This window comes from Meriones unguiculatus, chromosome 12 (genome assembly GCF_030254825.1).
Source record: "Meriones unguiculatus strain TT.TT164.6M chromosome 12, Bangor_MerUng_6.1, whole genome shotgun sequence".
In the NCBI taxonomy this organism is placed as follows: domain Eukaryota; kingdom Metazoa; phylum Chordata; class Mammalia; order Rodentia; family Muridae; genus Meriones; species Meriones unguiculatus.
In genome coordinates, this window is record NC_083360.1 from 25,001,533 (window position 1) to 25,073,621 (window position 72,089).

General features: G+C 41.3%; 1 protein-coding gene across 1 annotated transcript; it reads left to right on the plus strand.

Moving 5' to 3' along the window:
* The first annotated feature begins 24,479 nt into the window (after positions 1 to 24,479).
* On the plus strand, positions 24,480 to 55,031 carry Hs3st1 (heparan sulfate-glucosamine 3-sulfotransferase 1). Its single transcript, XM_021653234.2, has 2 exons — positions 24,480 to 24,724; positions 53,170 to 55,031. The coding sequence occupies exon 2, from the start codon at positions 53,275 to 53,277 to the stop codon at positions 54,208 to 54,210; it is 936 nt and encodes a 311-aa protein (XP_021508909.1). The 5' UTR covers positions 24,480 to 24,724; positions 53,170 to 53,274; the 3' UTR covers positions 54,211 to 55,031.
* Positions 55,032 to 72,089: the final 17,058 nt, after the last annotated feature.

Sequence of the window (72,089 nt, forward strand, 5' to 3'; positions counted from 1 at the left end):
GCAGTAAATTACATGAGGATCATTTGCAAGATGTGGATTCTGACTGAGCAGGAGCAAGATGAAACCTCACAATGTTTATTTTCAGTAAGTTCCCAGGATTGTTTTTAGTTCCTTGGTATGTGCATTACATTTTGAGTAAGACAGGTCCGAGGACCTTTGTTCAAATTCTCCTTTTAGAACCCTAAAGCTAATTGATGTTCATTATTTAATTAATTTCTCCTTTATTTTTGGAATTAATAATGGCATCAATATATTTACACCCCCCCTCTCTCAACATAAAATATAGTGTCATAAAACAATTAGTATATGTCCACAAACTATTATTTCTTGTCCTGTGCTGCTGGCAAAGCACATGGAAAAATCTTTCATTAAACCCACTCCACTGAGGCAGTGCTTATACTTGTTTTTCATTGAAACCCTGATTTTTTTTATTCTTACATATTTTGATGTCATCTGTGGTACAGTGTCATTTCAGCTTTTCTCTAAATAAACAATAGTGTGAGAGTAGGTAGCTTGTGAGCCAATAGCTTGGGACTTTTACTATGGATCTTAGAGGATAGAAAGTGATGTGGGTACACTATTCCACATCATGCCAGAGATATGTCCTAACACTTCTAGAAAATATACAAAACCACCAGTGGTATGAAACTTTAGATTCTATACTTTTAACTTACACAAACATACATACATGCCTATAGTAAAGTTTCTGCTTGAACCAGATAGAAAAGTTCAAGCCACAGTCAGAACTTAAGACTTAAAGACCTTTAAAAAGATGGACAACTACTCTGTGAGGGCAATGCCTTTCAACATAGGGTGAAAGAAGGACATGGACATAAATAGACTTTGTTTTGCAAAGAATAAGAGCAAAGTTAAGTAGTCCATCTGAGAAAACAAAAGAATGCTGCTGAGAGTGGCTGGCACATTATTAAATCATATAGAGATTCAAGAAAGATAGGAGCATAAAGATGAAAGACAGAAACTGATCCTATATATCTCTGGAAGCAATGACAAGAGTACTGGGGTGGGGCATGTTATGGAACTTGACAGTTTTGCTGAGATTTGATTCCATGGAGACAAAAAAGAATGACTTTCAGGTGATTCTGACCACTTAGAGTTTACCTTCAACATGTTAGGTGGGACAAAATTCACCTCATCACAGAGCAAGCTCTTCCATTACCAAGCTCCTTAAACTTCATGATAATACTTACTTAGGTTTGCTCAGAATCATATTTCTAAAGCCCCTGGTGATTCTGGGTCAGGAGGTCAGCATTGGAGCCTGGCCTGAATAGTATTAAATAAGCTCCAGCATATGATTCCTGTAATCATAAAAATTGATACACAACTATACAATACCTTAGCTGATGCACATATCTAAGGGATGATAGGGACTTCCTTAGTCATTAGAGGCACCATTTCAGCAAAAACAAATGTGGTTTGAAGCTCTACACAGACAGTTTGTAATTTTGCTTTGTCAGCTGGAGCTACATGGCTTTCAAAATATAGATCGCTGGTTCTAGGCTCAGAACGTCTAATTTTATGTGCCCAAGAGCCTGACAATTGTATTTCCAATATATTCTCAGGTGCAGGAGAGTACATGTTTATGTGGGGACAAATCATGCTTCAGGAAGTGCTAACAGAGAAACAGAGGGTCCACATACGTTCAGCACATTGCAAGTCAGGCCTTAGAAGCAACGACATCTCAATTCTTTTAAAAACCACTACTACCCTCTGACAGCAGTCCACAAAGCTTGAGAGAGAATGCCCTACTAAAAATTGTGTACCCTTCATCACCAAGCCCAAGACCTACGCCCATGTGTCAGAACATGAAATGTGGAACCCTTGGTGTGATTGCCATATAAAAGCAGAAGTTTCTTTCAAATCCCCACCCCTTCTAGATTGAATAAAGAAATAAAAAAAAAAAAAGAGAGGGGAGAGAAACATCTATAGAGGGAGTGTTTGTACAGTTCAGTCTTGATGTAGCCCTGATAGAGTCAAGTCAAGGAAACTAAAAGAAAAAAAAAAAAGTTCAGGTTTGTGTGTTAGGATGAAGGCGAATGAGATGCGGAGATATTGTAATGGAGGTGAATGTAATTGGTAAGGCTAGGAGAATATTGACTGACAGAACAAGTTTGAGTAGCCATGTACATGAGAATTAATTTTAGGGGGGGGTCTCAACACCAATCATGGAATGCTTTTTCATGAATCAAGCTCTCTCACTACACTAAACAAATAACTGCACATTGTTAGCATTATTACTTAAATAATGCTAACACACTGTAAAAACTGGGGCACAAAAATATCAAGTATCAATAGTAGTCACTCCGTGAGTCTTCCTATGAGCCACGTCTCAAAAGTCAGGCTCACATCAGAGACCATGGTGTCACTCAGACATGTTGCTGCTTCTCTCTTGACCAAGTATCTACCACCTGAAGAGCCACTGCTGACAATCAGAATTTTAAACACTTAGAGTATTGGTTCAAAGATAGACTTCATTAAAAAGAAACATTTTTTTCCTTCATTGAGACAAATCCCAATCAGATTGGATGACAGACTATTTCATAGCTAACTCAAAGAATGAGAGAATCCTAAGCATTTGTGAGCCACAGTAAAGGCTGCAGGAAAAAGAGAGCATTGATGAGATGCTTGTCATGGATTAAGAATGAAGAGTCCCTACAAAAGCTAAGGTGTTGAAGACTTGCTCCCAAATGCCATCTTTAGAGGTGGGTTTGGGGGAAAGTGATTGAATTTTGTCAATGAATAGATCCACTGGTGGACTCATAATTTCAGAACAGATATTATGAACTAGAAAGAAGTTGGGTCCTGAGGGTGTGCCTTTTAAAAGTGTAACTCTTCCTCACCCTACCTCCTCATCACCATCTTTTCCTTCCTCCTTTCCACTTTCCTCTTCCTTCTCCTTTTCTCCTCCTCCTTCTCCTCCTTCTCTTTCTCCTCCTACTTTTTGTCCTCTTCCTCCTTTTCTCCTTTCTTTTTTTTTCCTGGTTCCTATGAGGAGAGTGGTCTCTGTCATATTGTTCCACAGCCATGATGCTCAGTCTTACTTCAGCAACAATAGATCCAGCTGACCTTGGGATAAAACCCAGTTAAATCTATCCTCCTTTTTAACTGTTTTTTCTCCTCCTCCTCCTCCTCCTCCTCCTCCTCCTCCTCCTCCTCCTCCTCCTCCTCCTCCTCCTCCTCCTTATTCTTCTTCTTGTTCTTCTTCTTCTTCTTCCTAATATTGTTACTTTGCAATGAATGAGCACAATGGTAAGGCATGGCGATCTGATAAAGGGAGTCTTTGCCTAGGGCCTTGGATGAATTGTAAACAAAAATTAGTCAGTGGGAAAAACACCAGATTCTGAACCTCTGGCCTAATTTTTTAAATTCTCCTTTACTCCGTGTCCTTCTCTGACTTCATTCTAGCTACCTGTCATCTGCTGACCTCAGAGCCTAATAATCCTCAACTTTTCCAGACAGACAGAAAAGACTTTTCACTTAACTCCCCACTGGACCGCTGAGGTGAGGCTGGAATTAAAAATAATGAAAATCAATAGGCCTTTTTACTAAATGCTGAAGGGCAGAAACAGGGAAATAAACAGTCCTATAATACCAAAACTTCATCTAAGAGGTTTTTCCTATCCCCAGGAGACTTGCCGGAAAGGAGGCCATGCCTGACATCTTGTCCTCTAGGCTCTTGTCTTCCTTAACTTAGCAGATGCTATTTTTATCCATGCCTATTATCTGGACGCCCCCAAGTCTAGACAAGCTGATGGGCAATGATTCTCTTTGGATGTGGTGCCTGCCCTTCAAGGTAGAGCCTCCTGTGTTGGAAACTCACCCTTTCTCCAAGTAATTGAAAGTGACTGACTTTCCCCTATGGGCTACAATTTCTTTATGATCTTTCAGAAAATGTCATGGTTACCTTCTCTGAAATCAGATCTGGATGTTACCATTAATTAATGGCATAAATTGGGCTTAAGCACTAAACCGCTCTGAGTTTCCATTTCACTGTCAGCAAAATTAAGGGTTTGTATTGACACTAACTCAGCCTGGTTCTGCCTTCCCTGGGGTTCTAGGGACATTGGTTTGCATGACTCAAGCTGTTCATAGCATATGCTTTGCCTCTGTGATGTAATTCATTAAAGAGCTTTCTGAACCCAAAAGTCTAGCACAGGAGAACCATTCATCTCCCTAAGCTTGAAAGTCTCTTTGTTTATAAAGAAGCCCAAGTGCGTGGAGTTTCTTTTTTAGCCTTTGTACATTGTGCTTAATTACATTAGAGATAAGGAAACTTGGAAAACCCTTTGGGGCAGACTCAGCTGCCTGTTAAAGTCCCTGGTATGAAAACAAAGGCCAAGACCAACAGTCCACCTCAGGCCACAATATCCAATCACTGAGGCAACAGAAATGACAAGCAGAATTCAAACTAACTCATAACATCAACCACTTTTCAAAAACCTTCAAACTGTGGCCTGAGTCATGTGTCATAGGACTATCAGCTTAGGCCCAGAAGTGACTCTTAGCCAATCCCTGTGCTTAGAGTCCCATCATATACAGAGAATTTAGTATGACAATGTTGATAAGCCTCAGACTATAAAGAGAAAGAATCCAAGTGTATGTAACAAAAATGCTTTAGGTAAACCTTCTGATATCACTTGCAGAGGTCTCTGTCATAAACCCACCTAATTACCTACATAGTACATTACATTTAGCCATGTTAGCTTTAAATTTTTTCACTTTAAAGGATAATACTGCTGCTTAAAGGCATTTTGCCCTAAAGGAGACATAGCTAAAAGTATATGTTAAATGTAAAAGTCTAGAAATTAATCAATGGAAAGGGCCTGATGTTCTTCTCACATTGGGATAAGGGTATGTTTATATCTTTTCAAAAATAAATGAAATCTCAGATGGCTCCTACTCCAGTGCATCTAACCAAAATAGCATCCCAGAGCCCACCAGACAAATGAAGTGTATGAAGATAAATGACAGACCAATCAAGTGGAGCTACAAGGCTTTAGGTCATCAAGCCTACCTAGGGGAGCCAATAAGGACACAACACTACTGCCTCAAAAATGATGCTGTTATGTTTATTGACTATCTTACATGTTAATTCTCAGCTTGTCAATACAAATTCCAAATGCCTGTTGTTATGGGAGTTAAAAGGCAAATCTGTAATAGGAGACAGTATAAAGTTATTTTGCAGTGGTAAAGATGGGGGGGGGTTGTTTGTTTGGTTGGTTGGTTGGTTTTCTGCAGTTTTTTTTATTACCAGTCCCAGGAATGATTACTGGAATAAAAAAGGTGTTTCAAAAATGACCTGTATGATGAGTAAATCCACTAATATTGTAGCAAAAAGTATTAGCAGAAATTAACTAACAGATGGATGGGCAAATTGAGAGCCACAATTTTACAAAAGTGATCTACTATAGATTATTGGTTGCTCAAGTATAATCTCGGTTGTCAACATTTTTTAATGTGTCAAATTTCTCTCATACTACCAAAAGCTAAGTTAATAATCTCCATGAAAAAGAGTAAACAAAATCTCTCAAGTGACCTTTGAACAGTCATCATGGTTACGATGTCTATCCTTTTCTTTGGTCCTCTGTTAGCTATTCTTATAATTCTGTTATATTTGCCTGTATTAGTCAGACTAGCAATTTAGGCAATAAATTAAACCTTAGACTCAATTTTCTCTTTAAAAAATTAAAATGGGGGAGATGGAAGAGGCACAAAGGTCCTTATGCTCACAGACAGGCACTAAGGAACATAGAATGTTAACCACATGGAGCTGTTCCTTTAAATTGATGAATGCATAATCTGTTAATCTACAAGAAGGCTGGAATCACATGTGGCTAATAGCCTGGTTGCCTCTGTATGGCCAGAGACCACACTGAAACCTCCCCCGAAACCTTATTATAGGCCTGTTTCTCTTAGTAATTCTGAAAAACAAAATCCATCTTTAGGAAGGTATCATGTGTACTTTACAAAGAGCCTCAAGGTAGTCACATCCATTCTTTACTTAGCCTACTTTGTGATTTATTGTACAATGGGATTGAGTTAATTATCAACATGAAAGCTTTTATCAAATTGTGTTGTGCTTAGATATACCCAAAATAAACTACTTTGGGTCAAGACTCCTAAAGTTTGAACTAACACCAGCAACTTAGTTGTGTTGAAATGAACTGCCTTCTTGCCTCCTATAGATCATTAATTACTCTGTTAGCCATGGTGGTCTCAGGGATTTGCCCACATTCACTGATATCTGTTAACGTTCATGCTCTTGTCTGCAGCTTTTCACCGTTTAGGTAGCTTAGAAGGTGAATTGTTTCTCCTTGGGAGAGAAAGTCTGGGAGAATTGGACCTGAAAGACACAGAATAGAAGCAAGATGTAACTGTTTTCTTGTGACAGCACAGGGGAAACCACATTGGGGAAACTTTCATTAATGGGGAGTCAAAATTAAAGGGTCAGAAGGAAAGGGGAGCAGATATTCTGATCTGGGTGAGAATCAAGAAATTCAAAGAAAAAGAAAGGATGCGAGCTAGGACCACTGAAGCAGATGGGTGATCAGATAATTCGTTTGCAGAAGGACAGTAAAGCTTCTAAATTATTCCACTAGTCCCAGTCACATATTGACACCCGAAAGTTCACAGGACAGGAATTATCACAACTTCTCTGAGTCAATCCACCCCTCTGAAAAGATACAGTAATGTTTACTTGGCCTCACAATGCTATAGGCTTTCAATTTAATTTGGTTCCTGCTATCTTGTTATATACATAGTAGTTATGCATCGATGGGGAATAATATCACATATTTAATATATTGCAGTCTCTGCAGATCAGAAACTGAGGCCTCATTGTATTTAATCCTCTGGTCTCAATTTCTTCTGAAAGCTGAAGTAAAGAGTGAGCCAGGGCTGCAGCCTACCTTCGAGTTATGACTAGAGTCATCCTCTTTCGTAGCCTGTGGTTATTTGGCTGCATGCTGTTTCCTGCAAGCTGTCATGGTGAGGGCCTCAGCTTCTTGCTATCTAACAGAGAGTAACTACCCTCAGTTCTCATCCATGTGGACTCATCCAGCACAAAGCAGCTCTTAACACTGGAACTGACTTCTTCATAACTAGCAAGGTGAGCTGCCTAACAATACCATGATATTATTGTTTGTAATCTAGTCATACTCCAACGCTTTGTCTACCATTATTCTTGGTGTTTAGAACCAAATAACAGAACATGCATTTGCAGCACAGAGGCTGAGATAAGGGAGCCACATTAGAGTCTGTCACACAGAGAGACAATTAGCGTCTGTGCAGGGTATTAGGAAAACTCTTCAAAACAAAGTAAAGATTCTATAGCAGTGGCAAGGAGCAACATCACAAAATTAACTACAGGCAGCAAGATGAGAAAATAGGGGTGTTCAAACAATGTCAAGTTAAGACAAGGTTATTTCTCTTTTCTTTTTACTCCTATGTGAATTCCTTTCCCAGAAATCAAAGCCTTTCTTTCCTCAAATAGACAGAAACCACAAACAAGATGAAATGAGGTGAGTAATCTAGCAGGGACAAGTGTAAGGATCAAGATTTGGGTCTCTAAATTGACTTCACAAGTTGAGGCAGGGCTGGGTAATAAAGGCTTGTGAATAAGGCTTAAGGGATTTGGCTGACTTGGTGAGTCAGCAGCATGAGGTAGTTGCCAAGAATAGCAAAGTGATTGTGGCAGTGCTAGACAAGTATACCTCATTCATCCAGAGGGATAGAGATGACCCTTCCTCATTGCACTACTGTGAAGACACAGGGAAAATAGCTCACATCATAGGTTCCCCATTCTAAGAGATACATGGGTCTATTAAAGCACCTGGAAAGGAGAGGCCCCAGGAAACCAAACAGATGAGATAAAAGTGTGACTAAATACTGAGAATATTCAATTCTCAAAGACTAAATCCTGCAGTGCATAGCCAAATTCTTGTTGAACCCTAGAGAGCTTTGTTCAAGGAGAACAATTAGATGGCATATTAGTGATTTATCTGCCTAGTGTAACCAGATACCTAACAGGAAGCAGTTGAAGAAGGACGGGGGTATTTTGGCTCATGTTTTAAGAAGGGATAAAAGCTATCATGGCACAAAAAAAACATAGCAACCAGAATAAAGCTGGATGCATTCATGCACTAGGTACATAGTCAGGAATCAGGAAGCAGAGAGAGATGAATGCTTGTACTCAGCTTGCTTTTTCCTTTGTATTCATATAGTGCCTTATCTCATGGGATGGTGTCTCATTTATGGTAGTCTTCCCTGCTGAGGTAAGTCTTTCTGTAAATAACTCCATAAAAAAAAAAAAAAAAAAAAAAAAACAGGTATGTTTTTTTTTGTTTGTTTGTTTTTTGTTTTTTTTTTTTTTTTTTTGTGGTGATTCCAGATCCTAAGATGTTGGCAATGAAGACTAACCACCAAAAATAATTATATATAGACAATGAAACTCAAAGGCGTAAGTAAAAATAAGTCCTGCAGGGTCAGCTTTTGCTCAGGTTGAAATTTCTTCCAGCAGCCACTGATGTCCTAGCATGAAATCTATGCTTCTCATTGGAGGCTTTCAGTGAACCATGTACTTGTTCCACTGACAGCCAAGTACAAGTTATGTCAGACAAAAAAGAGTACACATTCCCTGTCACCAGGTATGTCCCTTGAATAAGACAAACAAATAAACTATTGCAATTAAAAAAAAAAAAAAACAAAACGAAATGTTAAGTGTTGAAGTAACTACCATTCCTCAAGTCTCAGTTGCTTCTTTAATGTCTATGTCAAATGCATGAGGCCAAGGATCAACTCCTTTGGCTTTGAGAGGCTTCTTATTCTTTTGTTTTGTTTTGTTTTCTTGAGACAGGGTCTACAGTCCAAGTACTAACCGGCCAGCCCTTGCCTAGCTGCTAAGCTCAGAGGAGATTGGGAACACTCAGGGTGGTATGGCTGTAGACGTCTTCTCATTCTTGGGACTAGACTGAAAGAAGGGCACTAGACTGAAGACACAAGAAGGGCAAAGGAGCTGGTGGGAGCTTATGCCTTTGGACTTTTCCTCAGTTAATAACTTTTCCTGGTGTTATTAATCAGATCACTCCATGGGCTGAAGGAGGTCACGGAGGTCAGCTTGAAGGAGAGAAGCATAATCTCATCACAGGTGGAAATCAGAGTGTTACAGATCGCCCAGCAGTGGGCAAGTTAAGGGTCCTTCAGCGGACAAAGTGCTCCTTTCCAACACAAGTCAGATGATACTATGGGAGCAATAACTCTTTCAAAGAAATGCCCAATAATATCATTCTTTCCAGTCTTGGGCTAATCATCCAGTTTTGGAAACCTCCATTCACATATACAAAAAGTAACAACACACTTTACCACGAACACCTATAAACTGCTTAGCTCTGGTCTATGTGGAGCAGTTTCCTTGCCTGGGAGAGCAATGGAGGATATAAACAACTTAGGAAGAGAAAATTATAGAAATTCAAATCTTGTAAAGGAAATTCAACAGCTGAGAAAGCACCACTATGAAAAGCTAAATTAATCTGGGGGTAGGGGCAGAGAATGGATGAAAAGAAAAATAGGAGAAGCTGAATTTAATTAAAGGACCTTAAGAGAAAGTATTAGTAGCTAGTCTCCATAAGGAATAATAAATGAAAACAGCTGAGTTGGGCACCACAGGCATAAATTGTGGTACCTCTTACGTTTCCTTCCCCCAAATTGAACTTATTTATCTGTGCAAACTCCATAGATGGTGGATGAAATTTGGGCTGACTAAATCTTATTTATCTGCTTTTAAGAAATTTTTATTATTGTCTGGCCACCAGAAGTAGAAAAATCCCCAGTGGTATAGAAAAAAAAAAAATCACTCTTTTTTTTTTCCAGTATGCCCACAGTGCCAGGGGAAACCAAGTGAGACAAAAAGAACTTTTGGCTCAAAATACTCCACCACTCTGCAGCACACCCTCTAATTTTTAAAAGATCTAATATTGACATTCAGAGTGTAGTTTTGTTTGTTTATTTTCTTTCGCTCTTCTGTTGTCACTCTTTTTCATCTGTTATAATAAAGGATGGTGGTGCAACTCAGTTAGTGAAGTGCTTGTCTAACAAGCATGAAGCTCTGGGTTCAGGGTCCAGAACCATATAAAACAAGTACCCACACACCAGAGGCAGGAGGGTCAGAAGTTCAAGGCCATCTTCAGCTACACAGTGATTTCAAAAGCATCATGGACTACATGAGACTCTGTTTCAAATAAGTAAAACAAACCACAATCCTTGGAAGAAGCAAGTCCAAAACTACAGTACACATAGCTTATAAGAATGCAGATTACAAAGGAGCTGTTTCAAAACCAACTTACTATCCTATGAGGAAAATGTGTTTTAAAAATTGTAGTGTAGTAGCTAGCTCAGCAGCATTCACCTCTAAAGCTGCCATCATGGCCCAGGCAAATATGAAAATGGTGAATAGGCAGAACTGAGAAAAGTCAAATCTTGATCTGGCCAATGGAGACTGCAAAGCCTGGATGGGATTTCCGATGGGAGCCCTTCAATCTTGGCTAATGCTAAAAGTACTAAGCACTTAATTCATAGCACATACAGCTCTCAGATCTTGCCTGCATTGTCTCATAATGATAGCACATGATATAGGCATTATTTCTGTGCACAGTTTACAGATAATGAAAACAGCCACAGCGGTAGGCTAACACAGATAAAAATGTACAGAAATTAATTATTTAAAAAAATCAGCATACCAGGGTTGTACATTCACTTAATTCCAGCACTCAAGAGGCAGGGGAACCTCTATGAAATCAAGGCCAGACTGGTCTAGAGAGTAAGTTCCAGACCAATTACACAGTTAATAGTGTCCAAAATGAATGGTGTGCTGTTGACAGTCTTGGAAAAGGGACAAAGCAACCCAATTGATGAGGCATGAGTAGATCCTCCCTGCTTTGAAGACTGATCAGTCTTCACCACCAGGCTGGGGTAACTCCTGGGAGGCAGCAGCCACCTGGCACGGTTTCCCAAACATAAGTGTTTGCCACTATGCACCAAAGATTACATAAGAACGCTCCAAGAGGCAGAATTTGTCAAAGTGCTAACTAACCATAGACCGCAGAAATGCCATCCACAGAAGGGCAGCTAAGAATACCCCTCACATTCAGCCCACGGCACACAGCATTAAAAAGAATAGCCATGTGCAAAGACAGGTGATTTCCCTGAACAGCGCTAAGCGGGGCTGACAGACAGAAAGTAAATATGCGGTGGCATTTAAAGCAAGGAGCTGTTCGCAAAACTCAGGCGAACTGAAGACTATAGGGGTACAGGGAAGGACCGTTGGTGAGGGAGAGGAATCCAGGACCTCCTGGAACGGCGTCAGTGTCCCACACTTCACCCGAGTGAGCAGAGAAAAGCTGTTTATACCTCTAACACATGTTCCTTTCATCCTGCTTCAGGAACTGGGAGGGAGTGCTGGGGAATTAACTCAGGAACTGAGAGTTCCGTAGCTGAGCATACACCATACACGAGGGCCTGGCTTCAAAGGCCAATACCAAGATAAACAACAATAATACAGAAACAACAATGGATGGAGGTTGATCTATGGCTTGTCCTTTTTTAGATCTCCATGTACAATCATGATGGCTTTTAAATTTATTGTCTTATACAGTAAGTGTTGAAGTAATTGCTTCTTTTTTTTTTCAGAGATAAAAAAAAAATCTTTATTATTTGCAGCAAAGGAGTAGCCATAGTTTCATGTCTTGTGACTATTGGTTTTTCACCTGATCCTGCCAAGTCCCATGCAGCTGCCACAAACATGTGGCAGAAGCCATTTCTCTCTCGATGGTCTCCTAGGTACTCAACAAACACTAATCTAGATTTGTTGGTAAAGGTATTTTTTAATACCTTTATTTATTTTTATTTTTTTTAAATTTTATTTTTCTCATTAGTTACAATTTGTTAATTCTGTATCCCAGCTGTATCCCTCATTCCCTCCCCAACCCCACCCTCCCTCCCTCATCTCCTCCCTGCCCCTTTCCAAGTCCACTGATAGGGGAGGACCTCCTCCCCTTTCATATGACTCCGTTTTGTCAGGTATTTTCAGGACTGGCTGCAAAGTCCTCCTCTGTGGCCTAACAGTACTGCTCCTCCCTTGGGAGGTGGGGAGGTCAAAGAGCCAGTCATTGAGTTCCTGTTAGAAATAGTTCTTGTTCCCCTTATTATGGGAAACCAATTGATTACTGAGCTATCACGGGTCACATCCAAGCAGAGGTTCTAGGTTTTATCCTCTCATGGTCTTTGGTTGAGTGTCCATCTCAGAAAAGACCCTATGCCCAGATATATTTGGTCCTTGTGGAGCTCCTGTCCTTTCCACATCAAACTCCCCTTCTTTCATATGATTCCCTGCACTCTGCCGAAGGTTTGGTTATGAGTCTTAGTATCTACTTTGGAACACTGCTAGGTAGAGTCTTTCCGATGCTTTCTGCGGTAGACTCCTGTCATACGTTCAATGCATATCCCATTTGTCTTTCTAAATGAGGATTGATCATCATACCCCGTGTCTGCTTTCTTGATTATCTTCTTTAGGTGTATAGATTTCATTATGTTTATCATATCTTTTAGGTCTATATAAGCGAGTATATTCCATGTTTGTCTTTCTCCTTCTGGGATATTTCACTCAGAATGATCTTTTCTAGATCCCACCATTTCCTCTTTTTTGATTGCTGAGTAGTATTCCATTGTGTAAAAATACCATAATTTCTATACCCATTCCTCCATTGATGGACATCTGGGTTGTTTGCAGGTTCTGGCTATTACAAATAAAGCTGCTACAAACATGGTTGAGCAAATGTCCTTATTGTTTACTTGAGCAAATTTTGTGTATATGCCTAGCAGTGGTATAGCTGGGTCTTGAGGAAGCACTATTCCTAATTGTCTGAGAAAGCGCAAGATTGACTTCCAAAGTGCTTGTACCAGTTTACATTCCCACCAGCAATGGAGGAGGGTTCCCCTTTCTCCACAACCTCTCCAGCATGTGTTGTCACTTGAGTTTTTCATCTTGGCCATTCTGATGGGTGTAAGGTGAAATCTTAGGGTCGTTTTGATTTACATTTCCCTAATGGCTAATGACGTTGAGCATTTTTCTAAGTGTTTCTCTGCCATTCTATATTCCTCTACAGAGAATTCTCTGTTTAGCTCTGTTCCCCATTTTTTAATTGGATTACTTGGTTTGTTGCTTTTCAGCTTCTTTAGTTCTTTATATATACTGGATATTAGCCCTCTATCAGATAAAGGGTTGGTGAAGATTCTTTCCCAATCTGTAGGCAGTCGTTTTGTTTGGATGATGGTGTCCTTTGCTTTACAGAAGCTTTTCAGTTTCAAGAGGTCCCATTGCTTCTTAAATGAAAATTTCTGCTCTAATTGTACCTAAGAAATCAAGACACTGAATAAACAATCAACACTATGTTTAATAAAGCTTGATGCTAGCTGCTTTAAGTGTTAAGGACTTTAAGCTGAAGTACAGCAGACCAAAGGCTGAATTTCCTTCCCAGCTGAGACTTGCTGCTTCCCCAGTCTTCATTCAACAGTTGCCTTTGGGTAGCGGATTTCCTGCTGTTCTCTTCTTTATTATTTCTAATTTTCCCAATCACCTTTAATGTTTAAAAGGAATTATGTTATAATGAACCAAATGCAGAAACAAACCAACCATTGTGTTAAATTAAGTCTTAAAAGAGACAATATGGGGGTCTTGAAAGCAAAGATCTGGGGGTTAAAAGCAAGGTACAATGCTCTGGGTGTTACTCCAGTGGCACCTGTTTCCGTTCCCATGTCAGATCGTGGTATACTCGGTAGTATTTGAACATCTTTCCAAATCAGTAAGGCTCTCTGCTCTGAGGACTACCTTCACTGACCAGCCAGAGGGAAGTGGTGCTCTCAAACGGGTGGATAAGGAGCTCATCTTTAGCTGTATGGAGAAATCTCAGACAGCCTAAACTACATGCAATCCTGTTTCAAAAAACCTTATATTTTTTATGCAATGACCAACTTTTACTGCACTGGTACACAATCTTAGGAAATAGAATACTTATATCTTGACTGATTCAATGACTTACTAGTGCCTTAATTTTTCATACAGGGCTATGCATTATTTTACATTTCGTTATGATATCATTATCTATTATGTAATGTTAAAGTCACAAGAAAAACATCTAAAAGATGACTTCAAAGATTTTAAGCAATAATGTATTGTAATTTATTGACCTTAAGAGTTTTGAAATGCCTCGTGACTGATGGTAACTTAGTCCTGCTGCTAGCCAAATGGTCACATGATGCTGGTGCTGCCACTGCTGCTGGTCCATAGCTGCTCCTCTGTGGACACATGCTTCCCTGTGGAAGGATGCACTCTTGTGGAAGAATCCTTCACCCTGTGGAAGGATGCTCCTTTGTGGAAAGATGCTCCCACATGGATGGATGCTCCCATATGCAAGGATGCTCCCTTGTGGGAGGATTCCCACCATGGTGGAAAAGTGTTCCCCAATGGAAAAATATTCTCCTGTAGGATTATCCTCTATGGAACGACATTCTCTTGTGGGAGGATACTCCTCTGTAGAAGGATGATTCCCTGTGGAATGGGAGTTCTGAGTTGCCATCCAATGACCCAAACTCTATTTGTGCTGCTAAATAACTCTCTCTGTGTGAGAACGGACTGGATCTGGTAATTCATTTCCAACAACTGAAAATGCCAAATGCAAGAAGATGACACTCGACAGATTCAGTTACAAAGACACTATGGCATCTACTCTACCTTGGGTGCCCTCTTTATTGTCACCTGCTCAGTTCATAGCCAACTACCTGCTATGAACTGCCCTATAAAGAGAACACATAGGGAGGAACTGAAGAAGAGCTCTGCAACAGCCATCAAAGAACTCAGCTCTCACACTAACAACCTGTCAAAACTCGAGTCTTCTCAGCAGCCAGGTGGATGAACTTGGACATAGATCCCCACCCACAGAGCCTCTGTAGCCTCAATCACATCTTATACACAGCCTGAGGTACCAGGACCAAAAGACCTAGCTGTGCCAACTGAGACCAGGAGATAATATGCATTTCTAGTTTTAAGACAAAAGCACTGGGGTTACTTGTCATGCAGCAATATCTAGCTGGTTTGTGTGTAGTAACCTAGACACAGTCGAGATACTGGCATGTCTTGAAGTATAGTTGTGGAGTATAATCTCTATCACATCTTTAAAAATACATAGTCATATTTGACTTAAGAACAATAGGCAACCTCTATGCAGAAATAACAAGAAGAGTGAAGATAAAAAATGGAGGACCCCAAGGGCACAGAAGCTCCACCAGGAGACCAACAAAGCCAAATAATCTGGGCCTGAGGGAGCCCTGCAGAGACTGATGCACCAACCAAGGACCATGCATGTAGATAACCTAGATCCCCTGCTCAGATGTAGCCAATAGGCTATTCATTCTCCAAGTGGGTTCCCTAGTAAGGGGAGCATGGGCTTTCTCTGATATGAACTCAGTTGCCTGCTCTTTGATCACTTCCCCCTGACCTTGCCAGTTTACAGAAGAAGAGGATCCAGGCAGTACTTATAAGACTTGACGGGCTAGGGTCAGACAGTAAGGAAGAAGCACTCCCCATTTCAGGGGACTAGGGGAGGGATCTGGGAAGGGGGAAGGGTGCATGGGAGGGACCAGGAGGAGATGAAGGAGGGAGCTACAATAGGGATATAAAGTGAATAATAATAATAATAATAATAATAATAATAATATTTTTTAAAAAGAAATACTTATGGCTTATGTCCTTAGATATAACAGTAACCAGGAATTCTGTATTATTTTGCCAAGCCAAAAGCAAATGTTTTATGTGACTATACTGCAATGGTTCCCTGCTTTAACACAGAGTGATAGACAAAGATGACCTACACAAGAGACATTTGTCATCTTACAATTCTAGAAGCAAAGGCTTCAAGGTCACGGTCTGGGCAGGTTGGCTTCTTCTGAGGGATCTGAGAGAGAACGCTTCATGCCTCTGTCTTTAGCTTGTAGATAGTTCAGGTCTGCCTGTTTCATTAAAGTCTCTTGCTTTTGTAACTCTGTGCTCATATTTACTCTTTTCCAGGCTGCCATTTTATATTGCATTGGGACCATGAACTGCAAGGTGCAGAAAGTAGAACCTGTCCTCTCTGCTGGGGCTCATGGTATCTCCTTCAAATACATTTTGGGGGAGTTCACCCCCTACTCTTTTTCTAAATGTAAGCAGGTACTAAAAGGCATCGGCTATGAATACAGTGGAATTATAGCAATCTCAGCAAACTGTGGGCCATGAACATAATTAGAAAGCTGGATAGTGTTTAAGGGCTGCAAATTGTGGGAAGTAGAAAATGGCATCAAGATCTGGAAATGAACAGAATCCAAGAAGTGCACCAGGGTTTTAGGAGGGCTGATGGGGATGTAAACAGCCTCAGTCATAGCACCATTCTCCTGTCCTGGTGAAACAAAGACTAAAACAGCTAAGCACCCTCCTTTCATTGATGGAGATTAAGCTGGAGAGTGTTACCACAGGAGAGGCAAGAAACCTTCTAGCTGACTCCACAGGGGCCATACTTATGCAGGAAGAAAGAGCTACCTACTCCAAGCAGACGTCCTGCAGGAAAATGTCCCTGAGTAACAGCCAGGAACCCTCGCCAGCTGGCCACTCCCTGAAGACATTTCGCTCCCTGAAGAAGGAAGATCTAAAGAACTGCAATGTTCCTTTCCATATCTGTCAATAAATGCATTTCTCCCTCCACTCTGGCAGGCAGTCCCCCTGCCAACTCAAAGTGGCTTCCAGGAAAAGGTGAACCCTTAGAGGCAGCCCCCTTCAGAGAATGCACAGTTGCTGGAGAAGGCCATTAAATATACTGCAAACAATGGGAAAACACCTCTCTGATATGTATGTCCATGGGGACAGAGTGCCACTGTTAGTTCACATGTGTTCTTGTGGTCTGTCATCTTCCATGCTGAGCTGAGTCAGAATGGCCTTTGACACAGATGCTCAAAAAGCATCACATGAAATCAAGGGCTTCAAAGGTAGCTAGGGTATGCCTGGGAACTTGGAGACCATAATAGCTTTTCTAGTTAAAGGCTGATTATATGTGGGAAGAGGAGCCCAATTACACAGAGAACTGAGCTCTTAAGCCTAGCATTTTCTTTTGTCAATTAGTTTATGCAATGCAATTACAACAATATCATGAATATTGCATTTAAATACTTTATGGATAGTTACATTCTTGGAATGTAAGTACATTTTGAAGGCTTGAAGAACTCAAGTCTCTTCATTTGAGGAAATAATGTAGAATATACTTCATTCCTCTCTCTGGGTCTAAGATGCACACGCATAAAGTAGACAGAATGGCAGGATTGACTTGGGCCTGCTTCTCTAGCCAGCAGCGCTGCTTGTAGCGGGGACACTCAGCCTTCAATTCCCAACATCTCCATATCTCTGTGTGACACTGAGATATGTACAAAATGTATTCAGATCTCATAACATGGGTTAAATAAATGCTTTTCTTGTTTTGTTTCCCATTCTCTAACTGACTTTTAAAATTTCATTGAGGTATCTATTTTTATTAATTAAAAAGCTTATGATATTATGACATATATTGAAAGTAGCTTTTATTTTAAATAGCAAGTGATATACATATATTTTCTATTTAGGAATGAACTGCCTAATCTACAGAGCATTATATGAAGTGTTTATTCCCATCACAAAGAGGTAAATGACAGACAAACAGATATACATATGGATAAATTGTAGACATGTGAATAGACTGAAAATAGTTAGAAAGGTAGATATACATATATCTATATATACGTATAGATATACATACAAAAAGGGTATAAAGGTATAGATATACATACATAAAGGTAGGTAAATGATAGGAAGATAATAGGTAGAAGATAAGTAAATAGTAGGGAAACAGATAGATAGGTGATAGGTAGGTAGATAGTTAAATATATAGATGATAGATGTGTAACTAGATTAGTAATTGAGAGGTAGAGGATATATAGATTTTGGGCATATAGGTATTTAGATGAAAGACCAATGATAGATTAGTATACAGATGAATGGATACTAGACAGAGATATAGAAATTGCTGATAGGTAGGTGATAGACAGATGATACACTGGTATGCAGATGGATGCATTCTAGAGAGATTATCGACAGTAGTACATGTAAATGTCACTATAAATTATTTTGTAAGAAATTTGTTCCCGAAGAAGGCAAATAGAAGCTTTATCAGCTTGTAGTACCTGAGAGCCACATGGAGAGAGAGAGCTTTACAGTGAGCCCCGAGAAGAAAGAGTTGCCGAGCTTCCATATGCTTCATGAACCTGGGAGTTGAAGGTGCGATGGGAGGACAGAGGGCTCAGTGTCCCTTCTACCTTCTTGGTACTGAAAGGGTCAAGAGCTTGGGAGACTCAACAAATTAAACCATAGTTTTCTGTTCATACCATGCTACCATGCACATCTATAAGTTCCTTTAGAAATGGAATTGGATTTCATCTCCTCCATAAATCTCTGCCCACATGTCCAGCACAGAGCTGCTGCAGAGGAGGGCGCCTGTAAAAGCTGATTTGACTGAATGGATGAGGTTATAGGGAGAGGGAAGGCTGCTTATGTTGCCAATGCTGTTTCCTTTTCTGAATACAAGAAAGTTTCCAGTATCTTTGAATGAGCTCCAAAAAGGAAACACCATCAAGATCCTCAGAGGGTCAGCAAATCTAACCTCAAAAGGAATGCCATAGTTTTCTGTGCCCTGAAGGAACTGCAGTTGAAGCAGAATGGAATACTGTGAACAAGGAGACCACTTATATCCAACAATGTGGCAGTTTCTGTGCCATCAGTATGTATAATTTGGGGCAAACTTTGACAGGAGATGACAAATCAAAGCAGTAGGTTGATAGCTGTTTATCCAATCCAACAAAGGGGCTTTCAAGGAAAGGGGCTTTTTGTGTGAAATCTTCTTTAGCAGTCACAATTTATCCTCATTAGCTAAGCACCCTAGTGCTGTGGTATTCCCTCTGCACAGAGCCAACCTGTTTCTTAGCTGTTATTGGCTCAATGTCTATAGTCCAGAGTGCTTTCAGAATCTCTAAGAAATTTACAATTTAATGTAAGTTAGGAGAAAAGAAGATGTGAAGTTTAAAAAGATATTTTATTAAATGAACATAAAGTAGTTATCTTTATGCTAATTTCACCTTGCAAGGATGCCTACTAGACTGTATCACCTGTACTGGATTGCAGAGCAAGGTCTTGGAAACTCCAGGTTAACTTAAGCTCTAAGAGGATTGGACAGCCTTTATGTGGGTGACATGGGGAACTAGAACTCAGACTCATGTCCTTAAGCTTATGTGGGCTTACTGCATTTATAACCACTCTCTGTAGAATTACTAAGGTGTCTCCATCATAACCCCTTTTGTGGGCTCAACCTCAGTAACTCAAAGACCTTCCCCTAAACCTTACCTATTAAAAACAGCTCCCCCTTCCTCCACATGAAGCCACCTTTGAAACTAATTACAGTGGGTAATTGGTGGTGGTGGTGGCAATTCCAATCATTTTAAATTCTAGCAAATCAGAATGAAGGGACTCTTAGAGTCAAAAGTCCAAATTTAGCCCAGTGATCACACAAGACAAGAAGAAATCAGGTCATGTTTTCAGAGAAAAGAAAATCATCACATAACCTTTTAATCATAAAAGGGTAGATTGTTTGTGCATGAGAGTAGATAGTTTGGGATTTGGGATGGGTTCAGGGTAGGCATGTGAAGGCCAGCTGAATTGGAAGAACTCCTCAGCCTTCATGTTTGTGGACATGAGCCTGGCTTCCTCTCTCCCAAGCAGATAGCTCAGGCTAATTAGCAAATCAAAGGAAACAGAAACAGTCTTAGACCCCAGCACAATCAAATTAGTGGAGTGATTTGAGGATGCCATGTCACACAGTATAATCATGCTCTCTTTGTTTGTGGTCAAAAGGAGTGAAAATTATCTTGCAACCCCAAAGCCTTCCCTGTAACCAACCAACTCAAAGGATGGCTGCATTTCCTATCAGCTCTCTTCAATTTTAGATGATCCTTTTTGATGAAGACATGAATGCACAATGCACAATTAAGCAATATCCATCAAGCCTCCCATACAAGGAGAGCCTTTTAAAAATACATTTGACTTTTAAGGTGATTCAGCACAGAGAGCCATTAGCACACCATCTAAATCAGGACCTGGAAAGTTTATTAAAATTGGATTTTTAACCTGATCCCAATTTCTACTGCTTGTAAAGAATCCCACTGGACTCCTTAAAATTCATGCTATTAACCTGAAAGGCTCAAGCATCCATTATGAGAAGAGAGGATATAGGGCAACCCTTTAGGCAGGGATTGTAGAGAAGATTCCTCTGGGTCTGGTCAGATGGTGAGTGTGGATCCTCAGAGTATACAGAAGAAGCAGGCTCACTCTGCTCCTCCTCTCCCCACCTCCTCTTCTCCTGACTTACTCTTTGCTCATCACACCTCTGAAAGAAAGAAAAAGTAGACCAACAACAAGAAACATGAACAAACCATTTGGGTATGGGGAGCACTAGACAAGGAATCTAGTTTGAACTAGAAGGGAGGCTGTCTACATTATCCAACCACTTTACCTGGAGCACTGATGAACTCTCTTAATTTCAAAATAGAGAAGGGTTAATGATCCCTGGGAATAGTTAAGAAAAACATGTTAGTAGTATATCCCCTGAAACAAATTACTTTCTGTGTGGACAAAGTTATTACTTGTAAAGTGGACTTTATTTGGTTTGTTTGTTTATTTGTAACAATGTTATAACAGCAAATTCATGCTGTGAGGAGGACTCAGGAAGTAAAGGTTTTGCCTTACAAGTATAAAGACCTGAGTTTTGATACATCTGTGCCACCAGTGCTGAAGATAGGAGAAGAAAGGCAAATCTTTTGTGTGGTGTGGGAGGGGGGACACTGGCCAGTCAGTCAAGGGAAACAGTAACTTCCAAGTTTAGTGAGAGATCTTATCTCAAGAAAGAAGCTAGAGAGATATACAGGAAGATATTCAATCCAGTCAACCTTTAAACTTCACATACACTACAAGTACAGCTGCATCACACCACAACACACACACACACACACATACACACACACACAGCAGATCCAGTGTACATAATTCACTTTACCCCAAACCTGGTTCCAATCTTGGCTCTATCTTAGATGCCATTTTTGCAGATTATTAACCATAGTCATGGGTCACCAGCTTCGGTTTCGTTCTCGTGGCTTTAGCTTTGATCTTCTGTAAACAGAGTTTACAGTCTAGCCAAGATGAATGAGTCTCTGTAAAGGTGGCTTGTGGGTATAAGCCTTACAGCTCCTTGAAGCAAGAGTGTCTGCCAGCAGCAGTGACATCTTAATGTTTCATTTCTTTTTCCTATCAAATATCCAGCAACTGTTCTAATAGCTTAAGTACTAGTGGTGCAGAAATCATCTGCAATACAGTCTCATTTTCTAGTTGAGGACACTGGCTTGGGTTATAGAACTGAGTGACAGCTGGTTTTCTGGTTGGTTGCTACTATGTTTCTTATGAGCCTCAATTCTTACTCACCATTATTTTACTGATATGGAAACTTGTCTGAACCAAATCAAACCAAACGTAAAATGTGAAATAAGTAAAATTAATAAAACTATTTTTATTTTTAATTTTAGATGTGTGTTATGTGTGTATGTGTGTGTGTGCATGAGCATAGACAAACACATGTACACTTGTATGTGAGACTAGTACCTGCCAGAATAGAAGATACGCTGGTGTTGAAGTGAATTGTGATGGCCATGTGAGTCCTCTGATCTAGGAACAGAACTCTGGTCCTCTGTTGGAGTAATGCTGGCACTTAACTAGTAAACCATCTCTCCAGCCCCTAAAGACTACTGCTTTTACAAATTCGTTTTTGTTTTTGTGTTTGTTGTATTTTTTGTTTGTTTATGTTGTTACTTGGGTTTTCGGTTTTTTAGGTTTGTTTTTGGTTTTCATTTGATATTTTTTCTTGTTTTTGTTTTTTTTTGTTTTTGTTTTTTGTTTTTGTTTGTTTGCTTGTTTGTTTGTTTGTTTTTTTCAAGACAGGGTTTCTCTGTGTAGCCTTGGCTGTCCTGGACTCACTTTTGTGGACCAGGTCCTCCTGCCTTTGCCTCCCCTGAATGCTGAGATTACAGGCATGTACCACTATACACGACTGTTCTTCTTCCTTCTCCTCTTTTTTCTCCTCCTCCTCTTTTTCTTCTTAAGTTATACTGTCAGACAAGCTGCAAAAGGTCGGTAAATGATAATTATACCATGGTTGCTCATATCCAAGGCTCTTTTAATCTACTGGGGAAAACAGATGCAAATGCATCTCTGTTCTATACAACATTAGAGCTGATATTATATTATTAGAGCTGATATTATATTATTAGAGCTTATATTATTGTTGTTGTAATATATGATGGCATATTATTAGAGCTGATATTAGAGCTAAGATCTACACCTAGTGAGCAGAAGCTAGGCCTAGAAGACCTCTAGGAGAGGGGTCAACATCTAAGCAGATACATAAAGCCAACGAACAGAAAAAAAAATAATTCACTGGTGTTTTTATTTACCTAGATCTAAGAACAGTGATTATTGATCAAGAAATATTTGATGAAATTGGGGTGGGCAGGCAACTGTAGGGCCAGTGCTCCTGTTCTTATCACTTGCTGTACATCCCTGGAGTCACTTCTGCAGAAGGTGGTGACTAACAAAAACTCTGAGCTCAGGGATGGGATTTTAGTTTCTTTTGAGTCTTTGTCATAGGTAATTAAGTAAGGTGGTTAACGCACTGGGCATTGAAACACATTGGACCCTTTAGAAAGGGAAAAAAAAAACACCTCAAACAACTTAGGGCATCGACACCCTCCTTATGTTGTAGGACTTCTGATCTGCACTGTGCTTGGTGTCTGGTAGAAGCCTAAGGAGACCGCAGTTGATTAACTGGCAACCCTTCAATCTTAGCTGTCCATTTGACCACAACAACCATTTGCAAGCTGTTACACAAATTCATAGCATCGGAGAGAAAGCATGTCTTTACACCTAATGTAAACTTGAAAGTGCTCAGACATTTTAAGATGCAGATTTAAAGTGACTTTTGTAAATGCACATTTTTTTAAACCTGAAATCTGCAAGCCAACTTTACATTTACTTAAAGATTAAGTAGCCACTGCCATTAAAATTTCTAAGAACTTACCATCCAAAAGGAAGACTTCGTCTAAAGCCTCTATGATGCTTCTAGATTTATAAGCCACAATATATTTTGCCTTCTGAGAGGACTGGGGTTAATCTTTGCATCGGTTAGGTGGTCAGTTGCCCAGAGGAATTTTCTCCTTTAGATGGGAGAGTATTGATTCTAGAAATGCAAATGATAAATATTTATATCTCGATTTTAAGATATGGTTGATATTAAAAGAGTTAAAGGAAGTTCTTTTAATTTGTATTTGGGTCTTTCGTTCTCCTTCCTTTCACCCCCCCCCCTCATCCCCGCCCCTCTTTTGTTTTGGTAACTTGCTTTGGAAGGCGACTTGCTCTGGGTTGAAGCCGCCCAGTGTCTTCAAGGAGATTCCGGCTTCTTTGCCCTCCAAATCTTAAATTGAGTAACAATATGCAGGTTGGCTCTCACACCAAACCTCTCCGCTTTGGAATGCAGAAGACCTTGATTAGTTTCAGAGGTTTGCCAACCTACTTAGTTCTGCTAAAGGAGAGCTGAATCCTTTGCGCTTGCCTTGTTAAACTCCAATCCCCTGTTTGAGGTAAAACCTAAGGAGGAGTGCGGGTGTTTCATGGCGACACCGCACACCCTGAAGCCAGCTCTTCAAGCGGCTCCTGTCCCTGCTGCAGCGCAAGATAGAGCTAAGGTCTCCTGAGGCCTCTGGTTTGCGTGCGCAGCCCAGGAGCCTAAAGGGAGTCACCTGCCCACCGGCCGGTAGGGAACGCTGGGTGCGAATACCCGTGCAAAGGTGTTGGGGGCCGTGAGGAGTTTACGAAAAGGGGTAATGGACAGATAGACCCAAGGTTCGGATCCAGCAGGGGTCTGGGAGCACAGCAGAAGTTCAAGGTTCGCAAGGTGGATAAAGTCACCCCAGCCACACGTTCCGTCCTCTAGACTGCTCCGGTCTCTCCCTACAGACTGAAATCCAAAGAGTCGCCCACTAGGTGAGCGGAACAGGCTTCTTCCAGGACTCAGAAGCGCAGACATAGGGTACTTATTAGCTGTGTGGCTGGAAGTCAGCGCAGGGACGCGCTGGGAGGCAGGACCCGGGGCAGCACCGGAGACAACTGGGCAGCAGTGGGCGCTCGTGATCCTCTTCTGCCCTCCGCGGTCTCCCCGAGCGCCAGCTTCCCAAGTCCCCTCCTCCGGCTCCTGCTCCTCCTCCTGCTCCTCCCATCCTCTGCTCAGGCACCAAAACGCTGTCTGCAAGGTCCTCCGCGCGCTGCAGCCAGGAGCTGCCGCCACTGCCGGGTCTCTCTCGCTGAGTGCCTGTGTCTATTCCCGGCTCGCCTGCCCGGGGGTGGCTGGAAATTTGCTCCGAGGGGCGCGGGTGCTCGGCGGCGGTGTTGTCCATGGCCCGACCGGAGAGACGATTGAAGGCGCCGGACCGGCTGGACGGGTACGCGACTCAGGTGAGCGCTGCGCGTGAGGAGTGAGGGCGTCAGGCATGGAAGCAGCCGGTAAGGGCTGCCTTGGTACCTTCCGCTAGTGTCCCGACTTGGGGCAAGTGCAGAGCCCAAGGTGAGTCGAGGCCGAAGCAGGTAGAGTGGAGAGTACACTCTACCGGAGGAAAGACTCGGGGTTTTCTGATCCTGCTATGTCCTGTCCTGGAACCTCATCTCTAGAATTCTCGAGATGGAGTATAAGGGAAGCGAGTTTCTGTCTCTTAAAAGACTGGATTTATGTCCTTAGCTGACTCGGGAGAGTTATCGCTGCCCGCTGCTACGCGACGCGCCTTCGTTCCAGGACCCTGTGCATCTGAAGCTGGAGCAGCGGAGCTCTGGAACCAGGGCACAACCTGGGACAGAGAACTGGGCCAGGGGACATCTGACTGGAGTCACTTGGCATCTGGGGTGCGGAAGTCTTGGTCTGGTTTGCCTTTGCATTCGGTAGCAGTAATACGGAGACTGAGCATCTCCCGGGGTACTTGAAGAGGAAGACTACAGGCAGGATCTTAAGTATTAAGAAAGCCAGTTACATACGTCTATTAATTTCTCATGTTATTTTTTTTTTTTTTTACTTTCCTCCACCTCGGTTTCTATTTTGGGTACCACCGATAGAGGAGGCGGATGGGGGGGGCGTGGATAAAGGATGTAGGGACACGAACCTGGGAAGCCTATGCTTAGAATGAGCACCGCTTACTTGGAGCCAGACCTCTTCAGGTGCGCCCCACACACCCGCCTTTGCAGCAGTGGACTCCACTGCTTTCCCTTCTGTACCCTGCCTCTCCTAGCGCTGGAGGGTCAGAACTCTGAAACTAGGGCTCAAGCCAGTAGCAGGATGGAGAAAAACTCCAGAGCCAGCTGCCTGCCAGGGATTGGTGGTGCCAGATTCAGCAATTATTTGTGGGTGCTCCTTTATGGCACAGCCTAAGCTAAGAGCGAGCCTGATGTTATTTGCACGCGCGGGGCCCTCCTCTGGACCAGGAGTAGCACCCTTCCTGTCCAACCCCCACTACGTAGAAGCTATGGTATTCTTGCATCGCCTTGCTTCACTCTTACTCTTCCTCTTCCCTCCGTGTTGTCCTGGGCTATTTTTATCCGTAACTCCGCTAAGATGCTTTTTTGGGGGGAGATCCGAGGAGGCAACTCTGGATCCGTGGTCTCGAAGCTGGTCTCCCATAAGCAGTCTCTGGTTAGCCAGGAGCTGGGGTGAGGAGAGGAGAGACTGGACAAGGGAGAGAGAGGGAGTGAGCCCCCGCTTCCGCCGGAGCTCACCCTCACCGTTCTAAGGAAAGCTCCACCAGGACCCAGCCTGCCCCACCTCCCAGGTATCACCCCCCCCCCCCAGCAGAGTGCCCCAGCCTTGGGTATAGATATGGCCAGCTGGTGGATCCCAAAGGAAGTCCTGCGGTCTCAGTTTTGCTCCCAAATCTCACTGTATTTGTTGAAATTCAATTAACAGCTTCCACCCAGGAGTTAATTCCAGGAATCCCACATTTAACTTTAGTTTTTAATAAAAGGAGATAGAAATAGCTCAACTTCTGCACCCCTAGCCCCCGCATCTCTAAAGCTCTAATTGCTTTTGACACTGGGAATTAGTCTTGCTTTCTACTTTTCTAGCCACAGTGAGTACGGTTAGAATTAGCCCAACCTTTGAAAATCCAGATGAACCTTTAAGCTCCAAATCGCCGCGCTGTTCTGCATTTTCGGCGTGCTTAGTTTTTATTCTGTTCACAGGATTGAAAAAAAATAACACTGAAACCGACCGTTCGGCCCCCCAGGGACCCTGCACCCACCCCACCCACCACACACACACACACACACACACACACACACACACACACACACAGCCAGACATGAGAAGGTGAACTTTTAAAAGAGCCTCTTTGGCGTCAGTTACCCATCTAGCTCTGGTTCGACAGGGATGGACAACTTCCTGACTAAGCACTCTAAAGTCTCTGCAGTTAATTAGCCAGCAGCCAGAGAGGATGTCTTAGTGAGCAAGGCTGAGCTACGCTCCTGGGCTTCACATCCTCCACCAAGCTGCTGTGCCTGCAACATACCACGACTTTCAGATGGAAAGTTTTGAGCCGGGAAGCTGGGGACGAAATGATGCCTTGGTCTTGCAAAGGGAATTTTGGACACGCGGAGGGCCCTTGTCCCTGGTCCGGGAGCAAAGGCTTTATCCCTCCAGCAGATTATCGCCTTCCTGCACCTTGTTAAGTAGAATGAGCTTTGCCTTACGCGAACTCCTTTATATAGCTAGGACTTGTGTTTTCATCCTCAAAAGAAGAAATTCTCAGCCTTGAAAATTCCAGGGATTCTCTGAAAGGAAAAGCTTCATGGGAGCTTTTCTTGTCTTAAGTTAAAATTCAGTGGCCATTTCAAAGCAGCTGGGGACGGGCTCACTGGTCTATGCTGCTCAGCTCTGCGCTCTGCCTTTCTAAGACCAAACAAGCACCCTGGGTGGCACACAGCTACCAGAAGGACAGGGCCATGCTTTCTCTTATGTATTTAGATTTAGAGGCAGAGACAGGCAAACATGTGGATGCTTTAATGGATCATAGAGTGCCTGTCATGAGTGTCTAGGCACCAGTTTCAGGGCCTGAGCTGGGAAATGTAGAAATTTCTTCAGCTACTCTGTGGCAAATGTACTGGCTTCCTAGAAGGTACAGAAGGCAGGGAGTTTGTAGCTAAGGTTAGAAATTACCAATGCTGCTGTTTCATTTCGTAGTCCCCAAACTGAGCCCTGGCCTTCTGCTTTCTACCCATGCTGGCTTTCCTGAAAGGGAAAGTAAGAGATTGAGACCACAGGCAGGGGTGAAACCAACTTCTGGTCCCATGACCTTAGGCTGACTGTTTTCTCTCTCTAAAACTCATATAGTCTTTCCTACAGATTAGTGACTGGAAGATGATTAAGAGGAAGAGATAAAATACACATAAAACACATTTCCCTGACTGTAGAACACTTGTGAAATTTTGTTTATTGTTTTTGTCCTTATGGCATTTTTATTTTATATCTACTTAATGTCCAAGTTAATTGTAATTGGGGTGTGCCTGAGTTCATCACATGTACTAAACATTAAATGAGGGCATATTTAAATAAGCTTTGTCTTATGTGCACTCTACATGAATTACATCAGCACTGAGCCCCACTGTTTCTAAGAATTATAATTTTAATATTCAGGATCAGCACTAAGTTTTAGAGTAGGTTTTCTTCTTTGTCTTCTTTGAAACAGGGTCGTTTATCCTGGGCTGACCTCAAACTTGCTGTGCAGCTAAATCTGACCTTGGAGTCGTCTGGTCCTCCTGCTCCCAACTCCAAGTGATGGGGTTACAAACATGAACCATAGCACCCAGTTACTCTAGGGCTGTGGTTCAAACCACTGTGCTAGGCAAGCACTCTTCCAGTTGATCTCCATGCCTTGCCCTTCACTATTTTTTTTGCTTCAGTTTTGCCCTTAAGTTCAGTATGTACATATGTCCTGACAAGATGTTTTTGGAGGGAGGAACTTAATATTGCTTAATAAAAACCAGAGAAAGGTTAAAGAGCAATGACTCAGCTAGGGGAGCATGATGCATGACCAGTTTCGTGCGTCTCCCTTGTCTAACTTGGTCATCTGCACAGAGTGCTTGCTTTTCTTTCTTTTTATCGATGTTTCAGAATTTGTCCCCAGAGCCTAGTTCAGTATCAAGCACTTAATAGGCAGTCCCTAAATGTGTTCAGAAAAGTGAATGAATGATTGAATGGAATCTTCACAGCTATTCGGGGGAACAGATGGCATCATTTCTATTTTAACAATTGAGAATCTGCAGATTAGGAAACGTTGTCGGTTTCTGAAGGTACAGAGGATTCCAGATTGGAATGCAGATCTATGTGTTCCCATTGCATCCTTCAGTACTGCATTGGGTGCTTCTACCTCTATCACCACTACATATCTAAAAGGTACCAAGCAACCAAATATCATTCTTTTATAGGGAATCTAACTGTCTTGCTTCAGAGAGATGCTCCTAGTTGGAGGCAGAGTTTCTTTTCCTAGTTTGTATCTTGCAGCCCTGAACTCAGTTAAATGATCCCACCAGGGGATTGGAATCAGGAGGGAGCAACTTAAGGACACAGGAACTGTAGAGTGTTTATCACCAGCTTGGGTCATGGATCAAGTGGCTGGCGTCAGCAGCAGCATCCAAGTCTCAGGGATGTGCTCCCAGTGGAACCATTCCTTGGGTACCATTTTGACATGATCCCTGGAGTCTGGTTCCCTTCATTCCTTCTCATTTTCCAACCCTGGATTTTCGGCATCTCACTAGTTCCTAGAGGCAACACATAGTCTTCAAACAAATTTCTTTTTGTTTCTGAGTTAGGCAGCATCGCAAGCAGCTGATGCACGCAGCCTCTACAATCCATCTTCAGGACTGCCTCTGGCATGAAGCCTTCTCAGCTCCTTCCACCCACAGGGAATTAAGTCCATAGCTTTTGTAGGCCGTTAGAATAATATTTACTGGGCCATAGTTTGTCAATAGTTATGTGCTACCAGGAGAGGACTAGAAAAATGAATACATTATTCTTCTAAGAAAAGGCTTAAACATAACAGAAATAGATCCCAAAGGACATCTTTCCTAATTTTTTTTCTCCTGCATACTGCCTGCTGTTTGGTAGCTTTCCAGCAGGGGTCGCAATGCCTTCAGCTGCCAGATGAGGATCAGCCTGCACAAACAGAAAGCCCGGCCTAGAGCTCAGATCCAACACTTTGTTGCCAGTGAAACCTATGGCCTAACCTTGCCAGGTTTTACTTACTGTTTAATATAAATTGCAGGTTTGTAGTTGTAGTAAAATTTACTGACATCAGGTTCTAGCAGCTAACACAACAAGTCTAAATAGTACCTGTGGGCACAATAGAGCGTTTTTCTGTAAAGGGGCCTTGGAGCCTCCCCACAGACTTGCAGACTATGTGGCTTCTGGGTGCTTGGGATAGAAGGGAATTTGGGTTGGAATGTGGCACTAAAGAGCTTACCTGTAAGATCACAAGAGGACTGTGGGGAAAGACTGCTGTGATCACCTCCTTTCATGTGGACAGAGCATCGGCTTCAGCCAGATTGGGATGCCCGTGGTCCTTGTCTCAGTAAGCACTTTCAGAATCCCATTTAGACCATTAACTCATTAGCTGAGTTTCAGCCCTGTGCCACTTACTGTCTTCCTACCAGAAACACAGCAGGGGATAAAACAGATGGAAACCCATACTTGTATGCACATCTTCTAGGGGAGGATGCAAAGACAGAGAGCTAACGGAAAGCTCACTTAGAGTGGGGTATGCTAAGGTTGAAAAAAATCAGGGAAGTTGGTATGAAAGGTCAGGGTAGTGGGTAAGCTGTGAAGTCTTAGGCAGGTAACCAATATAAAGTTTCACTCTCTGACACACAACAGTTTTCAGTGTGGGAGTATGGAGTCTTGGTTGTATCCTGCAATTTTAAATTAACTTCTGATATTTCTCTGTATATTTCTCTTTAAGTGATATGTGGGCATGTCGAGCATCTGCCTTGCACCAGACATTGTGTTAGATATGATGGTGGACCACCAAACCCATCAATGATATTATAGACCAACATGGAAGGCATCAATACAGGATCACAGGTGATTAGATCACCAGAGCTGTGAAGGGGAGTGGAGAAGATGTCCTTGAAGATAGTCCATGCTTAGAACATTGGTGTTCAGCGCCTTTTTAATTGAACAGTGAATACATATATGTGCCAGAAATAGTTTACCTGTGTGCTTTCCGGCTTGTTTTTCATGCCTTGATTCTATCCTTTCTATCCTTAGTGCCAATTTCTTCGGAGCTTTAGTTTCTTTGGATGACACGGACTTTTCTTAAAAATTATTATTACTTTGTCTCTTGGGAGCAAAATATTTAAATTTTTTTTCAAAGTATGAAGTGTGCCTGTGCCCTTGGAGACCATCTTCTAAACCCGCCTGACTTTTACTGATAGGCAGTTGTCCAGGAGATGAGAAATATTTTTTCATTCCTGACGAACTTACACTTTAGCAAACAATAAGATAAATTAGCAGGTTGTGCATAAAATGTGGGAAGTGTTCTGCTGTCTTTAGCGGGCTCATCTCAGAGATAAGCCTCTTTCGTCACTGTTCCCTTTGTTCACAAGGCCTTTCTTAAGACAATGTCTAGCTCGGAGTGTGCTTAGCTATGGTTATCCTGCTCGTTGACTGACTCACTTGCTTACTATGCCGCAACTCCCCCACAAGGAGATACGCTCCATGAGAGCAAAGACCTGGAGGTGTGTGTTTGTTTCAGGTTCCGGAACTCTGTGTCTGCTCCAAACTACTGGAACAAAAAGGAAACCCTGAGAGTCTTCATCTAGGAAAACGAAGGAGGGCTTCATGGGGGAAGAAATAAATAAGAAAAAAGAGAAACGTATTAGAGAGAAAAGAAAACAATAATAATCAAATATAGTCAAAATTTGTATAAATCCAATTACTGAGGACCCAATAAATTATTTTGGGATCTCCAAAGTATAAATTCAGCTGAGTATCTGATCCCTTAGCAGGAGCCCATTGCTGAGGCCTTCTTAGCCACGTGAAGCTCTCTGACCCAGAAAGAATGTAGTTGATAAGGTCTTACTTTGACAGCCGATGATAATATGAGCTGTCCTCACCTGCAAAGGTGAGACATTCTTCCATTTATGTTTAAGGAAACTGAGGCCTGGAAATAAGTCACTCTGTTTCTACTCCTCATGTGAAGTGGGTAGGTCCTGGACCTGCAGCCAGAATCCTCCACCTGTGCTGAGCAGATAGCTGGAGATTATTCAGCCCAGAGGACTGAAAGACTAAACACACTCAGTGAGTGAAGAAATACACATAGACTGGAAACTGTTCACGTCTTCCTTTCTCCATCAAGAACTTCCACCTCAGCGTTTTACATCTTGTCGCCTTTCCCCTGGAATTCCTGCAGATTCAGTGCCTGTGAGCCCTGCAGTAGGTTGTTTTATGTAAATGTCTTCATTCTTTCATTTAGGAGAGTCAATCAAAGTCCTGTATCAGCAGTTAGAATATAGTGAGAGAAAGGTGATTGCAGATGAAGCTGAAATGAAAAGGCATGCTTGCCTCGCTGTGCTTGGAAAAATAACTAGTTCAGAAACAGGAACAGATTAGGCTGAGAGTCTCCTCTAGAAAACTGGTTTGCCCTTGACTCCCAGCCCTTCTCCAAACAGACCCTTCCCCGCCTAGGAAGGAAAGAGGAACTGGGTGCCAGGGACAGATATCCGAGATTCTATTTCTGAATTATTTTGCTTTCCTGGTATCATGTGCCTGTGTTGGCTTGCAATAATGGGTGACTTTTCTGGGCCCGAATTTTCTCAACATTATTCTGAAGATACAAAGACATAAAAGTGCCTAGTGCTATGCTCAGAAAGTGGTTTATATAAAGTTGATAGGTTTTGCAGATGAAAATATAAAGCTGCCAATTAAATTTGAGTTTTAGACAAACGATAAACAGCTGTTTAGGTATATTCCAGATACTTAAGAATGTATTTACTGTAAGCTGAAAGTATTGGTCAGTGGGAGGGTGTGTGCCTTGTCTCCCTGAGTACTGGGATCAGTCTGTGATCATGTCTGTCTGCTATCCTATATCTTTCGAAGTCCCACTAATCCTATGTCGTCTGAGAAATTTTCTGAAAACTCCAAACCATATGAATATGAAGCTAAGCAAAGGGTTATACTGTAATCTCAAAGGTGAAATGGTTTGGCCTGAGGGACTGGTCCAAGATGAAAAAGAAATGTTGTTTTTCCTGGTAAGCTAAGCGAGGAGCAGCCTAGCCTAGGAGATCTTATTTACCTGCTAAAAGGAGGGAGACAGACCTGGAATGTATTTAGTAACTGAGACACATGTTCTTTCTTTAAGACCATGATATCATAAGCCAGGTCTTTCTTAGCCATCAGTGGGAAGAAGGAATTTCAACCTGTGAGGCTCCCAGAGGAGTACTGGGTCCATCAAGACAGGGCCTTATTAAATGCAAATATCACTCCAAGCTCATCTCTGTAGACCTAGTATTAGAATCCCTAATTCTGTGTGTTTAGCTAGCAATACAGGGAGAATCCAGGAAACTAGAAAGAGGCCATTGGGAGGATTATGGCATAAAGGAGAAGAGGATAGTAAAACATAGGCAATGTGAAAGTAGAGGGAAATAGAGGGAAAATTTAAGAAAGAAGGTGTGAGGGAATAGGAAAGACAAGGCAGTAGGCAGGAGGGTTAACCAGATGAAAGCATATTAAAAACAAAATGGAAATCTACCACCTTGTAACCAAATTAAAATATGAAATTTATTTTTTTAATAAACTGTTTGAAGGGAGATACTCAGCATAGCTGAAAAAAGTTGCCCCTAGAAGTCATGGGTTATTAAAAAACAGCCCTGAGCCAGGGATAGGATATGTCCTTATGAGTTGTTGGTAAGGGATCCACAATCCAGTACCAGATCTTATAATTTTTTGTGGTCCCTGGCCAGAACTGGAGAGTAAGGCAAGGTTGCTAAAGACGCCATGTCCCTTGGGTGTATAACACAGAGAAGTCAAGCTGGAATAGAAATGGAAGTATCATCCCTTCTTCAGGCTAGCTTTCATGGTTCTGGAAGGTGCTGGGCAGGCTCCTGGGGAAGTGTGAGGAGGAAGGTATCAGCCAATGGCCTTAGACAGCTATGGATCCTGCTGTAAAACCAGCCTGCCAGGCAAGATGTGTGTCACCACTGGAATGGGTGTAATCAACTGGTGTTCTCTGGGTGGACTTGAGACCTGCCTTGTGAGAGAGAATCCATGCCTCATATACAGTAAACCTGATCAAAAACCCATGGCATGGGAGATAATGGGACATAATGGAACCAGACACTGTTGCTCAGCTAAACTGCCAGTGTGAAGCTTCCGTCTAAACCTTTATGTGTATAACCGTAGATGTTAATCCTCTCCTGCCAGTGAATGCAGAGGTTCATAGCTACATCAGGTGCTGAGAATAAGTGACAGATAAGATGAGGGTTTACCTCTTCAATAATTTCTACCAACCTCTATGAGGCAAAGGGAACATTAGGAGGAAACGAATAGGGCTGTGACACATTATCTTCTACTAAGACATACCCATTGTGATCGTGGCCTAACAGCAGCTGGAGATACCTACACTGGGTCAACACAAGTAGAGCATAATTGGAGGAAGGACTCAGGCCCTGCCCTTCACTGTTGATCTATTTGACACCGATAGATTTAGGGAGTAGAGGGAATCGTTTCCTTTATTTGAAGCCCCACCGGTGACCCCATCAGGCTCCAGTACCTGGTTCCAATCCAGTGGCCACATTGATGGCCCTGGTTAAACCAACTAAGTCACAAAATCAAACCAAAAATCAGGAAACTAGGGTTGGTATGGTGGGTGCTGCTCTATACAGCTGAGAGGAAGATAAGGGGCATATATCATTTGCAATTCTTTATAGACACGTATACCATTGTCAAATAACAAAATTAATAACGAAAGAAAGGTTAGATATCCACAGGATTCCACTGATTCCAGATGTATAACACTTTACAAGCTCACCCCTGAAACTCCTCTTCCATCAGATGATTGCAAAGCTTGGCAGCCCAGTAGAGATGTACTGGGCTTGGTTGGACTGAGGCTAGGAACTGAGTGGAGATCCCACAAAGATTGTTGGTGCATGTTGTGAAGATAGATGTAAGTGTGTCTGATCAGGCAGGCACTTGATAAGGAATCAGATCTGCAAGGAGTTGTTGCACATTTAGTTTCTAAGGCAATTTTTTAAAGTTTCCTTGCTTAAGATAAAATAATTTATTCTGTTGCATATAGTATTATTTCCTTGTGTAACATGAGCTTTCTAATCGTGTGTTTCTATAGAATATTGTCTAGAAAAATATGGGTAGAATGGTATTCAGTTACCCAGCCAGTTGGATCTGGTTGACATTTACTTTTCTATGTATAAACCATACCATAGAAGGTAAGTTGCATCACATGTTAAGCCTCAGTCTTCACATCTGGGAAATGGGCATGCTTGAATATATAAGAGAGAGTTGTTTAGTGCACAGTTAACCAAATAAACTATGTCAAGAGATATTCAGTGCTTACCAGATAGTGTCACATGAAGCTGACAGCAGATGGTGACAATTTCCCTGGGTAGGAAATTGAATGATGTATCATGGATGCCAAGAACTAAAGCTCATACAATATATTAATAGAGCAGTGTCTCAGCCTTTTGTTTTACCAGTGTTAACTTATCTTACCCATGTGAAACAGCAATGATGAAATAGTATAGGATGAGGACAGGAGAAAACCAAGAGCATATGTTGTGCAAGAGAAAAGTGGAGACAGGAAGGAGCAGAGAACATAGGGAGAGAAAAGAAGGTGAGACAAGAGAAAAGCCAATAGGAGCAGACAAACAGAGTTCAGGGCAGGGAATCTGGTAACATGTGGCAGGACTGTCCTTAGCAAACCCTGCTTTCATCCCCACGCAGGCACTTAGGCTAAAGCTCAGGATCCCAGAGTAATGCTCTTGAGATGGAAGGGAAGGTATAAAAAGCTGTAATCATCAAGCAGGAGAGAAGCTGGGGATCCTGGTGTAGCATCAAGTTGCAGATGAAAAGACAAGGGCACCGAGTGCCACCTTGTGGAGGGACCGGCCACTGTGACTCTGCTGGTCCTCTGGTGAGGTGGGCTCCTCTTCCAGTTAAACTTTAAATTTTCCATGTTTGAAGTAACCCTTGGAAAAGCCTTTCAGAGTGGCATCCTGTCTGGTCTGTCCTCCCTAGGAACGGGGGTACTGGGAGAATTCTCTCTCCTCCTGCCTCTGTAAGCCCCATCTACATGCCTTGTGTGAATGATCTCTTCAAGGGAATACCAGATCCATCCTTTATCAATCCTCCTGGGAAGTAAGACCACACACAGGGCTAAAGCTCTCTTCTGAGAGTAGTCGGAGTTCACAGTGACCCTGAGCACAAGAAAATATCGACTACCAGGAAAGAAGGGGTTTTCCATTGTATTTCATATTTGGGAAGTGCTTTTGCTTTTAAAAGCCTTCATTGTCTTATCTGTAAAATGTTTTCTATTTCACAAGATACCTTATTTGTAACGTATGTAAGAGCATCTGTTACGAAGCCTGGCACATAGACAGGATCAATGTCGTGGCACCAAATACTCATTAGTTTCTGATTTTTGGAACGGCAGATTTTGATTGAAAGTCAGATCAAGAATGCCATCTTGATTGAGTATAGCAGATTGCCCGTTTTTGTGGGTTGGTGCTCCTCAGCAGGGTAATGAAAGGTCACAGTGTCCCTCACACAAGTGCTCTCACTATGTTTTTCTAAAGTAAGAAATTATTGACTGGAGGGGGGCACCTTTTGTCTTTTAAGCAAGAAGAGGAACCTGAAAAACCTCTAGATTGTCCCAATCGTTCCTAGCAACCAAAAATTAGCCCAAAGGTAAATAGATGTGTGTGTGTGTGTGTGTCTGTGTGTGTGTCTGTGTATATGCACAAATATAATAGGAAACTGAGGCACAGTGGTACTTGGAACAATGAAAGCAGAAAATTAATTGACTATGGCAACCCTGAATCGATCTCTCTTACTTTAAGCAACTATTACAGCTGTGTTTATCCACAGCAGTCAGTGATTGATCAGGCTGAATTTCATAACTTCTTTTTTATTGCTATCTTCAGCTGAAATACAGATCTTTTATCCTCCTGCTTTCCTCTCTTTCCCTCCTCTGGCTCTGTAACATTTGCAGCCGTTTGCAGTTTGCAACATTTTTCTCTGTTAGTCTCTCCTGATGTCTTGGACAATCATTGCAAAACTCAGCGATAAACAGAAACCTCCCTGTCCCCCAGTGCAATGGGGAATCCAAAGGACTGTGGTGTTGAATTCTTAGACATAGACATGATTTCATTCAGAACAGATGTCACCTTGAGCAGGTAAATCATCTCACTCTTCCTCAGGTAGTCAGTCATAATTTTAATTATACAATTCTCTTTGCTCATTTATTTAATATTAAATCTATTTCAAGGGATGAAGTTACAGAGATTCGGGAATTTACCTAGAGTTCCCCAAAGCCCAACAGACTATTGTTGACACATAATAACTGTTGAATGAAAACACCAGAGACCCTTCCACCCCCCTTTTCAGTCTTCAAGATTAAGTTCAATGATGCATTTAATGGTGATTTTAATGACAGTCCATTTAATTAGTTGGAGCATTTAATGCATATAGGAGGTGTGTAAATGCTCTCTCTTCTTGTTCCACTTTTCTTTTAAAAAGTGAAAGTATTAATGAGCTTGCAAGTTGGGAAACCGGTATGTCTCCTGAAATTTCTCACCATTCTGTTCTCTATAATCTGATGAGGTGAGCCCTGTGACTTCCCTCACATAGATGAGTGGCATGAATATCCCCAGATTGGGTGCACACTACTTCCTGGCTGGTGCCTCTGTGCCTTTTCCTCATCAGGTTTACACTGGCTCATTCTTAGTTCTTTCCGGATGATCTCCTGATACACAGCCTCCTCATCCCATGGCAAATTATTTCCCACTTGGAGAATAGGGCATATCTGTTATCTACATGAAGGTCTTGGGTGGCAGAAAGGGCCTGTGAATTTAGGAGCCATCTTGTGTGTGCTGCATTGCACTGTGTTCACTTTCCCTTCAGGCTTTTCAAGCAGGCTTTCCTGCTCTGCTTGAAACAGTAGCTGCTCTTTTTCAGGATATCTGAAAGACTTGAGTGTGCAGAGGCCTGCCACCAGCCTTCATGAAACAAGCAACTCAAGAAAGAGATGCCGAGAAGTAGGCGCTCATCTCAAGCTTGGGCACCTTGACTAAGCAAAGGCACCTCTCCTGTGCTGAAAAAGCACTGCTCATCCAGGTGACATGGTTATGACCACTGCTGACTTGACTACATCCCTGAGGACTTGGGTCCCAGACAATAGTTCAACCAATTCTACTTGTTGCTTGATGCCTTGCCCTGAGTACAGGTGCAACAAGGCAGTAGAAAATGAAATGTAAGTAGATGGATCTGTTGCTCAAGGTTCAAGGGAAGGATGTGGTCCTTGTAGTTGGAAAGTGAAAGTACTATTATTATGAACTCAAAGCTCATTTATTATAAATAGAAACATCAGCTTTGAGGGCAAGCTCATATGTTACTTCACACTTCCTGAGTTCAGACGCACAGCTGCCCTTTGCCTCCTAAGGGAGTAAATGCACCCTTTGCAGATGCTCCTTCTGTGGTCAAGGTCATTGCTCCCAGTTCTCTGTCTTTGTTTGGGCTCACTCAGCAGAGCCTTTCTGTGAAACAGCTCTCCCTGGGCTCCAACGCTCCTGCTCCCAGTAGTAGACCATTATTTTTGAGTCTTGCAGGTTGAGCCAGCTCATCCTGATCCCATTCACAGTCTAAACTTCATCACACTCATTGCAAAAGAAGTTGTGGGAAGACCTTGGGTTGACATCTGGCCACTTGGTATGAATCTAGTTGCAAAGTACACTAGGGTTGGGCCCAGCTGGCTTAGGCAGATCAGTGTGTGAGATTATTGTTACCTGCTCCCTTTCCTTACGTGGGTAGTTTTTAAGGTTCTCTGATAACAACAAATTGTCTCTTAATAGCTGTCCTTCATAAATACCATGCTAGAAGCCTTTGTGTTTTCTATTGTGCCTTTCTTTATTTCTGTTATTGTTTCATCTGTAACTAACACTAAGAAACAATCTTTTTTATTTTTGGAAAAAAGCTTTTCGTCTTGTCAAATGTTAGTGTTTGGAATTATGAAATTTCCTCTCAAACTTAGGACAATTATTTAAAGAGACAGAATATGGTTCTTTTAAAATCCAAATTATTATTGTTTTTGTCTAGGTTATGACAGCAAATTCCTGTTATCTTACCAAGTTCCTGTTTATTGAAAGTCTTCCTTGTATCAAGAAAGTTAATATGATGCTTATGATAGTTTATTTAATTCTGATATCCACTCAAGCATGACAGTAGGGTAACCTTTCTGAATGGAAAGTGGAGGTCCTGACAGAAAATGATAGCCTCCGAGGAGACAGAGCTGAGCCTGGAGCTAAACATGAAGTGTCTAGTGCACCTCACTTTATGTTTACATTTCCTCATCCCTGTGCTGTAGCCTGGACTTCAATCAAACATGTTGACCTTTGTTCTGATTCTCATCAGACCCTAAGTGATCTTCAGTATCTTCTCCAAGAAGCACACCGAAAACTTCTTTCGGTTGCTAAATTCTTATCACCTCTGGTCTTTTGTCTCTCATTGTGAAAGTGATTAGTCCTCTGTCCAGTTTCTTTGCAGTGTGTTCTTGGAGAGAGATATTGAAACACAACACATCTATAACAGTATAATACTACTGCTGTCCTATCTTACTTCATCCTTGAAATAACTAAGCATCACTTATAGACTGTTCTCCAGTCTATTTGATCTCTTCTAGACCATATCTTTGATTCAATTAATATTAATTGAATAAGTGTAAACTGTGATCTGAGAACAGTAGATTTTCCTATTAAAAATGGTGTTATCCCCCCACATATTTTTCACCAAAACACCTTAGCAGCTTAGAAATTTGGTATGTGTTGCTGCATTTAAGCTGTGTGTGTTAGGCTGATGGATGGTGAAAAGGCTTTATGGCTAATGCATCATCCTGTTTGGAATCTGGGGAAATTATTGTGACACATGAGAATATGTCTTAATTTTCTGCATGTTTCTCTTTTACGGTGTGTGTTAAATGGTCAGAATCTGTGTCTTAATTACTTCCCTGTTTGAATGAGGTCTAGAATATTTCCAAGTTTTGAACAAGGTCACAAAGAAGTCTAGCACAATGCTGGACTAACCCCCAGCTCCTGACAGTAGCTTAACATGGCTTCATTTCCATGTACTGGCCCTTTCAAGCAAAGGAAATGTTGTGGAGACCTGTTGTACGTGTCTGAGATTATCTAGGTTAGTTACTTAGACCACCTGAATAGAGCCTTTATCTGCTACAATGGAAGGCACAAGTCAGAGAGTGACAATGGCTGACATTTCATGAGGGTTTTCTCTATGCCAGGGCCCCTCTTTAGTCCTTTCTGTGCTAACACTTCCTTTGGTTCTCAGACAATCCTATAAAGTCGGTACTGTTGCAATCTTCACATCTCAGATAAGAAAACGAGGCACACAGATCACAGGATTTTCTGGGCTAAACAGAAGAAAGTCTGTGGAGCTGGGTTTCAAAGCCAAACTCCCAAACCTTCCCAATATGAGTGCCAGGATTCATCCACATCATTTCTAGAAAGTTTCCTGTTAATGCCAATATGTTTCAAATGCCTTGTCTAAGTAAAAATAAATAATAGTTTAAATGTACAAAGCACAAGTCAATCATTTTGTATTCGAATTCTGAAAGAATGAAAGACAAGAATCCTAATGATCTTTCTTGACAGGTGCCATCATACTTGATCTGAAGATATTGAAATTATAGTAAGAAATAATAAGAGGCCTCCAATAGTTACGTCAAAAGCATCATCTGTGGATAAATGATATGGCTTTTAGATGAGCAAGATAACAAAACAGGTGTCCCTTGTTTACAGTAGATTCATTATGGATAAATTGAAGTCCGAATCAGAGAAAATTGAGGAACTATCTAATTTTGTAGCACCCAGGTTGATAATCATAATAAAGGCATATTGAACTCAAATAGCATTTAAATTTTGTTGTTTTTTAAAGTATGTTTCATGGTTTGTGTTTCTTTGTGTGTGTGTGTGTGTGTGTGTGTGTGTGTGTACGTAGGAAGAGAGGTCAAAGAATGTTGTTCCACTAATTGCCACAGATTTATTCAGAAAAAAAAAAACAAAACAAAAAAAACCCGATATGGTCACTATGAAATCTGTGCCTGCTGTAATGCTAGGCCTTAGTTATTTTAATTCCAACTTCCATCTTGAGTTCCTCATGGGTATCATTGTGTCTTTAAAAAGATCTCTCTCTCTCTTTCTCTTTCTGTTTTGCTTGCTCTTGCTCTCGCTCTGTGTGTATCTGTGTCTGTCTGTCTCTGTCTCTCTTCCTCTGTGAGTTCATTTATGTCTATGATATGTATGTATATGATGTCTCTGTGTGTGTGCACGCATGCACATGTGTTCAGTTTTACATGTGCACGCATGCACATGTGTTCAGTTTTACATATGCCAAAGGAGGTCAGAGCACTGCCTAAGGTGTAGAATCTCATCTCCCCCCTCCCCCTTGTTTCAGTCAGGGTATCTCTCTCTGTCTCTCTGTCTCTGTTTCTCTGTCTCTCTCTCTCTCTCTCTCTCTCTTTCTCTCTCTCTCTCTCTCTCTCTCTCTCTCTCTCTCTCTCTCTCTCTCGCCTCTGTTGTTGTTGTTCAGAGTTGTGTATGCCAGGCCACCTAGCCTTTGAGCTCCTGCGAAGTCTCCCTCCCATTGCACTGTTAGAGCACTAGTCTGCACATGACAACACAAAGGTTTCCATGGGTTTTCGGGATTCAAAGAGGTCAACTTGCATGCCAAGTTTCATGCACAGAGCAATCTCTCCAGCATATAGTTGTGTCCGTGGCATTGTTCCCTCTCGGGTACATTCATGGTAGTTGGCAATATAGATAAGTTGTGTTGTTAACATAGGATTTTTCAATTTTACTACGCTGAGAATGCGATATGCACTCAGCAGAAATTGTTGTTCCTGAGCCAACAATGCTTGGCACCATTCTCTCTTGGGATGTTAGGCAGCTCTCTGCTGCACCTCACACTCAGGTGAGGTCACCGGGGAAACTGCCAACACACTGTGGTGTACGTTGCTGCTTAGCCGGGATATTCTATAGGCTATATGTATTCAGTGCATTTCTGACTTACGGTAGTTTTGATTTGTAGGCATGTGTCGGGGCAGCTCTACTGTCAGTGTAGAAGCATGCATATAAAATACACAGTTTTCACTTTCTCACGTGTTTTTGAGGTAGGCTCTCAATATGTAGTCCAGTCCTTCTGCCTTTGTTTCCTAAGCATTAGGAGTTCAGACATGTGTCACCATGCCTGGCTTAAATACTTGTTTTTAAATGTCTATGATAAATCAAGCACCCATGTGTGTGTGTATATATACATATATATGTATATATATATATGTACACACATATATATGTACACACACACATACACACACACACATAAAATCTCAGAGCAGAAATTTCCAAGAATTTTCAGTAATTGTCCTTAAGTTGGAATCTATTCGAAGTGACCTTGCAGGAATTAAAAATCGGAAGTAGTGTTTGTTCTCCTCTTGGGGACACTAAAATCTCCAAACTCCTGAAGCTTCATCTCTATCAATACTCACCAACAGCATGAGCTCCACAGCAAATGCTAGGTTAGAGGTTACACATGCCTACCCCCGTTTTCTGCTCCAAACAACCTAGAGAGGATGCCCTGTTAAGGATTCTGCAAAGGAAGCCCCATGTCTCCCCCATCACTGAGGCTAGGCATCACCTCCTTTTCAGGCACTGTCTGCCTCTCTCCAATTCTCTCTCATCTGAGCCTCTTATTTACATGACGCCCTTCCTGTTCACTAAGAAACTTTGCTATTAGCCCCTTTATGTGTAACTTTTACGTTCGATGTAACTCTTTAAGGACAATGAGTTGATTGTTTCTGTGCCTCCAGACTTCCGTGCAAGCTCAGAGACCTTACAAAAGCCACTGCATAACAGCGAGAACGCACCTGAAGGCAAAGTGTGGATCTTAGGCATCAGAATGTACAGGTTTGCTTTGCTCTCCATCTTTTTTTTTTAACCTTTTCCTTATTTGGCAACAAATATTCAGGTATTACATTAATAAAAACCCAAGGTTTCTCACAAAAAATCCCATAGTCAAATCTGGAAAGATGACCCGTGCATCAGGTCATTCCAGTTCCTGGACTCGAATGATTTCTGCCAGAGTTGAAGCAGCTACCTCTTTAGACAGGCCATGTGCACAGCTTGCTTGCCACAGCCCCTAATCACCAGCTGACTTCCTCTGTGAGGTCACATGCCTGGATCCAGGAGACAGTCCTGTACTTACACAGCAGAAGGGCTTCCAGCAAAGAGCTAAGTTCTGCCATCGTGCCCCCAGGACTAGTGTGCTAGTGAGGCTACTCCAAGCAGATGCTATGGACAGGCATTGTTTGCTCACCATCCTGGGGAATGTGACCTCAAGATGAAGTGCTGAAGGACTTGGTTCTTTATGTCTTTCTTCCTGGCCTACAGACAGCTTCCTTCTTCCTTATCTTACACACACTGAACAGAGAGAACTCTTTTCGTCTCCTCTCCTCTAAAGAACATCTGTCATTTCAGATTGGGACCCCAACTGTATTATCTCACCTAAACCAAATCACTCCTCAAAGACTCTGACCTGCAAGTACAATCATATTGAGCAACAGTGCTTCAAAGTATAAATATTGAAGAGACGTGGATGTTCATTCCTTTAAAGATGGCTTAAGAAACGAGACACAACCACTCCTGACCGTTGTCTCAGTGGAGGAAGAATTTGCTTTGCTTTATACATATTTGTTTATATCTGTAAACTTCTCTGGTCTCCTTTGCCCAACACCATATAGGCACAGATACATAGTGTAGTCTATGTTCACAGACATGGGGTTTGTGAACGCCAGGCTGCCCTACCCTTTATAGAGTCTCTGTGCATGACTTTGAGGTTCTTGTTCTTTGTCTATCTCAGTTTATCTTTCTGTGAGATGGTGACATATGATGACAGGTAAGCATTTTGGTACATGACCATTGTGCCTCCCATCCTGCTTGTGTCTTGGCATTTCTGGGAAATTACACAGCACTCTTGAGTGCTCGCCACATGTGGCATGATGAATGAGCCTTTGGCCTACCCAGGAAGGTTCCTGCAGCTCAGAAAGCATCTCTCTGAGGTTGAGTTACAGCTACAGCAAGAGTACTGCAGCATCATCCAATTCCAGTCCCCAATCTGCTGGCAGGGCCCTATTTCCACTCAGCTACATGGTAATAGAAAAGACCCTGTCCGCCCTCCTGTCACACGGCTCTGCCGTGTGCTGCCTATGCCAGTGTGTTTCTGTGTCTAATGAAGGATTTATTTAGGTCATTGCTGCCTTCTGTGCCCAACAACGGCACATGAAGCGCACTGAGAAAGAACACTGCCTCCCTTCCTTCTCCAGGGCTATAGCAACTGGCACATGCTGTTCCACTCTTGTTGGGGGCAGATAGGGTCTTAACAGGGCCCCACTCTGTGCTGCCCTCAAAAACAGAGCCTGATCCTATCTGTTTGTCACACTGTCCTTTCTTCCTTGAGCTTCTGTCTGGTTGAGTCACTGCAGCAGTTTGGCTCACGAGAAAATGCAATTGACTAATTGTCATCCCCAGGTCCTATTTATACCATGCAGCATTTTTAGGGATAAAAATAGCTACAGTGATTTGAAGGCTGGCCATATGAACTATGCAATAAAACAGTATCCTAAGCACCCCATACATACTATTTTATTTAATCCTTACAATAAAAATATAAGGTTAAAGCTCTTGAGAGTTTCAGGGTTTCAGGCCTTTCCTGCAGGTTTTAAATTACAGAATTTAGAGAGGAACCTAAGCTTTGGTTAGAAATCTTTTGTTAATTCCAACTTCTTGTTATCTTCTTTCTCAGATAACTCCACCTCTGTGGCCAGACTTATTTCTCTTTGTTGTCCACCAGGATTGTTCTTAATCCTGGGTTTAAAAACAAGCTATGTTCATTCCAATGAAAAGCAAGTGGGAAACAAAGGACAGCCCCTTAACAGGCCAAAGCAGTGAGAATTGTAATGGTCATTAAGATTCCAGGCCTGTTCCACAGAATTGTCAGTAAGACAGTGTCCCTGAGAATTTAAGGATGTAAAAATTTGTACCTTCCTAGAACTTTTAGAGGACCATTTTCCTCATTTACTAGACCCCAAAAGGTTGCCATGTAGACTCCACTTGGACATCCGTAGTACTTCAGATAGATTGTGATGGACAGCCTGGACTGCTGGGCCAAAAGCTGCAGTCACTTCCTTCTAACACCTCCTCAGGGTCCTTGTATTCTGTTCTTCTACCTTGGGGGGAGGAAGCTGTTGTGTTTCTTGTCTTCCACAAAACTGTGGAGGGAAATAGGATTCTCTGATCCTGCAAGGGCAGCATGATGCCTTCCTGTCCTTGCCAAGATATCCTCTACCCCCACCACGGTCCTCTCCAGCAGTGTTCATTATCCAGGTAAACTTTTGTAGATTTGGAACCTTCCAGAATTATGGAGGATTCCAGGAAACTCAGAGAGCTTACGAAGGAACTGGATTCCAAGAGTATGAATCACTTTGAAGGGAACTTGGGCCCACTTTTACTTGTTTTCCTGAGACAGTAAATGTACTCTGAGAACACTTATTAGCATTATGTGAGCTGTCCTTTGGTCCTTTCTACCCTGAACCCTTCTTACTTCATCCTACCTCACAGCAATTATCATAACTCCAAACAAAACTGAATGTCGATGTTGGCTGAAGAGTGTCATGTAAAGGTAATTTCAAGAAAATAAATATTTATGGAGGTCTTGAAATACCCATGTCCTTTCACGTGCTGACAGGCACAGACTGAATCTGTTTCCTATTCCTTGCCTTCCAAGATGCCGTGCCAAGGATGGAAATTTGACACCACAGCAACAGACTTTTAAATCATTTTGCAAAGATAAAAGTGAAGACATTTTTGACTCTTCAGGATGAACAAATAACCTGATGCTTTCAATTGCCCAGTTTAGTTGCATTAAAAAAATGACAGTTCAGTTGTTCAAACTGCCTCCACTCAGGTTTCAGTACATTCTAGAAAATTAAATCACTCATCACCATGGGAGACTTGAAAGAAGCAGTTTTTGCACAGCAGTTTATTAGAGTCAGTGCCTTCTCCCATCTTCTCTGGCTTTTTTAGGAGTTTCTGCCTCTTCCTGGCATGTGCTTCTACTGTCAGCAGAGAATCTTCCTGTCCAAGGTTGAGGACAACAACATGAGGGCTTTGGGCCTCTTTCTGTGGCCTTGAAGGAATTGTTCAACCTTAATGAGATACTTCAGTAAGTGCCATGGACAGAGAAGCAAGACACTGATGTTTGTTGAGGACCTACTGCTTGCTAGACACTCACTGTGTTGCATCTTTAGCAAGAGTAATGATTTAATACTGATTGGCCACATACACAGTGGACTTAGGCCCATTTTGTAAAATTTGTATTAGATTGGCTCTGAGACTCAGGCCACTCACCAAAGCTTTCTGAGTCCTGTGTTTAATACTAAGGAACTGGGCATGAGATTTGAGGCTCATGGCCCTTTACTAGTTTTCCACATAGGACTTGCCTCTGTCACGTGTTTGTGAATCTCAGGCTTCTCTCAGACATGTTCTGCTAATTCCATCTGCCCTAGTTCAAGAAGTAGTCCCAGCCATTTCAAGCTACCTGGTTTCTTTCACACATCAATCTTAATGTTGCTTTCTCAGGGCCCCTCTCTTCTGTCTGCCAAAACACCTACTCCCTGATAGCCATGGTCCCATATATCTTCCTAGAGAGCAGAGTGGTGGTACACCGAGTCCTTAAAAGATAAGATGCTTTCCAAGGACTACTCACCTATAAGGATTCTCATTTGGACCTGTCTAATAACCAGAGATTCCTTGCTTTTTCATCATTCTCTAACACCCATTCATTGCTTAAAACTGAAATAAGATGAGAACAACCACTCTTTGCTTAGATGCCTGCTGTCTGGCACACAGAAGTTGCTTAGCAAATAACCTCTTCTTTTCCCCTCTCTTTTGTTAAATTCCAAAGCATTTCACCCTAGAGGAGATGCTTGCTTGAACCAGTTGTGTGCTCATGTTAGGTGGCAGGACTGTGAAGGTATCATGAAGATGGAGGCACATGGGCATCACTGTTTCTCACATTAAATATTCTGCTTATTTTCTCTGATGGTGAATATGTTCTACTGGTGAGACTGCAAGGGTGTATTAGAGTTAATTACATTTGGAGTCTGAGTCATAATGTAAATTATGCAATAAGGAAACTTAAGGAGAAAATGTTGAAGGGTATTTCATAAAAAGCTGCCCCTGCTTTTTAATTAAGATGTTTTCTAGACTCCTGGGTGAGCTTGCCTCATCATGGAAGAATATGAAGCCCCCCTTCAACATCTGGCTTCCTCTTGGCTCTCTAGGAAAAGACGTTGCATTTTGGCAGTCTTTCCAATGAATAGGCTGTTAAGTTTCACTTTTTGCTAAATTAAAATCTGTTCACAGTAACTTATAGCCATTGGCCTTACTGGCCCCTGCATTTGACAAGTTCATGGAGTAAATAGGTCTCTGCCCCCTACAATGTGCCAGAAATACTGCTATTATCTGGAGCGAGCATCTGAGGAAGACAAGTCACTGCCAAGAGACTCAGTGGTGTGCATGACAGGGTGGAGAGGTGGATGGCATATGTGATTTGGTACAATGGACGGTGACTTTAAAATGAGATAAAGTGAAAACCATTGAGGGAATGCTGGCATTTGAGATAAAATCTGAATAGCAAGAATGGAACAGCTTCACAAAGGCTGGCATGCAGTATTCTGCAAACAGGAATCTGTGACTGCCAAGTGCAAAGCTAGGATGAACTGGATGGTCTATGAGCAATAAAGAAGCTAGTGTAGTTAGAGTTTGGCAAAAGTAAGAAACTGAAGCCCAAGAGGTGTATAGATCCCGTGCTAAGGGTGTCCCAGCCTGCACAATTTGGACTGAATTCGAAGGACAATGGAGGCCACCATCTGGGAGAGCTGTGGACTCTTGGCTTCTCAAACGTGGTATTCAGTACTGTCAGGGGATCGGGGCGGGAGCAGAGGACAAGGAGACCTGTAGGTTTCTGACTCTTAGTTTGTAATCTCAGCACACAGAAAAATGGTCTGATTAAAGGAGAAGTAGATGACTTCCCTCTTGGAACTCATAATCCATCTCTAAAAGATGAGGGTTGATTTGGTCATCCTATACATTATGAGTCTTCATAGAAATTTTGTCCTCCATTTGAGGTATGACTACTCAAAAGGACCTCAAACCAAAAAGCCTGTTAGATACACATGTTTTGGTTAAGAATCCAACCAAGGAGCTGGAAAGACGGTAGCTCAGTGATTAGGGGCACTTCCTGCTCTTCCCAAGCACCCAGGTTTGATTCCCAGCACCCACACTAATCCCAGGCACTGTGAGGGAGTAAGAGGCACAGCAGGGCCTTGGGTCTCTTTGCTCAGACTCCATTTGAATGCTAGCCCTGCTCTCTTTTTCCTGTCGAGCCCCTGATTCCTTCGAGCCCAGCTTTCCAACAGCAATGCTACCTGTCTTGAGGGCTCATCATCAAGACTGCAGGCATGCTATGTATGAAGCTGCCAGCCCAGAGCCTGGTGCCAATGGAAGCTGGGGCTGCTGTCAATGCACTTGCCAGGGTGCCTGGCCTTAGGTCCAGGTGCTGTGAAACAGTCTGCGTCTGTGCCCTTGACAGCTCCAAGCTTTCAGATAACCCTCTGCATTCAAGGTCGCCTGGTTTACTTCCTGTGGGAGAATAATGAAGTTATCAACAGATAGAATATGAATGTATTTATGTCACCTGCAAGTTCAGGCTTGCCTTTCTTCTTCCTTTCCTGCACAAGAACTTTTCCTCTGTGAGTGGGGAGGGTACCTCTCTATGAAGGTGTCAAGTGGAGAACTACAGCTTTCACAGGCCTCTCTCTGTCCTTCCCCACCTCAGTTGTCCTCAGCTACACAGGGCCTGCAAATGAACTGCTGTTGTCAGAAACACACACACTGACTAATCAAGGCTTACTGCAAAATACTGAAAAATTGCTAATTAATTTCATTTCATGTTTTTATTCTGGAACAATGACACTCTGTATACATTGAGTCATGTAAAATGGATTTCTCTCATGTGGCTTCTAGGAAAATTTAAAGTTCAAAAATGGCTCATTTCTGTTAGGTAATTCTCTCTGGTACACACTTCTTCATTCATGTTCCAAAAATATCATTTGGTAGAATCTTATTTCACAGATGATCAGACTGAGACAAACTGGCAAAATCACTTTGGCTAAACTCAAAACTAGAGTCAGGGCTCCTGGCCCAAAGGCTGCACAGATCCTATTGACTATCTACTGCCTAAAAGCAATAAATGATTTTAACACAATCTCTAATATACTCTGTGTGTATTTGACTTCTAGAATTGGGAGCTGAGGGGTTGTCATAGCTGAGGGTATTGCATTGGGTCTTTGTTTTATAACACCCACCCCAGCACTATCATTGTTATATATCAAGATCACCTGTTTGGAAGACAATTATAATAGCACCCAGGCCACTAGACTGGAACTCAGCAGCTGAAAGTTTCAGTCCAGTGTTTCCATCTGGCTACAGCCAAGTCATCTCAGGCTCTCCTCATGTGTGAAATGAAAGGCAAAGACTGAAGGACTGTTTTCCTTGTTGTTTGAAAACCCATTGTCAAGGTCAGGATGGCCCAGAGACTGTTTTCAGGTTTATGTGAACTTGTACATGTTTCTCTTTTCTGTGACTAAAGGACCAAGTAATTTTTTTGTGTGTCTTGTAGAAACGTCTTTTGATCTTCTTTTTTTAAATTTTTATTTTTTAATATTAGTTACAGTTTGCTAACTTTGTATCCCTGCTGTATCCCACTCCCTCTTTCCCTCCCAATCCCACCCTCCCACCCTCATCTCCTCCCTGCCCCTTTCCAAGTCCAGTGATAAGGGAGAACCTCCTCCTCTTACATCTGATACTGGTTTATCAGGTGTCTTCAGGACTGGCTGCAAAGTCCTCCTCTGTGGCCTAGCAAGGCTGCTAGGACCAAGTAATTTTGGTTGTGTCAATGGTGGTCTGAAATACTAAAGCACAAGAAACATAAGGCTATCACGTGCATATATGTTATATACATAAATGAGTTAACATAGTACCATGATATTCTATATATTTATATATGTAATATGCACAAATATATATGGATACATTTTAGATATACATATCCATAGCTATAAACATGTGCACTTTATATATTTATGTATATATGTATGTGTACATCATAAATATATACCATATAATATATAACATGTAATAAATATATGATATATATATATAGTATGTGTGTGTGTTGTGTATGCAGTCAGTTTTACCTGTATACCACCAATATCTTTGGAATGAAAAAGATCTAGACATAAGTAAGTTCATTCTTAGAAAGCAGAAATAAGCAAGGAGTTTTTGAATGCCTAAGCATCCATTTTTCTTTTATTTTTGTTGTTATAATTACATCAATTCTCTTTTCTATTTTCTTCTTCTAAAACCTTGCTCTCTTTCAAATTTATGGTCTCTTTTTCCATTAATTGTTGTTGTAATCTTATATATATATGTATATACATGTAAATAATCATATATAAATATATATATATTTATATTTATATGTCCCTAAATATAACCTGTTCAGTCTATATAATGTTATTGTTGCTTTGTTTGTTTGCTTGTTTTCAGGGCTGACCATTTGGTTTTGGATAACCAATTGGACTGTTTTACCTACTGTTAGCGTTTCAGACAAACTGTATTTAGTGTTTTCTCTGCTTTCTGCTGGTAATTCTCTGTTAAGAAGAATTCTCAGGCATATTCTGTGGTGACAAAATTGCTTCAAAATAAAACAGAGAAAGCATGAGCAGCCAAATAATACAGAAGTCAGTTGAAGCCTGTATGTCTGTCACATGAGCAGTGAATGTTAGCTGTTCCTCAGTCCTGAATCTAAAGGCAGAGCTCTAAATATGACAGCAGTGGCCACCACACACAGCAAGACAGTCCAGCATGTCAGAGTTAGTGCCGTCCATGACTTCCCTGTGCTCCATTCTTCCACCCTGACCCTTTGTGCATACCACCTTCAAATGTGTAACAGGCAGGAATAAGTAGCTCATTGGCTCCATCCAGTTGAACAGTGAAGAAGAAAATAAAATTTTGGTGAAGCTTCCTGAATTCTTTCATTGAGAAAAGCAGTCTTGTCACACTGCATTAACCCTCTTTGCCAAACCAACCCAACCCACACTGCTTAGTCACACCCACCACTAACACTTTTCCCCCAAGGCCTCCCTCACTGACCTCAAGTCTCTTCTTGCAGTGTTCCATGGCCCATACATCCATTTTTCTGTGTGTTTGGTTCTGTAGAGCCTTCTGTCTGCTTCAATGGTCAAGATTTTTGCTTTGGTTTTAGTTTACTTTTTTAGTTGTCAATGTATGTTTATGAATGTTTGTTTGTATATGTATGTATATATGTATACCACATGGGTGTCTGGTGACTGCAGAAATCAGGAGAGGGCTTCAGATGCCATGGAAGTGGAGTTGCACTGCATTTCTAGCAGCTGGTGCTAGAAATGAAATTGAGTCCTCTGGAAGAGATGCAAGAACTTTTAACTGCTGATCTATCCTCCTGAAGAGGCCAGTGCTCATGTTTTTAACATACACTTTTCAAACTACACAACTTGGCGTCTGAGGGAAACAGATCAACTAGCATGACCACAAAATTGGAAGCCCTGGATTTGCTCTTTGTCCATGCATTCTGGTCAAGTACATGACAAGCTTGGTATAAAGAAGAGGCAAACATTTCACTGACTGGAGAAACCCAATAATCCTCATGCTGGGACTTCTCCAACCTTTTGGGAATGACCAAAATGAGTTAGTGCCTCTACTTCTTTGTGGGAGAATGACAAACATGGCTCCTTGTTTCCAGTCTTCAGAGCAGCACCCGTGGCTTGTCATCCATTTGAGTCCCTACATCTAGGGTAGCAGTTGATGGCCTGGAAGAACTTTATCCCAACAGGTGATGCAGATCAGAGAAGTGGAGGAATGAAGGGAGAAAAATTCTTAGCATAAAGGTCTCCATTTGGAGATTTTAATCTGGGCCCTGAGTTTTGAAATGAATTATGACTTTTTTTTATGTCCTTACATTTTAAGACCATCAACTATAAATTGATGATGACAGTAGCCCTCATTTCCTATGCCACACTGTGTGGTTGTGGTGACAATGAACTCTGCCAGCTTATAAGTAATAATGCTTTGTGCCCAAGAAAGCTTTGTGCTCTTCCAGTAATGTTGTGTTTTTAATCCCATTAAGCACATTTCAGTGTCTTTCTCTGCTACTAAGAGTTTCCAAATGTTTTAGGCAAATGAGTAAACATCTCTCCATGTAATATCAACCTACCATACATCCCCAGCCTGTGTCAGCATCCTGCTGCCTGCAGTCAGTGTACACATAGTGGCTTTTGCCTAACTCAACAAACCACCCCCCAAATCCAGTGACTGAACCATTACCATTGATTCTTGCCCATGAGCCACAGTGGTTGTCCTTCCTCTCACACAGTCCTGTGGCTGACCAGATCTGTTCTTATTGCAAGGGCGTAGCTACAGGGATAAATATGTGAGGCAGAGATAGGTTCAGCATAGTGTCACATAGGCCTGTATACAGTTGGCCAGACCCAAAGCTGGGAAGCACAGTGTCCAAGATGAGGCGGCACCCAGAGTCTGATGCTGGGGGTAGCACTGAACTACTCATATACTCCTCCATGTAGGCCTATCCACCCCATTGGAATAGAAACCCCTGGTGAGAGATGTGGGGTACAGAAGCTCTATCACCAGAGCCTCTTCCAGAGGCTGACAGGAGCGAGAGATTTCTCAGTTGCTTTCTGGAGTCTAAAGGCTGTTTCTACTTCTGCTCTTTATACCAGAGTCTGGTAATCAGTGACTAATCGGGAAAGCCCCCTTTCCTTTTCCCTTTCCCAACTGCACAACCAAATATACAGATTATTTGAAAAGTAACAATTAATATGGAAAAGACTTAGAAAGATAGCTGGGCAATCAAGAGCACATAATGCTCTTGCAGAAGTCCTGAATTCACTTCCTAACACTACGGGGTGGCTCACAACTGCCTGCAATTCTAACCTGAAGGGCATCATAGGCCTCTGTTTCTGCTGACTCCTGTACTCATGAGCTCATACACACACACACACACACACACACACACACACATGCACACACATGAAGACTTAAAGCTGAGCTAAATCTTAAAACGGAGAGTAATTTTTAATACTACATGGGAATTATTTGGCAACAAAACTTTTGTGTCCGTAACAAAGTTTTATTTAAACAGAGCCACACCCTTGCCTCTGTCTATTGTCTCTGGCTGCTTCACTTCTATAAAAGTGCAGTTGGAATCTGAGTTGCCATGGAAACCATATGTCCCACAAAGCCTAAAATATTTATGCTCTGGCCCTTTACAGAAAATGTCTGCTACCCCTCCTTTATAGAGTAAAGATATAGTTTGGATGAGGTAAATGCAGGACTCAACGACTATTGATTACTTCCATGTTTGCTTGGGGTTAACAGTTTATTTCTTTCCTCCCTAGTAATTGGAAACTGGATATACTCATGTTCCAGTAATCAGGAGGCATCCCTGCCGCACTTCATGATCCAGGGGCGTGAGGCCCTGTGAAGTTCCTGAGGTGTACAGCATGACCTTGCTGCTCCTCGGCGCGGTGCTGCTGGTGGCCCAGCCCCAGCTCGTGCCTTCCCACCCGGCTGCTCCTGGCCCGGGCCCCAGACAGCAGGAACTTCTGAGGAAGGTGGGTAGCCTGCCGGAGGACACCCGAGAAGGTGCAGCAGCCAATGGTTCCACACAGCAGCTACCACAGACCATCATCATCGGGGTACGCAAGGGGGGTACCCGCGCGCTGCTAGAGATGCTCAGCCTCCATCCTGATGTGGCCGCAGCTGAGAATGAGGTCCATTTTTTTGACTGGGAGGAACATTATAGCCAAGGCCTGGGCTGGTACCTCACCCAGATGCCTTTCTCCTCCCCGCACCAGCTCACGGTGGAGAAGACTCCTGCCTATTTCACTTCGCCCAAAGTGCCTGAGAGAATCCACAGCATGAACCCCGCCATCCGCCTGCTGCTCATCCTGAGAGACCCATCGGAGCGCGTGCTGTCCGACTACACTCAGGTGTTGTACAACCACCTTCAGAAGCACAAGCCCTACCCGCCCATCGAGGATCTCCTAATGCGGGACAGCCGGCTCAACTTGGACTACAAGGCTCTCAACCGCAGCCTGTACCACGCACACATGCTGAACTGGCTGCGTTTTTTCCCACTGGGCCACATCCACATTGTGGATGGTGACCGCCTCATCAGAGACCCTTTCCCTGAGATCCAGAAGGTCGAAAGGTTCCTGAAGCTGTCACCGCAGATCAACGCCTCGAACTTCTACTTTAACAAAACCAAGGGCTTCTACTGCCTGCGGGACAGTGGCAAGGACCGCTGCTTGCACGAGTCCAAAGGCCGGGCGCACCCCCAAGTGGATCCCAAGCTACTGGATAAACTGCACGAATATTTTCATGAGCCAAATAAGAAATTCTTTGAGCTAGTAGGCAGAACATTTGACTGGCATTAATTTGCCGTCAGTTAGTCTCGGAACTTTTCCTGTTGTAACTTCTGGTGTACATCTGAAGTGGGGGGAGGAGAAAATTTTAAAAAGACATTTAAGCTATAATTTATTTGTAAAACCCACAAATGACTTCTGTACAGTATTAGATTCACAGTTGCCATATATAGTAGTTATATTTTTCTACTTGTTAAACGGAGGGCGTTTTGTATTGTTTTTTCATGGTTGTTAACATTGTGTATATGTCTCTATAATATGAAGGAACTTAACTATTGCACTGAAAAAAAAAAGATTTTTTCTGGAGACGTCTTTTTTTTTTTTTAATATAATTAACCTGCCTCCAATTCAAAATAGCTCTCTGTTTGCACCCTCCTTGTCAAATCTATATTCTTTTTCTGCTTAAAAAAAAATTATTGTTATTATGGACCTTTCCTCTCCTTTCTGATTTTGTTCTTTTAAATTTAATGTCTTGCTGTGGTCATCAGATTTGGATTTTCCTTGCACTTTAAATTTCCTCCTCGCTGAGAGGCTCTATTATTTTTGGAAGTAGCAGTTGTATACATTTCCGAGTCGGCCTGCCTGTGGGTTTAACCCCTGTAGCCTGTGCATGGGTTTGACCACTGCCAGCTGCATACAGGTTTAACCCCTGACAGCCAGCATGTAGATTTAAGTCATGTGAATTTTAAGTGAAGAAGATGGTGCTGAGGATGGAAACGGGTATGATAACTGGAAAGCGGTTCTCTAAGATCCAATTTTGTCTCAGAGGATATTTGCAGATACCTCTGGTCTCAGCAATGAGCAAAACCCATAATAAACAAGATTACATCCTTGGATTTCAGAATGATCTTGGGCGAGAAACTTTGCCTTTGGGGGCAATTGGCCTCTGAAAAGCTAATTGAGAGAAGTCTTAATTATGCAAGGTCTCTTTGTGTGTGTCTGTCCATACTGTAGCTTTCACGAAGAGAAGAGTAAGGGGTACCCTTTGCTCCCTCAGGAATTTGTTTCCTGAAAGATCGTTATGCACTTATGGCCTTCTATTTCATACTCATAGAAATATCAACATGGTATGCTTCGAAATCAGCTCCAACTTTAGAGTCCTAAAAGAAAAAGAAAACTAAAATTCCTAAGGACTAAAGTTAAAATTTCAAAAAAAAAAAAAAAAATCACAACAGAAACCTGTGCACATGTGCACTTAAATGGGGATTTCACTTCTCCCTAGAAGTTCCACATAGCAGAGGCTGGTCACAAAATCCAGCTGTAAGCCTCTGCATTGTCAAACATAAATTTCAATCGTCCTTTTCTATTTTTTTGTGTTTTTTGTTTGTTTGTTTGGTTGGTTGGTTGTTTTTTTGTTTTCTTATCTTTTATTTTTTGAGACAGGGTTTCTCCAGTCTTGGTTGTCCTAGACTCACTTTGTGGACCAGGCTGGTCTTAAAATCACAGAGATCTGCCCCTGCCACCTGTCTCTGCTTCCCCGAGTGCTGTGATGAAAGGCGTGTGCCACCATGCCTGGCCGCTGTCAATCATCCTCATACAATTAAATAGATGAGATCGTTTCCATAAGAAAGTAAAGTGCAATCATTACAGTGGGAGAGAATGGAAGCCAGAAGAACAAAACCATTTCCTGACAGTTTGTTTTGAAGGAATGAAACACAAATAGACATCATTGATTAGCTTCTCTATTTAAGAGCACTCTGGAACTTCCTCTGAGCAAATTCAAGATAAAGGGGTTGCTCTGACAAGTTCAAAGAATAGAGAATAGACCCCAAAACACAAGAGAAGGTCACATTGGCTATCAGGCTTGGAGTCCAGTTGCAGCGAAAACACAAGTAATCTGCTATTTCTTTATTTACTTCCTCCCAGCTCTATGTGAACTCTAAAGGAAAGCTCAAACTCAGAGGCCTTGTTTTTCAGACTTAACCTGACATGTTTTTCCTGGTGTCAAAAGTCTTCCACCCAAAGATCTTTGTTTGAGCCAGAGGAAGGGCAAGGGGAAACCAATATTTTTCTCAGCAATCTTCTTAGGGAAATGAGTCACCTTAGTTGTGTTTAGCAGGCTCAGCCTGGTCTGACTTTATCCTGGCCCACACCCCAGTTTTTGCTATACCCTGACAGCAAAGAGGATGCACTCCCCTTCAAAACCCATTAAGATTGTCATTCAGCCACTGTCTCCTCCAAAAGAGAAACAGAAATATTGAAGGCAGATTTCCGTAGACTGTGATATGCAGAGTGCTTCCCTCTGAAGTGTGTCCTTGTGACATTCAACCTGAAGAATAAGAGGGACCGGAAAGATTAAATCAAGTTTCCAAACCTGCCAAGGAATGGGGTGGCTAAAGGAAATCTCAAGTGAGGATCTTTGGTGTCCAAGAAGATGCTTGAGTAGAGATGATATCTGTTGCATCCAGGTGTGCTGGTTAGAAGGGAGGAAAGTCAGAACTGGCACCAAGGGTAAGCTTGAGCTCTTATAACTAGCATAGCTAATGGAATGGGGGAATACAGTGTAAGTGATCAGTGGATGTAAATTCAATTAATTGTTTTACTCAGAGCACAAAGTACTGACTCAGGGAATCCTATTCCTGCACATACCACCAGAAAATATGCCAGGGGTTACAGTGATAGTATATATTCTTTTTTTTTTTTAAATAAAACTCTAATGGGTCATCAGTACATTCTGAGAAGCAAAAGCAAATAAACGAACAAACATTACTTCCTACTTTTTCCCAGATATTTAGACCTTATCCAAGCCCTGCTACCTTCAGGGGATGCCGAAATAGACCCATAGTCCTTCCTGTCAGAACAAAATGCAGTGAGGCAGGAGCCAAATATTATTTGGTCACTCCTGACCATCCTGAATGCCAATCCCATTAACAAAGAAGTTCCCTGACTGTAGGTGTACATTCCAAACCCAGCTCAGCCCATAGCCATTTGAGAGCTCAAGAGAAGCAGCTGAGATTTACTGAGCAAACTATCTCCTGTGGGGTTGGACTCATGCCTCATTTGCTCTTCCAAAGTAAGAATAGCATCACTTTTTCTTCCTTCAGGAATTAAACAGTGTTGAAATCCTGTCGATGCTATGTGACTATTAGCTAAGAGCCTATAAATTGGTTAGTTTAGAAAAAAAAAAAACAAAAAACAAAAAATAAAACAACAAAAAATTCTGATATACCTCTGAGCTTAGTTGATGTTGTTCTTTCTATCCTCAGCAGAGGACACAGAGAGGGTAGAATAGGCCAGTGCCCATCATGTCTGTTGCATACAGATGTGAGAACAAAGGTCACTATATTTGTTAAAAACGATATTTTTCTTGACTTCCTATTATTTAGCAAGCATGGTGTTAATTCTTTAAGAACATAAAGATCCCCAAGAATTAAGTGTTTGCAGTTTTAATAAGAAGCAAAGAAAAATGGCCTTGAACTATGCACAGACTGAACAGAAGAATATGTCCCACAGTTTGTCATCAATTCAGCCACATCTTTGGAAGGAATTCAATAGCCCAATATGAATTGGATGAATGAAGAATAAGGTATGAGATCTTCCTGATTGCCAATCATTTTTTTGGAAAAAAATATCTCCTAAAGGTTTCACTAGAGCTATGACCAAAACCATTTAATTCAAGGATCACATAGACCCTGCCCTTTTTCAGGAAGGCTTTGTGGAGGAAATGCCTGGGAGGCAGAAAATGAAAGCCATTGATGTTACCAAAGGGAGCTATCCGCATAAGGACATGTCTTGGATCAGAAAGTGGTGTTGGAGAAGAGAAAGGAGATGGAGAAGTACAGGGAAAAGTCATGTCTCACAAGTGTGTAGCGTGGATTAAACACAGGAAGCAACCAGGACCTGTCAGCCACTTGTAGCCCTGGTAGCAGGTTTCCATGGTAGAGGTGTAGAAACCCTCACAACCCCCATGTGTCTTTGACTTCCGTGCAGGTTTATTGATTGCAGAAGAATAACCATTATTAGTACACCCCTGCTAGGTGCTTGGTATCTTAAATATGTTCTTTCCAACCTACATAAAAACTGTAAGAAGTAGGAAATAGTGCTCTAGTTTCCCATAAGAAGAAACTCAAGAGCAGAAATTAAAGGGTTTTTCTGTAATATCAGAAAAGGTCATTTATTTCATTTGCATGTTTGTTTTTTCTAGTGTCTTCAGTCTGGTCAATTTACACCTATCCCATGGTGAATAAATAGGGAAAAAGTAATGCGCAGGTCTCAGTCAAGAAGGCAACATCTAAAAGGGAAGTTAGAGGGTATGAGGTTGGACACAGGAGGTCTGGAAAGTTGCCTTTCATAAAACTGCACATGAAGGATGTTCTAAAGAGTGTTGCAACTGGCAGAAGCTAAAAGAAAAATATATCAGCGAGCATGAGAAAAAGGCCAGAGCAAGTTTCCCTCAATAGCACAGAGGATCCATAGCACATCACCTCATCAGTTGCTTGGCTGATGTGTACTCATATAAGAAATAGCACCAGGTCTTCCAGTCACACTGATACCAAGATTACTCCTTTCCTCAAATTCCACAGTTAGGTAAAAAGGAAGAAAATACAATTATTGTCAAGAGACCTGGGTGTAAACCCAATTTGGCCATGTGGCCTTCCATTCAAATTCTCAGAGCCTTAATTTCCTCTTTGGTAAAAACAGGCTGATACTTTATTCAGCTTGGGAGGAAAGTCAATGAGATGAAGTACAAAGACCATCAGATTAGGGCATACCTGGGGCTTAGCTGTGAATAGCTTCAGAATTTAGGAGACAGGAAGGAACTGATTTTAACACAGTCAGCAAAAACTCACTGTCTTTGTTCTGTCCCCCACTATCGAGCTACGAGACTGTAGTCATTGCTCTTACTGTCTCAGGCAGATCCTGTTTACCAAAACTCCTCCATCTTCCATCTCTCAAAAAGGAAGACTACTAATAGCCACACACACACACACACACACACACACACACACACACACACAATGTTCTTCAAGTCTTATCTTAGCAAAAGCCATGTAACCCAGAAATGGCTGTGAAGTGATGTCCCCTTTCTCAGGAGGAGGGAGTCACATCAGATTGACTGACGTGATAAGAAGGGAATGAACTGGGCTGAAGGCTTATATTTTTCAAACACCTACTTTATTTAAGGTTCTTAACATCTTTACATCCCTCTCAACCCCCCCCAACCTTAGGTAGGAGATAAATAGAGAAAGAGGCTGTAGATCTCTTTACTTAGTGTTGATTAGGGTAGATGGGTCCTTAGTGGGATTACCAAACTCAATCCTTAGGACTCTAGTCAAACAGCAACAAGCATCAATAGAAGTGGAATAAGTAAGTAAAAAGGCACAATTCCACAGAAACAGCAAAGCTCCCCCAAAGCAGCTGGAGAAGTTCTCTGGAGCATTACTTTCTGGGAAGACCAGCAAAGGAAGTGAACCCTGCGATGTAAAACCATAGAGATGCAGAAATTGTTGACTTACTGTCTGGACTCTTCTCAGAGTCCACACCAGGATGTTTTGTAGCTCACAAAAAGGGCAATCCTTGCACAAGGGATGTTTCAGACCAACATCATAAGCCTCTTAATGGGGACTGTTTTTCAAAGAGGAAAAACATTCCTGCATCCCACACTTGGGGGACCCAAACAAAAAACATAGTCACAGGACGCAATTGAGTTTCCAAAGAAATCACACATTTCCACTTCACTGGGCGGTGAAACCATTCAGCTTCCTTGCCTCTGCACAGGCTACTTGGTAGTATAATTTCTGCTCATAGCTTCTCTTGACATCAGCCTGGGTCCAGAGTTCTAAAGCATGTGCCTGTTTGCTTTTCCCCATAGTTTTACCTTCCCATTATTGTGGTGATTTCGTGTGTAGCCCCATCCATGAATGGCTCTTATCTTAACCTTTGCTTCTAGGACACCTAGTGTCAGATAGCAAACCTACATTCATGTCTTGTTCTGTGTCTACAATATAGATAATAGGCCTAACTTTTAGATGTCACTTTTCTAATTCAATAACGAGTAGAAAACAAATCTATGTTATTGACTAGCACCTAAGGTTAAATGCAATGATAGATGAAACTGTTACCAAGTAAACTCTTTTCTTTGGAGTATTAGACTATCATCAAAACCTTATCCATGCAGTTAGGCATGTTGGCCCACACCTATAAGCCAAGTGGTTGTGAGTTTGAGGAAAGAAGATTTCTAGTTCAAAGCCAATATGGTCTAAATAGGGAGACCCCCACCTCAGGAAAAAATATTATCAATGCATCAATATAAAGATTCAAGTTTGGTTCGAGAAATTTTTGTGGAACCCACAGATAAAACTGCATTGCTCTGTTTTACTTCTGCTCCACAGTACAGTATTTCTATAGTATTTCTATTGGAAATGTTCCTCTCAGGGTCAATACAAGGTGAGTCTTGCTCTTGACTGTAACCTTGTGGCACTTTACACTGTGTCTGCCATGTAGGAGGTAGACAGAAAATACTTGTTTATGGATTGGATGATAAATCTTGTCTAGTTATCAATCTAATTTGAAAATGTTCTCCATCATACCCCAGCCTCACAGTGTGGCCTCCCCCTAGGAGTGCTTTCTTTGAGGTTCAGGAATTGCTAGGTACTTAACAATATGGTGTTTTATTTGGTCCCTGAAAACCCCTGGGGAATAATCAAACTAAGTTCCATGTGTTTGCTTATTAACATAGAGCCAGCAAATAGTACAATACTTGACATTGGAACTTCAAATGTTTATTAACTAAACAAATCTTCCTGCTGCCCAGTTTCCCTCCACACTGCTTTACTCTGCAGCATCTTCTTGAATATTTGAATTCTCCTAGGCCTTCAAACTGAATATTGACATTTATACTTCCTGGACCTACATACTCTAGATTCTCCCCGTTTTTATCCACAGATGACTGTTCCTTAAATTTCAAACACCTGGATTTAATTGTTTAATGTTTACTTATTCATGGATTTTCTTATTCACTTATTTACTGTGTGTATGAGGATGCAATGCCACAGTTCATGTGTGGTGGTCAGAAGACAACTTGTGCGGCATCAGCTCTCTCCTTCCACCATGTGGCCATCTTCCTGTCCCAAATTTCGAGGTTTAGAGCAGCTTTGGTCATAGATATTTGAACTTGGGCAAAGATTTTAATCTCTCTGAATTTCCAGTAGGAGATATAATGCCTTTTCCACAGTTGATGTGCATAATACATAAATAATGAGTACTTTTAAGCTCATAATTTCATAAGCATTTGGTAAATTATTCTCCAGTCTTCACAGCAAACGATGGGACTTTTGTGGCTATTAACCTTGTTTATGCATGAAGAAACCAAAGGACAATGATAGCATTAGCCCAGAGTCCAGCCTCGTAAGAGAGAGCCAGAACTTTGCCCTAGGTGGTTACTAACACATTTGGCCTCCATAATTATCCCCTGAGAAGATTCTTCAACACCAGGAAGTCTCCTCTTGGTAGTCTATAGCACACTCGGCTTCTAGAACTCTCGCCTGAGTGATCTCTAACATGCTAGTCCTCTGGGCTACTCTCCATTTCAAAGAGGAAGAGAGATTTTCCAATGGCAAGAGCAAGTGCAAAGACTTCAAAGGCAGATCAGGAAGGAACTCAAGGAAAACACCACCCAGAAGTCTTTGGCAGAAGGAATTCTAGAATGGTCCCAACATACACACGCCTTGGTGTATATAACTTGTTTAGCAACCGCCCCTCACCTCTGAGTGGCATTTGAAAACAACATGTGTGATTTAGTATCTTAAGTGGGCTACTCTGTATGGCAAAGGTAAGAGAGAGGAAGGAAATCAAAGAGAAGGAGGTAAGTCCTCTTAGTTTTGCCAGTTATGCATGTCAGGTCTCTGAGAAGAAGACAAATCAAAGGACAGCTGCAACTAGCAGTAGCTAAGAGTATTTCTAGATCCATCCAGCAGGGATATTTGCAAATATCTCAGTTTTTCCAACACTGTTGAGCATGGAAGAAGAGATTGCTTAAAAAAATGTTCTGGTTGAAATCTAGTTTCCTTCTGGAGAGATCATCCCAGGGCAGGCTTGGTCCCCTGAGCCAACTACACTGAGCTAATAGATGTGTGTTGGTTTAGCCTGCTATGTATCTAGTAATGTCCTTGCCTTTATGTTAATACAAAGACTTGAGTCCATTTTTCTGGTCCATTCAAATGGCTTGGGCTCACTTTTTTCTATCAACTTTCAAAACAAACAAAATCTATGATCTTTTTCTTCTTGTTACCAAACATATACATGTATGTTGTATAATAACCAGAGTCTTCATTTTTGAGTACTCAAAAACTATTGTAATTGCCAATGTCTGTGTTTATATCCTTCCAGTTTTTTTCAAACGTGCTATTTATTTATAGATTTTTTTTTAATTTTATCATTCACTTCCTAGTAAAAGCCCTATACTGATTAATGAAGAAGACAGTACTTCATCCATATCTCTACAAAAAGCTAGAGGCTTCCAGTTAAAGCTGTGCTCTTTGATTAGTACTGTTTTTGGAAGTGGAGGGAATATAAGTTAGTCCTAGCTTACTTGTTATTCACATCTCTGTAACAAAATGTCCCAGGATTGTTGGTTCAGTGACAAATCTTCAATCTCATAGACCCTGGAGGTTAGATGAGCATAGTTGTTCAAGTCTGACTTGGCAAAGCCTAATGTGTAATCGGAATGTTGGCTATCAAAGAAAACACTGGAGCGCTGAACTGAATGAATAGTCAATATGATGTATTGAATCACATGTATGGATCCTAAATTGGGATGAATGATCCACCACCCTCTCCCCAACTCTCTCTCTCCCTTCTCCCCTTTTTTACATCACCAACTTGGGTTGTTCATAACATCACAGAGCAAGAATAGTAGGTAGAAGGTTCATATGGTTGGCTTTCTCTAGAAAGTTCCAAAGGAGAAAAGTTATCAGGTAATAAAATAAAAGTGTAGCCTCATTCTGATGTTCTAAATATACCAGCTGGTATTCCTTATGGGAAAAGACCACATAAGGAACCAAATAATAGGAGCTGTGGTTCATGGGGTTCCACTTGTAGAGCCTAGCTGCTGATCAGCCTACTATGTACTCTTTAACAATAAAATGGACAGCATACCCTCCTAAAGGGATCATTGCCGTACTTTCAGGGGGAGATTAATATAGGTTTAAGATTTCATGATATAAAAGTCCATTATACTAATGTATGTTATTATAAGTCCTTGTGCCTTCTATGCAATTTCAGCTATTCTGACCTCAGTCATTTGACTCTTTTCAATCTAATTCGTTGATGATGTTGATGGTGATTAAGTGATTTTATAAAAATCCATTAATGCCATAAGTAGAATGCAGGCTTGTTTATTGTGTTGCTTTTTGTGTAATTCCATTGAACCATTTGAAGAAAAGACACACTTAAAACAAATTATAGGCTGAGATCCACTTGGCAAACTGTGCTATATGGAAGCACACAGCCTGGCAGACCTACCCCAACTCTTAGACAATTTGTCATACACTAAAAAGTGTTGTTGAGACTTTTAACACTGGATATTAAAAGCTGTGTTGTAAGACATTCAAAAGAGAATGCATGGCAGGTTCTATTTCCAGCTCCCCAATTTGGAAGTTCTATTTTAGTAGCAATTTACATTTTCCACACAATTAAAGACTACCTAATTCTGATTTGCACTTCAAGTATCCAGTTTATCTGTAATTTATATTTTTTTCTTTTGTTTATCTGTTAATTTTCTCAGAAACAAACAACCACAAAAATCTGTAGGTTTTAAATGTTGACATAAAGACATAAGATGTGGGAGCTACTCAGAAAGTTAGACTAAGCATTTTAGGGAGTCAATTTGACAGTCTGTTGAATGGGAATTAGGAGAATATTCAGGCAAACAGGTACATCTGTCATTTAAACATTTATTATTTTAACATACTTTTCATGGAAACATTCAAATAGTATTTAAGTAGGCATTTGAAACTAGCAATACAACATTCCTTTAGCCACCATTGCAACACCCTAAACATCAACACCAGTTCACTTATATTCTTATCTTTAAAATATTCTGTGCCTCTAAATATGAATATTCACCAAGACTGAATTAAGGTTCTGGATATTTGTGATATGGTCAGAAAATACTGTATTTTGGTTTTATATCATTCTTGACTAATAACTTCTTTTTAAAAATTTATTTATAGTTTTATTAATTACTGTTTATTCACCCTGCATCCCAGCAGCAGGCCCCTCCCTTGTCCCCACCCAATCCCACTTTCCCTCCCTCTTCTCCTCCCATACCCTTCCCCCAGTCCACTGGGGAGGTCCACCTCCCCTTCCATCAAGTCCTAGCCTATCAGGTCTCTCCAAGACTGGTTGCATTATCTTCCTCTGTGGCCTGGTAAGGCTACACCTCCCTCAGGAGTGGGGGTGAGCTGATCAAAGAGCAGGCCACTGAGTTCATGTCAGAGACAGTCCCTGTTTCCATTACTAGGGAAGCCACTTGGACACTGAGCTGCCACAGGCTATATCTGTGTAAGGGTTCTAGGTTATCTCCATGAATCGTACTTGATTGGAGTATCAGTCTCAGAAAACTGTGCCCAGATTTTCTTTTTTTCTTCTCTCTCTCTGTCTCCTTGACTAATAGCTTCTAAGCTCTTGGATTAACTAAGCATTAACAATAATAAAAAAGAAGTCTTCAGTTATTCATAACAAGTCATATTTTAGTGTGTGTTAATGAAAAGACTTTGATCATGTATACACACATATGCCCACATGCATGTGACTATGCAACCACACACAAATATACATGCAAAAAAACTCAAAAAGTTAGTAGACATTTATATATTTATAATTATTATCAGCAAATAAAGCAAGAAACAAACAAACAAACGAAAACCTCATTTTCTTTGGAGAAATGTTTTCCAGTTGCTCTTTTGGCCACAGGAATGGTCCTCAAGTATGTCCATAGCAGCTTTATTCATAAAAGACAGAATCTGGAAACAACCCAGTTGTCCCTCAGCTGAAGAATGGTTAAAGAAACTGTGGTACATTTACACAATAGAATACTCTTCACCAATTAAACAAGGAAATCATGAAATTTGAACTAGAAAAGATCATCCTGAGTGAGTTATCCCAGAAGAAGAAAGACACACATGGTATATACTCAATTATAAGTGGATATTAAAGATATAATATAGGATAATCATACTAAAATCTGTATGCCTAAAGAAGCTAAGCAAGAAAGAGGACCCTGGGTAAGATGCTCAATCTTCATTCAGAAAGGCAAATGGGATAGACATTGGAAGAAGGTGAACACAAGGAACAAGACAGGGGCCTACCACAGAGGGCCTCTGAAAGACTCTACTTAGCAGGGAATTAAAGCAGATGCTGAAACTCATAGCCAAACTTTGGGCAGAGTGCAAGCAATCTTATAAAAGAAGGGGGAGATATAAAGACCTGGAAGGATCTGTAGCTCCACAAGGAAAACAGCAAAACCAAAAACTCTGGGCCTGTGGCAGCTGAGTCTCCAAGTGGGCTCTCTAGTAAGGGGAACAAGGGCTGTCTGTGACATGAACTCAGTGGCTGGCTCTTTGATCACCTCCCCCTGAGAGGGGAGCAGCCTTACCAGGCTACAGAGGAAAACTATGAAAGACAGTTCTGATGAGACCTGATAGGCTAGGGCCAGATGGAAGGGAAGGAAGTCCTCCACTATCAGTGGACTAGGGAAGGGGCATAGGAGGAGGTGAGGGAGGAAGGGAAGGCAGGATTGGGAGGGGTTGAGGGTGGGGCTACATCTGGGATACACAGTGAATAAATTGTAATAAATAAAAAATGATATTAAAAAAAGGAAAAAAGAAAGAAAAGACTTTGCACTGAACAATGATAGGATGGAAGACAGTTGCCAGAGGGGCCAGCCTTGTCACTAGAAGGTTTGAATTTCCTGCCACTATCACTGTCTTGATCTTCTAGGGCAGAGATAACAGGCAATGAAGACTGAATCATCATGACCCGCAATTGAATTACCTGAGCCTCCTATGCAAAAATACTATAACATTCATAAGAGTTGACCCAAACAGACAGAAACCAGAAAGGTTCTATGTTGGTGAAAATGTAGAGTCACCGACAAGAACTTGCTGGAAGTATGTGCAAGTTTCCTGGCGTGGATATTATTCCTTTCTTTGTTCCCGAACTGTACGTTTTTTAATGAACTGTTAATCAAATAAGGAAGCTATTTTCTCAAATTTCATTAGCTGGTCTAGAAAATGATGGAACCCAAAGAGAATGTTTAAGAGCATTTAATTTGTAGCCAATGAATCAGAAATGCAATGGGCAATGTGGATGTTAATCATCAGCTGAAATGGGGATGGATTTATGGAACTCAGTCCTTGAAGTCTGCCATCAGAGGGTATCTCAGGAGATTTTTCAGAATTAAAATAAATACCAAGACACCCAGGTGTTGTCTGCCAATAACTGGAGAATTGCTGTTTGTGAGGAAAACTCCATATATTTAATGACCAGCAGAAAAGAAAGAGTGAGTGGGCTGAGTCAGAATATAAACAAATATATTTTTCTTTTACTGTACAACCAACAAATGTGATTTTTTTGAGCCACCTCTCTGAAAAGTAAAGGTCATTTTGTTTCCATGTACTATTCAAATAGTGAAAGAGTCAAGGCAGGATGTACTCTGTTTCTTCTCTAACTGATACAGATAAGAGATAATTTAAAAGAAAGTACTTCAACTAAGCTATTTGGAAATTTATTTTTACCCCTTTGGGAAGTAGAAGTTGTTAACTATAAAGTGGCATTTTTTCTTTTTGCAGTTTACTTTTTTTTTATCTTGCCACTGATATTCCTTGAAAATTAAGCTATTCTCCCCCATAAATGTACAGTGACCTACTTAATATCCTTTTCCTTCCCCTGGGAGAAAGAATGACAATGTGAAAAGTACATGTAAAAATGTTTAAAGTGCAGCATATAACTTAGCCTAATCATTTCCAAATATACTGAAGTGTCTTTTTATTTACAGCCAAGAGGAAGAAATAGCCAATTGGTTTAGTTACTTTTTTATTACTATGTTAAAACACCATGACCAAAGCAATTTCTAGAAGGAAGGATTTCTTTAGGGCTTAAAGTTACATAGGGTAACTTTATGGTGGAACAGAGGTAGAAGGTGGGAGGCAGCTGGAACAACATGTGAGAAATAACACCTTAAACCTCAAACAAGAAACAGAGAGAGTACATTCAAAATGCTGGGAGTCTTTTGAAACTTCAAATCCCAATCCTAGAGACATACGTCTTCCAGCAAAGGCCACTTCTCTTAATCCCTCCCCCAACACACCAAACAGCCACCAACTGGGGACCAAGCATTCAAATGCTGGAGATTTAGGGGGGAAATCTAATTAAAAATATAATACAATGTCCTCAGTAGAAGACTGGATGAATAAAATGTGATGTGTCCGTGTGATACTGTATTGATCAAGTACTAAAATTAATTATGTTTTGATGCATGCATGGGTGGATCTTGAGCCAATTCTAAAAGACGAATATGGTTCCCCATACAAAATACCTGGAATAGGAAAATCCACAGAAATATAAAGTAGACTAATGTTACCAGAAACCAGAGGAAGGGCAAAGAAGAATTATGGTTTTGTAAGGATAGAGTTTATCGTTGGGGCATGAAATGTATTGGAAACAATGATGATTAATACACAATGTTTTGATTAATCAATGTCTATGAATTGTATGCTGAAAGAGGCCAAAATGGCAAATTTTGTATGAGATATTTCATTGCAATTATATATGTACATACATACATTCCATATATGCACATATGTTCTTTATATGTCTTTATATCATTCAATGATGAAGGATGTCTAAATTCAGTCTATATTTGAATTTGGTTCATATAGCACTTTTGGTTCATTTGTAGTATATACTGAAAAGATTTTCATGAAAACACTTAATCCACCTCTTTTCTGCAGGACAATTTAATTTAATAATTTGATATATTATCTATCAGTTATGTACATTAGAAATTACTTTGATGCCTAATGTGAAGCAAACCTATCTGATGCCTGTCTCATGACTTAGCTTAAAGGGAAACAAAATCATTTAAATTCATAGTTGAAGCTATTGAAAGAGTCTTCTGCTTCATCATATCAAGAACTGCATTATTATTTCTGTAAAGTACAGTCCTTCCAACCTTCCATGGAATGTTCACTATGACAACTTTAAGGTACATGTATTGTCAGCCATCGCTTTCCAGGATGGAAGTTAACCTTCTTCCCTACCAATACCGTTTGACAATAATTCCTGATCTTGGATTGAGCACGACTAGCCCAACTACTAGTAATTAATGATCACCAAATGTTTAATAGGTAAAGACAGATGAATGTTGAGTCTGTTAAAATAATTAACAACAAATAAATAAATAACAAGGGAGGTTATGATAAATGCTACAAGATCTAGAATTACCTAGGAAACATAGAGGCTGGGCATTTCTGTAACTTTCTACACTGGGTTAATTAAAGGGGAAGGACCCACTCTAAATGTGGGTGGTACCGCTCTATGGATTGTAATCCCAGACTCAATGAAAAAGAGAAAGTGAGCTGAGCAAAAGGGTTCATCTTGATTTGTTTCCTGACAGAGGTTGCAATATGATCAGCTGCCTCCTGTGAGGCTCTCCCACAATGATTTTCTCATCATGAGGGACTGTAACCTTAAACTGTGAGGCAAAAAAAAAAAAAAACCCTATCTTTCTTTGAGTTGTTTTGTCAAATATTTTGTCAGAATAACAAGAAAAAATAACAGAAAGGGGAGACAAGATCCTACCTTTTGTTTGTTTTGTCTACTTGACACATAATTTGATCAAGCAGATAGCAGTATGTCTCATTTCTAACTCCCTCTAGATGTCAAGTGAAAGCTATTACAACCTTAGGAATGAGACTAACCTCCTATATTTAACATTCACAAATATATATTCATCAGAAGAGATAATGACTTTTTCTGTCTTTTTTTTTAATGTATCTTCCCCAAATTACTAAGTTGGAAAATGAAACCCTAACTTTGCATTTTTATGTAGTTGGAAGGAGGACATCAGTGAGATAATTAGGATTGGGTGAGGTATTTATTGTTGAGTGTCCTTTGAACAAAGCAACTGCCATCTTGAGGAGTTCATCTGTGCCTACAGCAAAAGGATTATTCCAGATGGGCTTATTGCCTGTTTATACAACTTCATGGACAAGCTAGAAGAATCACAAAACTTGTATTTTGAGACTTTGCCTTAATTGCATGTGGCATTAGGGAGAACCTACAACCATGCAAAAAATATCTCACTTATATTCTGTAAGAAAGGAGGCCCAATGAACTCACTGGTTCTCTAGAGTGAACTTTGGTATAGCCAGGCTTTGTTTTGTTGATGGGACCTTAAAAGAAGGGATAGATGCTGCTTATGTCTCCTCCTGGGAAGGAAGTTTATTAATATGAAGTCATGAGGATAAGTATCCCTCTAGTGGCATCTCCAGAGACTTATGAGCACACAAACACACACACAGAGAGACAAAAATACTAAGAGGTTGAAGCATGACTCAAGCCTTACTGGCTGATGCAAGGCTTTATGGCATCACACCATCCTGGAGTATGGGCTTAGATCAAGGTGGCCACCATCCAGAAAAGCAGATGACTCCAAAAGGAAGGAGATGAGAAAGAAACTGGTGTTTGCAGATGAATCACTCATCAGCAGGACAGGGAGGCCTCCCAACTGTAGTTGTCACAATGTAATTGTGAGGTCCTGCCTTGCTTTACAGTTGCTTGATTCAATTTCATGGAAAGTGTAAAACAAACAAGCTTGAAGTGGTTTCCTTAAGATACTTTAAAAACATTTACATGGGTAAAATCTTGACTCTGGAGATGGTGGGTGTCTTTCTTTTTTTTCCCCTTCTTTTCTTCCTTCCTTTCTTCCTTCCTTCCTTTTGACTAGCAAGTCTTTGTCATTTACAAATTTAACATAATTTTTATAATATAATGCTTTGTTATTAAATGATCTCCAAATGTTAATGTACATAACAAAGTAATATTAATTGCTTTGAAAAAGTAATGAATACTTTTTTTCAAAAATTCAACCAGGAATTACGATTTCATCAGTATGAATATTCAAAAGAGTCATAAGAAGTTAGGGAGGTTTGAGAAAGTAGCAGTGAGGACACACACAGGGGTCAGCATGCAGAGGTCATGCTTAGCTCAGTATGGAAGTTCAGGGCTGCCTCATATGGGAGGAAGCCTCTTTCTACTAGGCAAGTCTCATACAGGGAGGTTATCTTGATTTGTTTTTACAACTATACCTGGTGACCACATGCTAGCATCCTACAAGATACAAATTTATCTCACTGTTTCACAACAAATAATAGAACTTAATCAAATTTCTATGAGCTACAAACAAACTGTTGTCAGGAATCTGTTTTGTCTGCATCTTTTCCCTGAAATCCCAAGTCACATGGCTAAACTATAAACCCAACTTAAGTGCCCAACAACACAGCAATGAACAAACACAATGCAGTGCATGTATGTGTATATGTATATAATAGATTATATAACACTATGTAATATATATATGAGTGTATGTATATAACATATACATATATAAACATGCAAATAGCCATGTTAGCCTAGTTTTATAAAAACAAACAAACCAAAAAACTGTCCACCCTAGGTCAGATCATCTTCACTTAGAGTCTATCTTTTGGTCTGTTTCCATAGGGCCCAGCAGACATTCAGAACAGTCTATCACTTCAAAGATTAGTAATCCCATACACAAATTCCTTCCCATATAAAGTAAACTTAGTCACAGAACATCATAGATGAAGGACATGGACATCTCCTATGTTTTCATCCTGCCTCTCGGCAATCTCCAGGACAGAGCTGCCATGTGCCTCAAGATATAGACTCAAGGTGAGCAGCCTCAGGTTGAAGACACAAGAGGAGAGAAAGACCATCAGGCTCCCTGCAAGGAAGTCCCCTCAGCTCCCCCAAGAAGCATATCTCTTCAAGAGAGCTCAGCTACTTACAAACTAGAAGGAAGATTTGGGTTTACAGTTTTGACAACTCACTCTCATAGCCCATGGCTACTTTCTGACTCTAGGCGTAAGAGGTGAATCACGTAAGGTCTGCCTTGTTTCGCTTCTGGTTCCTCTGACCTCAGATCACACTTCCTGCCTTTTGTTCTGCAATCCAAAACCAAATTAAGGGCGAGTGTTTCAGATGCTTCCTCTGTCCTGAAAGCGCATGGGGTCCAGAGAAGGAGGTAGAATGTAAGTGGAGGTTCTAGTTCCTACCGCTCACCACCCAGCAAAAGATTTTTCCTCTTGCTAATATGCTAATATATTGTTATGACCATGATCTGGACAGCTCCCCTCAAAGTGGAAAATAGGGTGACAGACATATATATATATATAAATATATATATATGTCTATATATTTATTATATTATAGTGGAATTATATTATATGATATATTATACTATTATATTATTTTTTAAATTTATTTTTTATATTAATCACAGGTTATTTACTTTGTATCCCGGCTGTGGCCCCCTCCCACTGTCCCTCCCAATCTCACCTTCCCTCCCTCATCTTCTCCCTGCCCCTTTCCAAGTCCACTGATAGAGGAGGACCTCTTCCCCTTCCATCTGACCTTAGCTTATCAATTCTCTTCAGGCCTGGCTGCAATGTCTTCTTCTGTGGCCTAACAAGGCTGTTCCTTCCTTGGGGGGGGGGTCGAAGAGCTCACCCTTGAGTTCATGTCAGAAATAATCCCTGTTCCCCTTATTAGAGAACCCATTTGGACACTGAGCTACCATGGGCTATATCCAAGCAGGGGTTCTAGGTTATATGCATACCTGGTCCTTGGTTGGAGAAACAGTCTCA

Coding starts and splice junctions, on each gene's coding strand:
- Hs3st1 (XM_021653234.2), top strand. CDS start 53,275: ATGACCTTGCTGCTCCTCGGCGCGGTGCTGCTGGTGGCCCAGCCCCAG.